The sequence below is a fragment of the Tinamus guttatus genome, unplaced genomic scaffold, assembly GCF_059628265.1.
Source record: "Tinamus guttatus ecotype Peru unplaced genomic scaffold, ASM5962826v1 Tinamus_guttatus_pri_ptg001504l, whole genome shotgun sequence".
NCBI classification, from domain to species: Eukaryota; Metazoa; Chordata; class Aves; order Tinamiformes; family Tinamidae; genus Tinamus; species Tinamus guttatus.
Window position 1 is genome coordinate 1 of NW_028290038.1, and position 55,674 is coordinate 55,674.

General features: G+C 66.2%; 2 protein-coding genes across 2 annotated transcripts; both read right to left on the reverse strand.

The window, feature by feature from the left end:
* Window positions 1-28,867: 28,867 nt before the first annotated feature.
* LOC148590291 (uncharacterized) lies at window positions 28,868-42,205 on the reverse strand. The gene is made up of 10 exons (XM_088539225.1): window positions 42,031-42,205; window positions 39,918-40,069; window positions 38,737-38,839; window positions 36,911-37,160; window positions 35,172-35,281; window positions 33,218-33,356; window positions 31,055-32,208; window positions 30,858-30,925; window positions 28,996-30,281; window positions 28,868-28,949 (listed from the first exon to the last, which is right to left on the reverse strand). Exons 1-10 carry the CDS (start codon window positions 42,203-42,205, stop codon window positions 28,868-28,870), a joined length of 3,519 nt encoding a protein of 1,172 aa, XP_088395351.1.
* Window positions 42,206-45,603: 3,398 nt separating this feature from the next.
* LOC148590292 (large ribosomal subunit protein uL11m-like) lies at window positions 45,604-51,695 on the reverse strand. Its single transcript, XM_088539226.1, has 5 exons — window positions 51,264-51,695; window positions 51,075-51,170; window positions 50,368-50,461; window positions 48,232-48,415; window positions 45,604-45,711 (listed from the first exon to the last, which is right to left on the reverse strand). Exons 1-5 carry the CDS (start codon window positions 51,693-51,695, stop codon window positions 45,606-45,608), a joined length of 912 nt encoding a protein of 303 aa, XP_088395352.1. The 3' UTR covers window positions 45,604-45,605.
* Between the last annotated feature and the right edge of the window lie 3,979 nt (window positions 51,696-55,674).

Sequence of the window (55,674 nt, forward strand, 5' to 3'; positions counted from 1 at the left end):
CCGGGGAATTCCAGGGATCCAGCATTCCCAGTGTCCGGAATTCCCAGTGTCGGGGGTTCCCGGTGTCCCAGGGGGGATTCCAGGGATCCGGCATTCCAGTGTCCGGGGGGGGGGGTTCCCAGTGCCCGGAATTCCCAATGTCCCAGGGGGTTCCCAGTGTCCCGGGGGGATTCCCAGTGTCCGCAGGGATTCCTGGTGCCCGGGGGGTTCCCGGTGTCCGGGGAGGGGGGGATTCCCAGTATCCGGCATTCCCGGTGTCCGGGGGTTCCGGCATTCCCAGTATCCCAGGGGGGATTCCCGGTGTCCGGCATTCCCGGTGTCCCGGGGGGTTCCCAGCGTCCCAGGGGGGGATTCCCGGTATCCGGCATTCCCAGTGTTCGGGGGGTTCCCGGCATTCCCAGGGTGTCCCAGGGGGGTATTCCCGGTGTCCAGCATTCCCGGTATCCGGCATTCCCGGTGTCTGGGGGGTCCCCGGTATAACCAACGTCCCGGGGGGGATTCCCAGTATCCGGCATTCCCGGTGTCCCAGGGGGTTCCCAGCATCCCGGGGGGGGATTCCCGGTATCCGGCATTCCCGGTGTCTGGGGGGTCCCCGGTATTCCCAGCGTCCCGGGGGGGGATTCCCGGTGTCCGGCATTCCCGGTGTCCCAGGGGGTTCCCAGCATTCCCGGGGGGGGATTCCCGGTGTCCGGCATTCCCGGTGTCCGGGGGGTTCCCGGCATTCCCGGTGTCCCGGGGGGGATTCCCGGTATCCGGCATTCCCAGTGTCCATGGGGTTCCCAGCATTCCCAGGGTGTCCGGGGGGGATTCCCAGTATCCGGCATTCCCGGTGTCCCGGGGGGTTCCCAGCGTCCCAGGGGGGGATTCCGGTGTCCGGCATTCCCGGTGTCCGGCATTCCCGGTGTCCGGGGTTCCCGGCATTCCCAGTGTCCCGGGGGGGATTCCCGGTGTCCGGCATTCCCGGCATTCCCGCTATCCCGGGCTCTCACCGGATACTCTCCAGCCATCTCCTTTAGCGCCAGGGGGTCGATCATGTCCTGGGGGGAGGAAGGGGAGGGTCAGGGGACCCCGTGTCCCCAGTGTCCCCATGTCCCCAATGTCCCCAATGTCCCATGTCCCCCCCATATTCCCCATGTCCCCCGTGTCCCCCCCGTGTCCCCAATGTCCCCATATGTCCCATGTCCCCCCCATATTCCCCATGTCCCCCGTGTCCCCCCCATGTCCCCAATGTCCCCACACCCCTCATAACCCCCAAAGTCCCAACGCCCCTGGTGTCCAATGTCCCCAATACCCCCCATGTCCCCACACCCCCCAATGTCCCCAAGTGTCCCAGTGCTCCCTGATGTTCCCATACCCCGCCATGTCCCCGTGTCCCCCCATGTCCCCATATCTCCCGTGTCCCCATGTTCCTCCCATGTCCCCATATCCCCCATGTCCCCCCATATCCCCCCATGTCCCCATGTCCCCCCATCCCCCCATGTTCTCCTGTCCCTTTATGTCCCCCCATGTCCCCATATCCCCCATGTCCCCCCATGTCCCCTCGTGTCCCCATACCCCCCCACACCCTCATGTCCCCCTGTGTTCCCATGTCCCCCATGTCCCTGTGTCCCCATGTTTCCCCCATATCCCCCATGTCCCCCAATGTCCCCATGTCCTGTGTCCCTGTGTCCCCCCATATCCCCCCGTGTCCCGTGTTCCCCCATATCCCCCGTGTCCCTGTGTCCCCCTCTGTCCCCCCATGTCCCCATATCCCCCCGTGTCTCCATGTCCCCGTGTCCCCAGATCCCCATGTCCCTGTTCTCCATGTCCCCCCCATGTCCTCATATCCCCCCTGTCCCCATGTCCCCCTGTGTCCCCCCATGTCCCCATGTCCTCCTGTGTCCCCCTGTGTCCCCACACCCCCCACATCCCCCGTCCCCCCCATGTCCCCCCATGTCCCCCCATGTCCCCATATCCCCCGTGTCCCCCCATGTCCCCCTGTGTCCCTGTGTCCCCATGTCCCCCTGTGTCCCCATATCCCCTGTGTCCCCATGTTCCCCCCATGTCCCCACACCCCCCATGTCCCCATGTCCCCGTGTCCTCCCATATCCCCCATGTCCCCCATGTCCCCCTGTGTCCCCATGTCCCCCATGTCCCCCTGTGTCCCCCCGTGTCCCCCTGTCCCCCCATATTCCCCCATATCCCCCATGTCCCCCATGTCCCCCCATATCCCCCATGTCCCCCCGTGTCCCCATATCCCCCCACACCCTCCATATCCCCCATGTCCCCCATGTCCCCCATATCCCCCCATGTCCCCGTGTCCCCCCATATCCCCCATATCCCCCATGTCCCCCCATGTCCCCCATGTCCCCCATATCCCCCATGTCCCCCATGTCCCCCCATGTCCCCCCGTGTCCCCATATCCCCCCACACCCTCCATATCCCCCGTGTCTCCCCATATCCCCCCATGTCCCCCTGTGTCCCCATATCCCCTGTGTCCCCCCATATCCCCCCATGTCCCCCATGTCCCCCCGTGTCCCCATATCCCCCATGTCCCCCCATATCCCCCATGTCCCCCATGTCCCCATGTCCCCCATATCCCCCATGTCCCCCCATGTCCCCCCATGTCCCCCATATCCCCTATATCCCCCATGTCCCCCCATGTCCCCCCATGTCCCCCCATGTCCCCCATATCCCCTATATCCCCCATGTCCCCATGTCCCCCCATGTCCCCATATCCCCCATGTCCCCCCATGCCCCCCATATCCCCCATGTCCCCCAGGTCCCCCCGTGTCCCCATATCCCCCCACACCCTCCATATCCCCCATGTCCCCCATGTCCCCCATGTCCCCCCATGTCCCCATATCCCCCCATATCCCCCATATCCCCCATGTCCCCCCATATCCCCCCATGTCCCCCTGTCCCCCGGTCCCACCTGTTCCGCCTGTCTCCACAGCTCCCCCTCCAGCGGGGCCGGCTCGCGCGGCTGTAGCCTCCGGGTGTAGAAGGGCCGGAGGCGGCGGTACAGGAGGACCCCGGCGCCCGCGGCCACCAGCAGCCCCGGGGCACCCGTGGGGGCCGCCCCGAACGGGCCCAGCCCCACGGGCGGCGCCGGCAGCGCCAGCCCCACGGCCGCCCCCGCGCCCCCCACCAGGGCCAGGCGGGGGGCGCCGGGGCCCGCGGGGACGCCCACCACCAGCTGGGGACATGGGGACGTGTTGGGGACACATGGGGACACATAGGGACACATAGGGACACATAGCACCCATGGGGACACATAGGGACACATAGGGACCCATAGGGACACATAGCACCCATAGGGACCCATAGCACCCATAGGGACACATAGGGACCCATAGCACCTATGGGGATCCATAGGGACCCATAGGGACCCATAGGGACACATGGGGACCCATAGGGACCCATAGCACCCATAGGGACCCATAGGGACCCATAGCACCCATAGGGACACATAGGGACCCATAGCACCCATAGCACCCATAGGGACCCATAGGGACCCATAGCACCCATAGCACCCATAGCACCCATAGGGCCCCCCACCAGGGCCAGGCGGGGGGCGCCGGGGCCCGCGGGGACGCCCACCACCAGCTGGGGACATGGGGACGTGTTGAGGACACACAGGCACCCATAGAGACACATAGAGACACACAGCACCCACGGGGACCCATAGCACCCATAGCACCCATAGGGACACATAGGGACCCATAGGGACCCATAGCACCCATAGGGCCCCCCACCAGGGCCAGGCGGGGGGCGCCGGGGCCCGCGGGGACGCCCACCACCAGCTGGGGACATGGGGACGTGTTGAGGACACACAGGCACCCATAGAGACACATAGAGACACACAGCACCCACGGGGACCCATAGCACCCATAGCACCCATAGGGACACATAGGGACCCATAGGGACCCATAGCACCCATAGGGCCCCCCACCAGGGCCAGGCGGGGGGCGCCGGGGCCCGCGGGGACGCCCACCACCAGCTGGGGACATGGGGGGACATTGGGGACATGGGGGGACACATAGAGACCCATAGGGACCCATAGCACCCATGGGGACACATAGAGACCCATAGGGACACATAGAGACCCATGGGGATCCATAGGAACACATAGGGACACATAGGGACACATAGGGACCCATAGCACCCATGGGGACACATAGCACCCATAGGGACCCATAGGGACCCATAGGGACCCATAGCACCCATAGGGACCCATAGGGACCCATAGGGACGCATAGGGACCCATAGCACCCATAGGGACCCATAGCACCCATAGGGACCCATAGCACCCATAGGGACACATAGGGACCCATAGCACCCATAGGGACACATAGGGACCCATAGGGACCCATAGAGACCCATAGCACCCATAGGGACCCATAGGGACACATAGGGCCCCATAGGACCCATAGGGACACATAGGGACCCATAGGGACACATGGGGACCCATAGGGACACATAGGGACACATAGGGACACATAGGGACCCATAGCACCCATAGGGACCCATAGGGACACATAGGGACCCATAGCACCCATAGGGACCCATAGCACCCATAGGGACCCATGGGGACACATAGGGACACATAGGGACCCATAGGGACCCATAGCACCCATAGGGCCCCCCACCAGGGCCAGGCGGGGGGCGCCGGGGCCCGCGGGGACGCCCACCACCAGCTGGGGACATGGGGGGACGTTGGGGACACGTGGGGACACATAGGGACACACAGGCACCCATAGGAACCCATAGGGACCCATAGCAGCCATAGGAACCCATAGGAACACACAGGGAACCATAGGGACCCATAATGACACATAAGGACCCATAGCACCCATAGGAACACATGGGGACCCATAGGGATGCATAGGGCCCCATAGCACCCATAGGGACCCATAGGAACCCATAGCACCCATGGGTGCCCCCCCCGCCCGCCCCCGCGGGTGCCCCCCCCTGCCCCCACCTTGTTGTCACCGTCACCGTAGACGTCGGCCAGCGCTGGGGACACGGGGGGGGGGGGGGGCAGGTGTCCGGGGGGGCCCAGGCGGCCGGGACCCCCTGTCCCCAAAGGGGCACCCAGTCCCTGTCCCCGTCCCCACCCCCTGTCCCCAAGTCCCCGGGTCCCCCCTGTCCCCAAGGTCCCCAATCCCCCTGTCCCCAAGGGTCCCATGCCGGGTCCCCCCCTGTCCCCAAGGTCCCAGTGCCCCCTGTCCCCTGTCCCCAAGGTCCCGGGTCCCTCCTGTCCCCAAGGCCCTGGTCCCACCTCCTGTCCCCAAGGTCCTGGTCCCCGGGTCCCCCCTGTCCCCAAGGCCCCACTCACCCTGTCCCCAAGGTCCTGGGTCCCTCCTGTCCCCAAGGCCCCACTCACCTTGTCCCCAAGGTCCCCCCTGTCCCCAGGTCCCCGTCCCTGTCCCCTGTCCCCCCGTCCCCCCCACCCTGTCCCCAAGTCCCCTGTTCCCATCCCCTGTCCCCGTCCCCCTCACCCTGTCCCTGTCCCCAAGGTCCCCCTGTCCCCCAGGTCCCTGTCCCCAAGGCCCCGCTCACCCTGTCCCCAAGTCCCCAGGTCACCCCTGTCCCCAAGGCCCCTGTCCCCAAGGCCCTGGTCCCCAGGTCACCCCTGTCCCCAAGGCCCCCGTCCCCTGTCCCCTGTCCCCATCCCCATCGCTGTCCCTGTCCCCATCCCTGTCCCTGCTCACTCTGTCCCCAAGGTCCCTGTCCCCTGTCCCTGCTCACCCTGTCCCTGTCCCCAGTCCCCGTCCCCTGTTCCCCTGTCCCCAGGTCCCGCCTGTCCCCATCCCCGTCCCCCCTCACCCTGTCCCTGTCCCCCTGTCCCCTGTCCCCAAGGTCCCAATGTCCCCCGTCCCCTCACCCTGTCCCCTGTCCCCAGGTCCCCCCTGTCCCCAATGTCCCCAATGTCCCCAATGTCCCCTCTGTCCCCCCTGTCCCCAGTGTCCCCATTCCTGTCCCCATTGTCCCCAGTGTCCCCAGTGTCCCCCCTGTCCCCAGTGTCCCCAATGTCCCCAGTGTCCCCATTCCTGTCCCCATTGTCCCCATTGTCCCCAATGTCCCCTCTGTCCCCAATGTCCCCAATGTCCCCCCTGTCCCCATTGTCCCCAATGTCCCCATTGTCCCCATTGTCCCCCCTGTCCCCAATGTCCCCCCTGTCCCCCCTGTCCCCATTGTCCCCAATGTCCCCAATGTCCCCCCATTGTCCCCAATGTCCCCCCGTCCCCAATGTCCCCAGTGTCCCCATTGTCCCCCTGTCCCCATTGTCCCCCCTGTCCCCATTGTCCCCAATGTCCCCATTGTCCCCAGTGTCCCCATTGTCCCCCCGTCCCCATTGTCCCCATTGTCCCCATTGTCCCCATTGTCCCCATGTCCCCCCAATGTTCCCATTGTCCCCATTGTCCCCATTGTCCCCATTGTCCCCCCTGTCCCCAATGTCCCCATTGTCCCCCCTGTCCCCATTGTCCCCAATGTCCCCAATGTCCCCCCTGTCCCCATTGTCCCCCCTGTCCCCATTGTCCCCAATGTCCCCATTGTCCCCATTGTCCCCCCATTGTCCCCATTGTCCCCATGTCCCCCCATTGTCCCCATTGTCCCCATTGTCCCCCCTGTCCCCATTGTCCCCATTGTCCCCATTGTCCCCCCTGTCCCCAGTGTCCCCCCTGTCCCCCCATTGTCCCCATTGTCCCCAGTGTCCCCATTGTCCCCATTGTCCCCAGTGTCCCCTCTCACCCATGCACCCCCATTGTCCCCATGTCCCCATTGTCCCCAATGTCCCCATGTTCCCCCATTGTCCCCATGTCCCCCCATCGTCCCCCCTGTCCCCATTGTCCCTCTCACCCATGCACCCCCATTGTCCCCAATGTCCCCATTGTCCCCATTGTCTCCATTGTCCCCAATGTCCCCATTGTCCCCCCTGTCCCCCCTGTCCCCATTGTCCCCAGTGTCCCCATTGTCCCCATTGTCCCCAATGTCCCCATTGTCCCCCCTGTCCCCCCTGTCCCCATTGTCCCCAGTGTCCCCATTGTCCCCATTGTCCCCAATGTCCCCATGTCCCCCCATTGTCCCCAATGTCCCCAATGTCCCCATTGTCCCCAATGTCCCCATTGTCCCCCCTGTCCCCATTGTCCCCATTGTCCCCATTGTCCCCATGTCCCCATTGTCCCCATTGTCCCCATCGTCCCCATTGTCCCCCCTGTCTCCATTGTCCCCAGTGTCCCCATTGTCCCCATTGTCCCCATTGTCCCCCTGTCCCCCCATTGTCCCCATGTCCCCCCATTGTCCCCCCTGTCCCCATTGTCCCCATGTCCCCCCATTCCCCCCATTCCCCCCATTGTCCCCATTCCCCCCAATGTCCCCATTGTCCCCATTGTCCCCATGTTCCCCCATTGTCCCCATTGTCCCCATTGTCCCCCCTGTCCCCATTGTCCCCATTGTCCCCCCTATCCCCAATGTCCCCATTGTCCCCATGTCCCCCCATTGTCCCCATTGTCCCCATTGTCCCCCCTGTCCCCAGTGTCCCCATTGTCCCCCCTGTCCCCATTGTCCCCATGTCCCCCCATTGTCCCCAATGTCCCCCCGTCCCCAATGTCCCCCCTGTCCCCATTGTCCCCCCTGTCCCCATTGTCCCCATTGTCCCCAATGTCCCCCCTGTCCCCATTGTCCCCCCTGTCCCCCCTGTCCCCATTGTCCCCATTGTCCCCATTCCCCCCATTGTCCCCATTCCCCCCATTGTCCCCATGTCCCCCCATTGTCCCCATTGTCCCCATTGTCCCCAATGTCCCCATTGTCCCCATTCCCCCCATTCCCCCCTCTCACCCATGCACCCCGGGAACGATCTCAGTCCGGCCATGGGGTCGTCGTGGGCGGCGAGCCAGAGCGACGGGCTGGGGGGAGGGGGACCAGGCGTCCGGGACCGGCCGGGAATGACCGGGAATGACCGGGACCGACCGGGACCGACCGGAACCGACCGGAACCACCGGGAACGACCGGGAACGACCGGGACCACCAGGAATGACCGGGAATGACCGGGAATGACCGGGACTGACCGGAACCGACCGGGAATGACCGGGAATGACCGGAACTGACCGGGACCGACCGGGACCGACCGGAACCACCGGGAACCACCGAGAACCCCCCCGGGACTGACTGGGACCAACCGGAACCGACCGGAACCGGCTGGAACCGACCGGGAACGACCGGAACCACCGGGAACCCCCCCGGGACCGACCGGAACCGACCGGGACCGACCGGAACCGACCGGGACCGACCGGGAACCACCGAGAACCACCGGGAATGACCGGGACCGACCGGAACCACCGGAACCGACCGGGAATGACCGGGAACCACCGGGAACAACCGGGACCACCGGGAACGACCGGGAATGACCGGGAATGACCGGGACCGACCGGAACCGACCGGGACCGACCGGAACCACCGGGAATGACCGGGAACCACCGGGACCACCGGGAACGACCGGGACCGACCGGGAACCACCGGGACCACCGGAACCGACCGGAACTGACCGGAACCGACCGGGAACCACCGAGAACCCCCCCGGGACTGACCGGGACCACCGGGAATGACCGGGAACAACCGGGAATGACCGGGAATGACCGGGACCACCGGGAACGACCGGAACCACCAGGAATGACCGGGACTGACCGGAACCGACCGGAACCACCGAGAACCCCCCCGGGACCGACCAGGACCGACCGGGAACCACCGGGAATGACCGGGAACGACCGGGACTGACCGGGAACGACCGGAACCACCGGGACCACCGAGAACGACCGGGACCGGCCGGGAACGACCGGGACCGACCGGGACCGACCGGGAACGACCGGAACCGACCGGGACTGACCGGGACTGAGCGGGACCGACCGGGACCGACCGGAACCGACCGGGAACGACCGGAACCGACCGGGACCGACCGGGACCGACCGGGAACGACCGGAACCGACCGGGACTGAGCGGGACTGACCGGGAATGACCGGGAACGACCGGGAACGACCGGAACCGACCGGAACCACCGGGAACCCCCCCGGGACTGACCGGGACCAACCGGAACCACCGGGAATGACCGGGACCGACCGGGAACCCCCCCGGGACCGACCGGACCGACCGGAACCGACCGGGACCGACCGGGACCGACCGGGAATGACCAGGACCGACCGGGAATGACCGGAACCACCGAGAACCCCCCCGGGACCGGCCGGGACCGGCCGGGACTGACCGGAACCGACCGGAACCACCGAGAACCACCGGGACCAGCCGGGACCACCGAGAACCCCCCGGGACCGGCCGGGACCCACCGGGAGTCACTGGGAACGACCGGAACGACCGGGAACGACCGGGACCGACCGGAACCACCGAGAACCCCCCCGGGACCGACCGGGAATGACCGGGAACCACCGGGACCGGCCGGGACCACTGAGAACCACTGGGAACGACCGTGAACGACCGGGACCACCGGAACCACCGGGAATGACCGGAACCGACCGGGAATGACCGGGACCGGCCGGGACTGACCGGAACCACCGGGAATGACCGGGACCGACTGGAACCACCGAGAACCCCCCTGGGACCGACCAGGACCCACCGGGAATGACCGGGAATGACCGGGACCACCGGGAACCACCGGGAATGACCGGGAAGGACCGGGACCGGCCGGGACCACCGGGAACGACCGGGAACGACCGGGACCGACCGGGACCACCGGGAACCACCGGGACCGGCCGGGACCCACTGGGAGTCACCGGGAACGACCGGGACCACCGGGACCAGCCGGGACCGACCGGAACCACCGGGAACCACCGGGAACGACCGGGAACCACCAGCAATGACCAGGAATGACCAGGACCACTGGGACTGACCGGGAACGACCGGGACCGGCCGGGACCACCAGGAACCACAGGAACCACCGGGACCGACCGGGAACGACCGGGAATGACCGGGAACCACCGGGAACCACCGGGAACGACCGGGACCGACCGGGAACGACCGGGAACCACCGGGAACGACCGGGAACGACCGGAACCACCGAGAACCCCCCCGGGACCGACCGGAACCGACCGGAACCACCGGGAACAACCGGGACCACTGGGAATGACCGGGAACGACCGGGAACGACCGGGACCACCAGGACCGACCGGAACCACCGGGAACGACCAGGACCACCGGGAACCACCGGAACCACTGGGAACCACCGGGAATGACCAGGAATGACCGGGAATGACAGGAACCACCGGGAACCACCAGGAACAACCGGGACCGACCGGGACCACCGGGAACGACCGGGAACGACCGGGACTGACCGGAACCAACTGGGACCAACCGGGAACTACCAGAACCACCAGGACCGACCGGGACTGACCAGGACCCACAGGAACCACCGGGAACCACAGGAACCACCGGGAATGACCGGGAACGACCGGGACCAACCGGAACCGACCGGGACTGACCGGGAACGACCGGGACCAACTGGGAGCATCCGGGACCACCGGGACCGACCGGGAACGACAGGAACCACCGGGAATGACCGGGAACGACCGGGACCAACCGGAACCGACCGGGACTGACCGGGAACGACCGGGACTGACCGGGAACGACCGGGAATGACCGGGACCGGCCGGGACCGACCGGAACCAACTGGGAGCATCCGGGACCACCGGGACCGACCGGGAACGACAGGAACCACCGGGAACGACCGGGACTGACCGGGACCAACCGGGACCACCGGGAACAACCGGGACTGACTGGGACTGACCGGGACTGACCAGGACTGACCGGGACCACCGGGAACCACCGGGACCCCCCCCGGTATCCGGGACCTTCCGGGAACCACCGGGACCTTCCGGGACCCCCCCCGGCACCCGGGACCCCCCCTCGGTATCCGGGACCCCCCCGGGACCCCCCCGGGACCCCCCCGGTGCCCCCGCCCCCCCCCCCGACCTCTCCTCCGCCGCCATCTCCCCCGTTGCCATCGCGACGCGGCTTCGGCGCCCGGATGTGACGCAACAACCGCCCCGCCCTTCCCTACCCCCCGTCCCCATGGCAACCGCGCCCCCCTCCCGGTCTCCATGGCGACCCCGAGCGTCACAGCGACCACGTGGGCGGGCGGCCATGTTTAATGGGGGGGGGCAGGGGGAAGAGACCCACGTGACCGAGGGGCCCCGGCGTCCGGGGGGGGGCGCTCAGTGTCCAGGGAAGGGCCCGGGAATCCGGGAAGGGCCCGGGAATCCGGGAAGGGCCCAGGGATCCAGGGAAGGGCCCAGGCGTCCGGGAAGGGCCCAAGAATCCAGGGAAGGGCCCAGGCGTCCGGGAAGGGCCCAGGGATCCAGGGAAGGGCCCAGGCGTCCGGGCAGTGTCCTAGATGGGGCCCAGGCGTCCGGGCAGCAGCAGCTACAAAAGCTCCTGCCTGGAGCCCCCAAGAGGATCCAAGAAGGTCCCAAGTTCCTGAGATGCCTCCAGGTGGTTCCCAGGGATCCAGGGAAGGGCCCAGGCGTCCGGAGGGGCCCCAACATCCAGAGAAGGGCCCAGGCGTCCGGGCAGTGTCTTAGATAGGGCCCAGGCGTCCGGGCAGCAGCAGCCCCTGGTGCCCCCACGGCTCCTCCTTGGAGCATCATGGGGGGCTCCAGGAAGGTCCCAAGTTCCTGAGATGCCTCCAGGAGGCTCCCAAGGATCCGAGGAGGGGCCCAGGCGTCCGGGAAGGGCCCAGGTGTCCGGGCAGTGTCTTAGATGGGGCCCAGGTGTCCAGGAAGGGCCCAGGCGTCCGGGCAGCAGCAGCCACAAAAGCTCCTGCCTGGAGCCCCCAAGAGGGTCCAGGAAGGTCCCAAGTTCCTGAGATGCTTCCAGGTGGTTCCCAAAGATCCAAGGAAGGGCCCAGGCGTCCGGAGGGGCCCCAACATCCAGGGAAGGGCCCAGGCGTCCAGGGAAGAGCCCCAGTGTCCAGCAGTGTCTTAGATGGGGCCCAGGTGTCCGGGAAGGGCCCAGGCGTCCGGGCAGCAGCAGCCCCTGGTGCCCCCACGGCTCCTCCTTGGAGCATCATGGGGGGCTCCAGGAAGGTCCCAAGTTCCTGAGATGCCTCCAGGAGGCTCCCAAGGATCCAAGGAGGGGCCCAGGCGTCCGGGAAGGGCCCAGGTGTCCGGGCAGTGTCCTAGATGGGGCCCAGGCGTCCGGGCAGCAGCAGCCACAAAAGCTCCTGGCTGGAGCCCCCAAGAGGATCCAAGAAGGTCCCAAGTTCCTGAGATGCCTCCAGGTGGTTCCCAAAGATCCAGGGAAGGGCCCAGGTGTCCGGGAAGGGCCCAGGCGTCCGGGCAGCAGCAGCCCCTGGTGCCCCCACGGCTCCTCCTTGGAGCATCATGAGGGGCTCCAAGAAGGTCCCAAGCTCCTGAGATGCCTCCAGGAGGCTCCCAAGGATCCATGGAAGGGCCCAGGCGTCCGGGAAGGGCCCAGGTGTCCGGGCAGTGTCTTAGATGGGGCCCAGGCGTCCGGGCAGCAGCAGCCACAGAAGCTCCTGCCTGGAGCCCCCAAGAGGATCCAAGAAGGTCCCAAGTTCCTGAGATGCCTCCAGGAGGCTCCCAAGGATCCGAGGAAGGGCCCAGGCGTCCGGGAAGGGCCCAGGTGTCCGAGAAGGGCCCAGGCGTCCGGGCAGCAGCAGCCCCTGGTGCCCCCACGGCTCCTCCTTGGAGCATCATGGGGGGCTCCAAGAAGGTCCCAAGCTCCTGAGATGCCTCCAGGAGGCTCCCAAGGATCCAGGGAAGGGCCCAGGCGTCCGGGAAGGGCCCAGGTGTTTGGCAGTGTCCTAGATGGGACCCAGGCGTCCGGGCAGCAGCAGCTACAAAAGCTCCTGCCTGGAGCCCCCAAGAGGATCCAAGAAGGTCCCAAGTTCCTGAGATGCTTCCAGGTGGTTCCCAGAGATCCAGGGAAGGGCCCAGGCATCCGGGAAGGGCCCAGGCGTCCGGGAAGGGCCCCAACATCCACGGAAGGGCCCAGGCGTCCGGGCAGCAGCAGCCCCTGGTGCCCCCATGGCTCCTCCTTGGAGCATCATGGGGGGCTCCAAGAAGGTCCCAAGCTCCTGAGATGCCTCCAGGAGGCTCCAAAGGATCCGAGGAAGGGCCCAGGCGTCCGGGAAGGGCCCAGGTGTCCGAGAAGGGCCCAGGCGTCCGGGCAGCAGCAGCCCCTGGTGCCCCCATGGCTCCTCCTTGGAGCATCATGGGGGGCTCCAGGAAGGTCCCAAGTGTCCAAAGGTGCCTCCAGGAGGCTCCCAAGGATCCAAGGAGGGGCCCAGGCGTCCGGGAAGGGCCCAGGCGTCCGGGAAGGGCCCCGGTGTCCAGGGAAGGGCCCAGGCATCTGGGAAGGGCCCAGGCGTCCGGGCAGCAGCAGCCACAAAAGCTCCTGCCTGGAGCCCCCAAGAGGATCCAAGAAGGTCCCAAGTTCCTGAGATGCCTCCAGGTGGTTCCCAAGGATCCAAGGAAGGGCCCAGGCGTCCGGAGGGGCCCCAACATCCAGGGAAGGGCCCAGGCGTCCGGGCAGCAGCAGCCCCTGGTGCCCCCACGGCTCCTCCTTGGAGCATCATGGGGGGCTCCAAGAAGGTCCCAAGCTCCTGAGATGCCTCCAGGAGGCTCCCAAGGATCCAAGGAGGGGCCCAGGCGTCCGGGAAGGGCCCAGGTGTCCGGGCAGTGTCTTAGATGGGGCCCAGGCGTCCAGGCAGCAGCAGCCACAAAAGCTCCTGCCTGGAGCCCCCAAGAGGATCCAAGAAGGTCCCAAGTTCCTGAGATGCCTCCAGGTGGTTCCCAAAGATCCAGGGAAGGGCCCAGGCGTCCGGGAAGGGCCCAGGTGTCCGGGAAGGGCCCAGGCGTCCAGGCAGCAGCAGCCCCTGGTGCCCCCACGGCTCCTCCTTGGAGCATCATGGGGGGCTCCAAGAAGGTCCCAAGCTCCTGAGATGCCTCCAGGAGGCTCCCAAGGATCCGAGGAGGGGCCCAGGTGTCCAAGAAGGGCCCAGGTGTCCGAGAAGGGCCCAGGCGTCCGGGCAGCAGCAGCCCCTGGTGCCCCCACGGCTCCTCCTTGGAGCATCATGAGGGGCTCCAGGAAGGTCCCAAGCTCCTGAGATGCCTCCAAGTGGCTCCCAGGGATCCGAGGAGGGGCCCAGGCGTCCGGGAAGGGCCCAGGTGTCCGGGAAGGGCCCAGGCGTCCGGGCAGCAGCAGCCCCTGGTGCCCCCAAGGCTCCTCCTTGGAGCATCATGGGGGGCTCCAAGAAGGTCCCAAGTTCCTGAGATGCCTCCAGGAGGCTCCCAAGGATCCAAGGAAGGGCCCAGGCGTCCGGGCAGTGTCCTAGATGGGGCCCAGGCGTCCGGGCAGCAGCAGCCACAAAAGCTCCTGCCTGGAGCCCCCAAGAGGGTCCAAGAAGGTCCCAAGTTCCTGAGATGCCTCCAGGTGGTTCCCAGAGATCCAGGGAAGGGCCCAGGCGTCCGGGAAGGGTCCAGGTGTCTGGGAAGGGCCCAGGCGTCCGGGAAGGGCCCAGGCGTCCGGGCAGCAGCAGCCCCTGGTGCCCCCAAGGCTCCTCCTTGGAGCATCATGGGGGCCTCCAAGAAGGTCCCAAGCTCCTGAGATGCCTCCAGGAGGCTCCCAAGGATCCGAGGAGGGGCCCAGGCGTCCGGGAAGGGCCCCGGCGTCCGGGCTCAGCAGCGCCGGGCCGAGCGGGGGTAGCGGCCCCGCAGCTCCTCCTTGAAGCGCCGGAAGAGGCGCCGGTTGCGCCGCAGTTCGGCCTCGCGGAGGCCGTGGAAGCCGCCGGGCACCTTGAGGCCCCGGTGGACCACGAAGGCGCCGTCCAGGACGGCGAAGGAGAACCCGGCCACGTGCAGCTCGCAGGCCTGGGGGACCCACGGAGCCAACAATCACCCATGGACCCAACGGGTGCCCCAGGGCCACCCATGGAGCCAACAATCACCCATGGAGCCAACGGGTGCCCCAAGGCCACCCATTGACCCAACAATCACCCATGGACCCAACAACTGCCCCATGGACCCAACGGGTGCCCCAGGGCCACCCATGGACTCAACAATCACCCATGGACCCAACGGGTGCCCCAGGGCCACCCATGGACACAACAATCACCCATGGACCCAACAATCACCCATGGACCCAATGGACACCTGGAGACCCAACAATCACCCATGGACCCAACAATCACCCATGGACCCAACGGGTACCCCATGGCCACCCATGGACTCAACAATCACCCATGGACCCAACAACTGCCCCATGGACCCAACGGGTGCCCCAGGGCCACCCATGGACTCAACAATCACCCATGGACCCAACGGGTGCCCCATGGACCCAAGAACTGCCCCATGCACCCAACGGGTGCCCCAAGGCCACCCATGGACCCAACAGGTGTCCCTGGGCCACCCATGGACCCAAGAATCACCCATGGACCCAATGGGCACCCGGAGACCCAACAACTGCCCCATGGACCCAACGGGTGCCCCATGGCCACCCATGGACCCAGCAATCACCCATGGACCCAATGGGTGCCCCAGGGCCACCCGTGGACCCAACAATCACCCATGGACCCAACAATCATCCATGGACCCAACGGGTGCCCCATGGACCCAACAACCACCCATAGACCCAACGGGTGCCCCATGGACCCAACAATCACCCATGGACCCAACGGGTGTCCCTGGGCCACCCATGGACACAACAATCACCCATGGACCCAACAATCACCCATGGACCCAATGAGTGCCCCAGGGCCACCCATGGACCCAACAATCACCCATGGACCCAACAACCGCCCCATGGACCCAACAGGTACCCCATGGCCACCCATGGACCTAACAATCACCCATGGACCCAACAACTGCCCCATGGACCCAACGGGTGCCCCAGGGCCACCCATGGAGCCAACAATCACCCATGGACCCAACGGGTGCCCCATCGACCCAGGAACTGACCCATGCACCCAACGGGTGCCCCAAGGCCACCCATGGACCCAACAATCACCCATGGACCCAACAATCACCCATGGACCCAACAATCATCCATGGACACAACAATCACCCATGGACCCAATGGACACCCGGAGACCCAACAATCACCCATGGACCCAACAATCACCCATGGACCCAACGGGTACCCCATGGCCACCCATGGACTCAACAATCACCCATGGACCCAACAACTGCCCCATGGACCCAATGGGTGCCCCAGGGCCACCCGTGGACGCAACAATCACCCATGGACCCAACAATCACCCATGGACCCAACGGGTGCCCCATGGACCCAACAACTGCCCCATGCACCCAACGGGTGCCCCAGGGCCACCCATGGACCCAACAATCACCCATGGACCCAACAATCACCCATGGACCCAACAATCATCCATGGACACAACAATCACCCATGGACCCAATGGACACCTGGAGACCCAACAATCACCCATGGACCCAACGGGTACCCCAGGGCCACCCGTGGACCCAACAATCACCCATGGACCCAATAGACCCAACAGGCACCTGGAGACCCAACAACCGCCCCATGGACCCAACGGGTGCCCCATAGACCCAATAGACCCAATGGGCACCCGCAGACCCAACGGTGTCCCATGGCCACCCATGGACCCAACAATCACCCATGGACCCAATGGGCACCTGGAGACCCAACAACTGCCTCATGGACCCAACGGGTGCCCCAGGGCCACCCGTGGACCCAACAATCACCCATGGACCCAACAACCGCCCCATGGACCCCAACAATCACCCATGGACCCAATGGGTGCCCCAGGGCCACCCATGGACCCCACAGCCACCCCATGGACATTATGGCCACCCTATGGACCCAAAGGCCACCTTAGACCCAATGGCCACCCATGGCCCAATGGCCACCCCATGGACACTATGGCCACCCCTAGACCCCATGATCACCCCAGAGACCTCATGGCCACCCCATGGACCCTATGGTCACCTGTAGACCCAACGGTCACCCATAGACCCAACAGCCACCTATGGACCCAACAGGCACCCAGTGCCACCCCATGGACCCAATGGCCACTCATTGACCCAACGGCCCCCTATGAACCCAACAGCCACCCATGGCCACCCCTAGACCCAATGGCCACTCATTCACCCAACCAGCACCCACGGCCCCCCAATGGCCACTCATTGACCCAATGGCCCCCTATAGACCCAACCAGCACCCACGGCCACCCCATGGACCCAACGGCCACCCATAGACCCAACAGCCACCTATGGACCCAACAGGCACCCATGGCCACCCCTAGACCCAATGGCCACTCATTGACCCAACGGCCCCCTATGAACCCAACAGCCACCCATGGCCACCCCATGGCCACCCCTAGACCCAATGGCCACTCATTGACCCAACAGCCCCCTATGGACCCAATCAGCACCCACGGTCACCCCATGGACCCAACAGGTACCCCTAGACCCAACGGCCACCCGTAGACCCAATGGCCACTCATTGACTCAACAGCCCCCTATGGACCCAATCAGCACCCACAGCCACCCCATGGACCCAACAGGCACCCCTAGACCCAATGGCCACTCATTGACCCAATGGCCACCTACGGACCCAACCAGCACTCACGGCCACCTCATGGCCACCCCTAGATCCAACAGCCACCTATGGACCCAACAGGCACCCATGGCCACCCCACAGACCCCCCATGGACACCATGGCCATCCCATGGACCCAATGGCCACTCATTGACCCAACGGCCACTCATTGACCCAACAGCCCCCTATAGACCCAACCAGCACCCACAGCCACCCCACGGCCACCCCTAGACCCAACGGCCCCCTATGGACCCAACAGGCACCCATGGCCACCCCATAGACCCAACGGCCACTCATTGACCCAACCAGCACCCACGGCCACCCCATGGACCCAACAGGCACCCCTAGACCCAACGGCCCCCTATAGACCCAACCAGCACCCACGGCCACCCCATTGACCCAACGGCCACTCATTGACCCTACGGCCCCCTATAGACCCAACAGGCACCCATGGCCACCCCACGGCCACCCCATGGACCCAACGGCCACCTATAGACCCAACAGCCACCTATGGACCCAACAGGCACCCATGGCCACCCTATAGACCCAATGGCCACTCATTCACCCAATCAGCACCCACGGCCACCCCATAGACCCAACAGGCACCCCTAGACCCAACGGCCCCCTATAGACCCAACAGGCACCCATGGCCACCCCATTGACCCAACGGCCACTCACTGACCCAATGGCCACTCATTGACCCAACAGCTCCCTATAGACCCAACAGGCACCCATGGCCACCCCATTGACCCAACGGGCCACTCATTGACCCAACGGCCCCCTATAGACCCAACCAGCACCCACGGCCACCCCATGGACCCAACGGCCACCCATAGACCCAACGGCCCCCTATAGACCCAACAGGCACCCATGGCCACCCCATTGACCCAACGGCCACTCACTGACCCAATGGCCACTCATTGACCCAACAGCTCCCTATAGACCCAACAGGCACCCATGGCCACCCCATTGACCCAACGGGCCACTCATTGACCCAACGGCCCCCTATAGACCCAACCAGCACCCATGGCCGCCCCACGGTCCCCGTGGCCGCCCCCCATCACCCTCCCCGCCGTCCCCACCTGGCTGATGCGGTTGAAGCCGTACTGCTGGAAGCGCTCGTCGAAGCGGGGCAGCCCCGCGGCGGCCGCCACGTAGAAGGGCTCCCACGGGTCCCTCCACGGCACCGCGTAGGCCACGCGCAGCCGCGGGGCGGGCGGCAGCGCCAACCAGCGCCCGTAGCCCGTCGGGGCCTGGCACCGCGGACACAGCGCCCCATAGAAGGGCCGGGCCACCCCGGCCGCCCACAGGGCCACCAGCTCCTCCTTGGTGGCCGGCAGCGGCGTCCCCTCGGGGACCTCGAAGGCCGGCAGCACCAGGGCCACCCCGGCCCAGGTGGCCCAAGGGTCATTGGTGGTGACACCCGGCGGCTCCCTGGGGACATCCGGGGGCTCGGGGGTCACCGGGACCTTGGGGACATCCAGGCCGTTGGGGACACCCAGGTCGTTGGGGACCCCCAAGGGCCCCCCCGTACCCGGCACCTTCGGGTCCCCCAAGGTTTGAGGGTCACCCAAGGGGTTGGGGTTGCCCAAGACCCCCCCAGCGCCCAGTGCCTTTGGGTCACCCAACGCGTTGGTGTCACCCAATGTCTTGGTGTCACCCAAGACCCTCCCGGCACCCAACGCGTTGGCGTCACCCAAAGCGTTGACGTCACCCAACGCGTTGACGTCCCCCAACACGTTGATGCCCCCCGAGACCCTCCCAGTGCCCAACGCGTTGACATCACCCAACGCGTTGACGTCCCCCAAAACGTTGACATTACTTGATGTGTTGATGTCCCCCAACGCATTGACTTCACCCAACGCATTGACGTCACCCAACGTGTTGACATCGCCCAACGCATTGACACCCCCTAACGCATTGACATCACCCAACGCGTCGCCACCCCTCAATGCATTGACACCACCCAACGCGTTGATGTCACCCAATGCGTTGATGCCCCCCAACGCATTGACGTTACCCAACGCATTAACATCACCCAACGCATTGACATTACCCAACGCATTGACGCCCCCCAACGTGTCGCCACCCCTCAACGTGTTGACGTCACCCAACGCGTTGATGTTACCCAACGCATTGACATCGCCCAACGCGTTGACGCCCCCCAACGCATGGACGTCACCCAACGCGTTGACGCCCCCCAACGCGTTGACGCCCCCCAACGCATTGACGTTACCCAACGCATTGACATCGCCCAACGCGTTGACGTCCCCCAACGCGTTGACGCCCCCCAACGCGTTGACGCCCCCCAACGCATGGACGTTACCCAACGCATTGACATCGCCCAACGCATTGACATTGCCCAACGCATTGACGTCACCCAACGCATTGACACCACCCAACGCGTTGACGTCCCCCAACGCATTGACGCCCCCCAACGCATTGACATTGCCCAACGCGTTGACGCCCCCCAACGCGTTGACGTCCCCCAACGCGTTGACGCCCCCCAACGCATTGACGTCACCCAACGCATTGACGTCCCCCAACGCGTTGACGCCCCCCAACGCATTGACGCCCCCCAACGCGTTGACGCCCCCCAACGCATTGACGTTACCCAACGCATTAACGTTACCCAACGCGTTGACGCCCCCCAACGCGTTGACGCCCCCCAACGCGTTGACGTCCCCCAACGCATTGACGCCCCCCAACACATTGACGTTACCCAACGCATTGACGCCCCCCAACGCATTGACACCCCCCAACACGCCGCCGCCCCCGCGCAGCCCCGCGGGCGCCCCCCGGCTCAGCAGCCCCACGAGGGCCTCGCGCAGCCCCGCGCTGGGGGCCACGTCGGCGTCGAGGACGAGCACGAAGCGCCCGGCGCCCGCGCGGGCCACGTTGCGCAGCAGGTTCCCGGGGTACGGGGTGCCCCCCAGCGCGTAGTTGGGGGGCGCCGGCGCCGCCGCCGCCTCCTCCAGCGCCCGCCGGCACCGGGGCTCCGTATCCATCGTATCCGTCGTATCCGTCGCATCCGACGTATCCGACGTATCTGACCGCACGGGCGCGCGCGGCCGCCCCGGCGCCGCCGCCGCCGTCACCGCGTGGAGCCGCAGGCGCCGCCGCAGCCCCCGGCAGCCCCCCAGCGCCGCCAGCAGCCGCCGCAGCCGCGCGCGGCCCCCCGGCCCGGCCGCCAGCACCGCGGCCGCCACGGGGCCCCCCCAGCGGCCCCCCAGCGCCAGCAGCGCCGCCGCCACCCGCTCGGGGGTCCCGTGCGTGGCCAGGGCGACGTCGGGACCCGTAGGGGACGCGGGGGGCGGCGCCAGGAGGTCCCGGTGGACGCGGAAGGCGCCCGACGCGTCCGGGCGGCCCCGGCGCGGGGGGACCCGGGGGGCGCCCCGGGGGGCGCGGGGACCCCCCAGCAGGGCCAGGTAGAGGAGCTGGGACAGGGCCAGCGCGGCCAGGGCCCACGGGAGGGCGGAGCGCGCCGCGCGCATGGGGGGCGGGGAGATGTGGGGCGGGGGGGAATCTATGGGGTGGGGGCGCTATGGGGCAGGAGTGCTATGGGGCGGGGGGGAATCTATGGGGCACGGAGGAACCTATGGGGCGGGGTGCTGTGGGGCGGGGGTGCTGTGGGGTGGGGTGCTGTGGGGCAGGGGGGAACCTATGAGACAGGGGGGAACCTATGGGGCAGGAGTGCTATGGGGCAGGGTGCTGTGGGGCAGGGTGCTATGGGGTGGGGTGCTGTGGGGCGGGAGTGCTATGGGGCGGGGGGGAATCTATGGGGCACGGAGGAACCTATGGGGCAGGGTGCTATGGGGCAGGGTGCTGTGGGGCAGGGTGCTATGGGGCAGGGTGCTATGGGGTGGGATGCTATGGGGTGGGGGTGCTATGGGGTGGGGGTGCTATGGGGTGGGGAGCTATGGGGTGGGGGTGCTATGGGGCAGGGTGCTATGGGGCGGGGAGTGCCTATGGGGCAGGGTGCTATGGGGCGGGGAGTGCCTATGGGGCAGGGTGCTATGGGGTGAGGTGCTATGGGCTGAGGCGCTATGGGGCAGGGTGCTATGGGGCGGGAGGAACCTATGGGACAGGGGTGCTGTGGGGCGGGGAGCTATGGGGTGGGGGCTATGGGGCAGGGTGCTATGGGGCGGGGGGAGGCTATGGGGCACGGGTGCCTATGGGGCAGAGTGCTATGGGGCGGGGTGCTATGGGGCAGGGGTGCTATGGGGTGGGGGGGCTATGGGGCAGGGGTGCTATGGGGCGGGGGTGCTATGGGGTGGGGGGGCTATGGGGAAGGGTGCTATGGGGCAGGGGTGCTGTGGGGCGGGGGCGCTATGGGGCAGGGTGCTATGGGGCGGGGGAAACCTATGGGACAGGGGTGCTATGGGGCAGGAGTGCTATGGGGCGGGGGGAACCTATGGGGCACGGGTGCCTATGGGGCAGGGGCACCTATGGGGCCACCAGGACCCGCTACGGGGCAGGGGCACCTGTGGGGCAGGGGGAAACCTATGGGGCAAGGACGCCTATGGGGCAGGGGACACGTGTGGGTGCAGGGGGCACCATAGGACCTGCTATGGGGCAGGGACCAGGGGGCGCCTATAGAGCAGGGGACGCCCACGCGGCCCCCGGGACCCGCTATGGGGCAGGGGGTCCCTATGGGGCCCTATGGGTCCCTATGGGTCCCTATGGGGCCCTATGGGGCAGGGGGCCCCCTTGGGCGCGGGGGGGGGGTTTAACGGGACCCGTTTCCGTGGGGCGGGGGGGGGCGGTTCGCGCCGCAGGGCCGGGTCTCACCGCGCAGCCGAGCCGGGAGCGTCCGCGCATGCGCGGGGCGGGGCCGGGAGCCCGGGGCGGGGCCAAGGGCAGGGGCGGGGCCGGGAGTCCCGGGCGGGGCCGGGAGCCGGGGGCGGGGCCAGGCGGCCGCGGCGGGGCCGGGAGCCGGGGGCGGGGCCGGGAGCCGGGGGCGGGGCCAGGAGGCAGGGGCGGGGCCGGGAGTCCCGGGCGGGGCTGGGGAGCCCGGGGAGGAGCCCGGGGCGGGGCCAGGAGCCCGGGGGCGGGGCCGGGAACCCGGGGCGGGGCCAAAGAGTCCGCGGCGGCGCCGGGAACCAGGGGCGGGGCCAGGAGCCAGGGGCGGGACCAGACGCCAGGGGCGTGGCCGGGAGCCGGGGGCGGGGCCGGGGGCGGGGCCAATGGGCGGGGCGTTGCCTCGTTTCCCCGCCCCCCGCGCCGGAAGCAGCCGCCGCTCCGATTCGTCACCTCTTTTATTGCCCGGTGGCCGCGGGGACGTCCCCAAAGCCCGGGGGACAACGAGGGGACACGGGGGGGGGGGCCCGTCCCCTCCCTTGGGGACATTGGGGGGGGGGGGGGCATTGGGGACAGTGCGGGGGGGGGGGCTCTGTCCCTTGAGTTGGGACGTTGGGGACATTGGGGACGTTGGGGACATCGGGGACGTTGGGGACGTTGGGGACATCGGGCCATTATGGGGCTCAGTCCGTCGAGGTGGGGACATTGGGGACATTGGGGACACTGGGGACGTTGGGGACGTTGGGGACATTGGGGACGTTGGGGACATTGGGGACATTGGGGACGTTGGGGACATCGGGCCGTTATGGGGCTCAGTCCGTCGAGGTGGGGACGTTGGGGACGTTGGGGACATTGGGGACATTGGGGACAAGGCGCCCATGTCCCTCTGGGGGACGCCAGGTCTCAGTCCGTCGGGTTGGGGACATTGGGGACGTTGGGGACATCCAGCTCCGCTCGTCCCAGTCCATCGGGTTGGGGACATTGGGGACATGGAGTCGTGATGTCCCTTGGTCGCATGGGGGACATTGGGGACATCCAGCTCCACTTGTCCCAGTCCATCAGGTTGGGGACGTTGGGGACGTTGGGGACATCGAGATGTGTCCCAGTCCATCGGGTTGGGGACGTTGGGGACATCCAGCTCCGCAGGTCCCAGTCCATTGGGTTGGGGACGTTGGGGACGTTGGGGACGTTGGGGACATCGAGACGTGTCCCAGGCCATCGGGTTGGGGACATTGGGGACATCCAGCTCCGCAGGTCCCGGTCCATTGGGTTGGGGACATTGGGGACGTTGGGGACATCGGGGACGTTGGGGACATCGAGATGTGTCCCAGTCCATTGGGTTGGGGACATTGGGGACATCCAGCTCCACTCATCTCAGGCCATCGGGTTGGGGACATCGAGCTGCAATGTCCCTTGGTCGCGTTGGGGACGTTGGGGACATCGAGACGTGTCCCAGTCCGTCGGGTTGGGGACATTGGGGACGCTGGGGACATCGAGACGTGTCCCAGTCCATCGGGTTGGGGACTTTGGGGACATCCAGCTCCGCCCAGGCCATCGGGTTGGGGACATCGAGCTGTGATGTCCCTTGGTCGCCTTGGGGACGTTGGGGACATCGAGACGTGTCCCAGTCCGTCGGGTTGGGGACGTTGGGGACATCCAGCTCTGCAGGTCCCAGTCCATCAGGTTGGGGACGTTGGGGACGTTGGGGACATCGAGTCGTGTCCCAGGCCGTCGGGTTGGGGACATTGGGGACATCGAGCCCCGACGTCTCTCGCTGGCGTTGGGGACATCGGGGACATCCGGCCGCGTCGCGTCCTTGGTGCCGGTGCCATCGGGTCGCGACGTGTCACAGTCCGGGACGTTGGGGACATTGGGGACATTGGGGACATTGGGGACATCGGGGACCTCAGGTCCCCGGGGTGGGGGGGGGGGTCTTGGGGACATTGGGGACCATGAACCAGCTTGGTCCCCTCGTTGGGGACATTGGGGACATGGAGCCACCGCGCGGCTCTGTCCCTGGGGAGGGGACATTGGGGGGGGGGACATTGGGGACATGGAGCCCCCGATTAGGGACATTGGGGACAATGGGGGGGGGCACCTCTTTTAAGGGCAGAGGGGCCCAGGCGTCCGGGGGGGAGGTGACAATAGGGGTGGGAGGGGGGAGAACAGGGGACATTGGGGACAATGGGGGGGGCCCGAGAGGGGCCCAGGCGTCCGGGGGGGAGGTGACAATGGGAGGGGAGAACAGGGGACATTGGGGACAATGGGGGGGGTCCCAAGAGGGGCCCAGGCGTCCGGGGAGGGGGTGACAATGGGAGGGGAGAACAGGGGACATTGGGGACAATGGGGGGGTGACAATAGGGGTGGGAGGGGGAGAACAGGGGACATTGGGGACAATGGGGGGGGGGCCCAAGAGGGGCCCAGGCGTCCGGGGGGGGAGGTGACAATGAGGGGGTGACAATGGGAGGGGAGAACAGGGGACATTGCGGACAATGGGGGGGGGCACCTCCTTTAAGGGCAGAGGGGCCCAGGCGTCCGGGGGGGTGACAATAGGGGTGGGAGGGGGGAGAACAGGGGACATTGGGGACAATGGGGGGGGGGCCGAGAGGGGCCCAGGCGTCCGGGGGGGGGGGGGTGACAATAGGGGTGGGAGGGGGGAGAACAGGGGACATTGGGGACAATGGGGGGGTGACAATAGGGGTGGGAGGGGGGAGAACAGGGGACATTGGGGACAATGGGGGGGGGGCCCGAGAGGGGCCCAGGCGTCCGGGGGGGGTGACAATGGGGGGGAAGAACAGGGGACATTGGGGACAATGGGGGGGTGACAATAGGGGTGGGAGGGGGGAGAACAGGGGACATTGGGGACAATGGGGGGGGGCCCGAGAGGGGCCCAGGCGTCCGGGGGGGGGGTGACAATGGGAGGGGAGAACAGGGGACATTGGGGACAATGGGGGGGTGACAATAGGGGTGGGAGGGGGGAGAACAGGGGACATTGGGGACAATGGGGGGGGGGGGCACCTCCTTTAAGGGCAGAGCGGCCCGAGAGGGGCCCAGGCGTCCGGGGGGGGAGGTGACAATGGGGGGGAAGAACAGGGGACATTGGGGACAATGGGGGGGGCCCAAGAAGGGCCCAGGCGTCCGGGGGGGGGAGGTGACAATGGGGGGGTGACAATGGGAGGGGAGAACAGGGGACATTGGGGACAATGGGGGGGGTGACAATGGGGGAGAAGAACAGGGGACATTGGGGACAATGGGGGGGAGCCCAAGAGGGGCCCAGGCGTCCGGGGGGGGGGAGGTGACAATGGGGGGGGTGACAATGGGAGGGGAGAACAGGGGACATTGGGGACAATGGGGGGGGGGGCACCTCCTTTAAGGGCAGAGCGGCCCGAGAGGGGCCCAGGCGTCCGGGGGGGGAGGTGACAATGGAGGGGACATTGGGGACAATGGGGGGGGGCCCAAGAGGGGCCCAGGCGTCCGGGGGGGGAGGTGACAATGGAGGGGACATTGGGGACAATGGGGGGGGGGGCACCTCCTTTAAGGGCAGAGCGGCCCGAGAGGGGCCCAGGCGTCCGGGTGCGGGGGGGGGGGGGGGGGGAGGGGGGCACGCGGCCCCCCCCCAATTACCAAAGAGACTCGTTACGAGTTAAATTAGCGGCAGGCGCCGGGGGGGCCGGCGGGGGGGGACATGGCAATGTGCCATACTGGGGGCAAGTCGCGTCACAGACTTAGGTCACAACGAGGGGGCGCTCCCGCCTGCGGGGGGGGGACAAGGACAACGGGGGGGGGGGGGGTCAGGGGGCCCCGGCGTCCGGGTGGCACCGGGATGTCCCCCCCTGACCCCCCCCAAATCGTGGAGGGGCCCAGGCGTCCTGGACACCCCCCCCCCCATCCTGCCCAGTAACTTGGGGACCGGGGCCCTGCAGCCCCCCCAAAGGGGCCCCGGCGTCCGGGGGATGATCCCAAAGGGGCCCTGGTGTCCGGGGGATGATCCCAAAGGGCCCTGGTGTCCGGGGGGATGATCCCAAAGGGGCCCTGGTGTCCAGGGGGATGATCCCAAAGGGGCCCCGGTGTCCGGAGGGGGATGATCCCAAAGGGGCCCTGGTGTCCGGGGGATGATCCCAAAGGGCCCTGGTGTCCGGGGGGATGATCCCAAAGGGGCCCTGGTGTCCGGGGGATGATCCCAAAGGGGCCCTGGTGTCCGGGGGGATGATCCCAAAGGGGCCCTGGTGTCCGGAGGGGGATGATCCCAAAGGGGCCCTGGCGTCCGGGGGGATGATCCCAAAGGGCCCCGGTGTCCAGCAGGGAATGATCCCAAAGGGCCCCGGTGTCCGGGGGGATGATCCCAAAGGGGCCCCGGTGTCCGGGGGATGATCCCAAAGGGGCCCTGGTGTCCGGGGGGATGATCCCAAAGGGGCCCTGGCATAAGGGGAGGATGATTCCAAAGGGGCCCTGGTGTCCGGGGGGATGATCCCAAAGGGGCCCTGGTGTCCGGGCAATGATCCCAAGGGGCCCTGGTGTCCGGGGGGGTGATCCCAAAGGGGCCCTGGTGTCCGGAGGGGGATGATCCCAAAGGGCCCTGGTGTCCGGGGGATGATCCCAAAGGGCCCCAGTGTCCGGGGGGATGATCCCAAGGGGCCCTGGTGTCCGGAGGGGGATGATCCCAAAGGGCCCTGGTGTCCGGAGGGGAATGATCCCAAAGGGGCCCCGGTGTCCGGGGGATGATCCCAAAGGGGCCCTGGTGTCCGGGGGGATGATCCCAAAGGGGCCCTGGTGTCCGGGGGATGATCCCAAAGGGCCCTGGTGTCCGGGGGGATGATCCCAAAGGGGCCCCGGTGTCCGGGGGATGATCCCAAAGGGGCCCTGGTGTCCGGAGGGGGATGATCCCAAAGGGGCCCTGGTGTCCGGGGGATGATCCCAAAGGGGCCCTGGTGTCCGGGAGGGAATGATCCCAAAGGGGCCCTGGTGTCCGGAGGGGGATGATCCCAAAGGGCCCCGGCGTCCGGGGGGATGATCCCAAGGGGCCCTGGTGTCCGGGGGGATGATCCCAAAGGGGCCCTGGTGTCCGGAGGGGGATGATCCCAAAGGGGCCCTGGCGTCCAGGGGATGATCCCAAAGGGGCCCTGGTGTCCGGGGGGATGATCCCAAAGGGGCCCTGGTGTCCGGGGGATGATCCCAAAGGGGCCCTGGTGTCCGGGGGGATGATCCCAAGGGGCCCTGGTGTCCGGAGGGGGATGATCCCAAAGGGGCCCTGGTGTCCGGGGGATGATCCCAAAGGGGCCCTGGTGTCCAACAGGGAGTGATCCCAAGGAGCCCCAGTGTCCGGAGGGGAATGATCCCAAGGGGCCCTGGTGTCCGGGGGGATGATCCCAAAGGGCCCTGGTGTCCGGGGGATGATCCCAAAGGGGCCCTGGTGTCCGGGGGGGATGATCCCAAAGGGGCCCTGGTGTCCGGAGGGGGGGGATGATCCCAAAGGGGCCCTGGTGTCCGGAGGGGGGGGATGATCCCAAAGGGGCCCTGGCGTCCGGGGGATGATCCCAAAGGGCCCTGGTGTCCGGGGGATGATCCCAAAGGGGCCCTGGTGTCCGGGGGGATGATCCCAAAGGGCCCTGGTGTCCAACAGGGAATGATCCCAAAGGGCCCCGGCGTCCGGGGGATGATCCCAAGGGGCCCTGGCGTCCGGGGGGATGATCCCAAGGGGCCCTGGTGTCCAACAGGGAATGATCCCAAGGAGCCCCAGTGTCCGGAGGGGGATGATCCCAAAGGGCCCCAGGGTCCGGGGGGATGATCCCAAAGGGGCCCTGGCATCCAGGAAGACACCAATCCCAAAGGGGCCCTGGCGTCCGGGGGACACCAATCCCAAAGGGGCCCTGGCATAAGGGGAGGATGATCCCAAAGGGCCCTGGCGTCCGGGGTGGGGGATGATCCCAGAAGGTTCCTGGTGTCCGGGAGGGAATGATCCCAAAGGGGCCCTGGCGTCCGGGGGGCACCAATCCCAAGGGGCCCTGGTGTCCGGGAGGGAATGATCCCGAGGGGCCCCGGCGTCCGGGGGGATGATCCCAAAGGGGCCCTGGTGTCCGGGGGATGATCCCAAAGGGCCCCGGGGTCCAACAGGGAATGATCCCAAAGGGCCCCGGTGTCTGGAGGGGGATGATCCCAAAGGTCCCCAGTGTCCCCGGGGCTGATCCCAAAGGGCCCCAGCATCCAGGAGGGGATGATCCCAAGGGGCCCCAGCATCCAGGAGGGGATGATCCCAAGTGTCCCCGGTATCCGGGAGGGCCCCGGCGTCCGGGCGCGCGCACCTTGGCGGAAGGCGTCCTGGAGGCGGCTCCGGGGGAGTTGATACAACTCAGCGAAGGGGTCGCGGGGCGACCGGGCCGGGGGGGGCCGGGGGGGGCCGGCGGCGCCGCCGCCCGGACGCCTGGGCCCCCGCCGCGCCGGGCGCCGCCGGGGGGGCCCCTCGGGGGGCGGCGACGTCTCCGGCGTCAGGAGGGCAACGGGCGGCGCCCGGGGCCCCCCGGGGCTCTCGGGACTCGGGGGCAGCTTCTCGGGCGCCGCCTCGGGGGGCTCCGGGGGGCCGAAGGCGAAAGGCGGCGCCTGGCGGGGGGTGTACGGGGGGGTCCAGGTCTCGGCCGCCGCCCCCGGGGCCTCCCCCGTGACGCCCGGCACCGCCGCGGGGGGGCGCGGGGGGGCGTCGGGAGCGGGGCCGGTGGAGGAGCCAACGTTGGGTCTCATGGGGGCGTCGAGAGCAGGGCCAAGGTTGAGGCCAACGTTGGGTCTCATGGGGGCGTCGAGAGCAGGGCCGATGGAGGAGCCAACGTTGGGTCTCATGGGGGCGTCGAGAGCAGGTCCAACGTTGGCACCAACAGAGAGTCCAAGGTTGGGTCTCATGGGGGCGTCAAGAGCGGGGCCAATGGAGGATCCAACGTTGGGTCTCATGGTAGAGTCAAGAGTAGGTCCAAGGTTGGCACCAACAGAGAGTCCAAGGTTGGGTCTCTTGGTGGGGTCAAGAGCAGGTCCAAGGTTGGCGCCGATGGAGGATCCAACGTTGGGTCTCATGGTAGAGTCAAGAGTAGGTCCAAGGTTGGCACTAACAGAGAGTCCAAGGTTGGGTCTCTTGGTGGGGTCAAGAGCAGGTCCAAGGTTGGCGCCGATGGAGGATCCAATGTTGGGTCTCATGGTAGAGTCAAGAGTAGGTCCAAGGTTGGCATCAACATTGGGTCTCATGGGGACGTCAAGAGCAGGTCCAAGGTTGGCACCAAGGTTGGGTCTCATGGGGACATCAAGAGTAGGGCCAATGGAGGATCCAACGTTGGGTCTCATGGTGGGCTCAAGAGTAGGTCCAAGGTTGGGGCCGATGGAGGATCCAACGTTGGGTCTCATGGGGACGTCGAGAGCAGGTCCAAGGTTGGGGCCAATGGAGGATCCAATGTTGGATCTCATGGTGGGGTCAACAGCAGGTCCAAGGTTGGGTCTCATGGTGGAGTCAAGAGCAGGGCCAAGGTTGGGGCCAATAGAGGATCCAACGTTTGGTCTCATGGTAGGGTCAAGAGTAGGTCCAAGGTTGGCACCAATGTTGGGTCTCATGGTAGAGTCAAGAGTAGGTCCAAGGTTGGCACCAACAGAGAGTCCAAGATTGGGTCTCATGGGGGCATCAAGAGCAGGACCAAGGTTGGGTCTCATGGTGGGGTCAACAGCAGGTCCAAGGTTGGCACCAATGTTGGTTCTCATGGTAGAGTCAAGAGTAGGTCCAAGCTTGGGACCAACAGTGGGTCCAAGATTGGGTCTCATGGTGGAGTCAAGAGCAGGTCCAAGGTTGGGGCCAATGGAGGATCCAACATTGGGTCCCATGGGGACGTCAAGAGCAGGTCCAAGGTTGGCACCAACAGAGAGTCCAAGGTTGGGTCTCATGGTGGGGTCAAGAGCAGGTCTAAGGTTGGCACCAACAGTAGGTCCAAGGTTGGGTCTCATGGTGGAGTCAAGAGTAGATCCGAGGTCAGCACCAATGTTGGGTCTCATGGGGGCATCAAGAGCAGGTCCAAGGTTGGGGCCAATGGAGGATCCAACGTTGGGTCTCATGGTGGGGTCAAGAGCAGGTCCAAGGTTAGCACCAACGTTGAGTCTCATGGTAGAGTCAAGAGCAGGTCCAAGGTTGGCACCAACAGTAGGTCCAAGGTTGGGTCTCATGGTGGGGTCAACAGTAGGTCCAAGGTTGGCATCAACGTTGGGTCTCATGGGGGCATCAAGAGCAGGTCCAAGGTTGGCATCAAAGTTGGGTCTCATGGGGGCATCAAGAGCAGGTCCAAGGTTGGCACCAACAGTGGGTCCAAGGTTGGATCTCATGGTGGGGTCAGGATTGGATCCAAGGTTGGTGCCAATGACGGGTCCAACACTGGGCCTCATGGTGGCATCAAGATCGGGTCCAAGGTCGGTGTCAATGCCAAGGTCAATGGTGGACGCGATGGTGTCTCCCATGGTGGCCTCGAGCCCGGTGCCCACGCTGATCCCGACGGCCGATCCGATGGTGGATCCCACTGCGGATCCTGGGGCAGGTCCCGCATTGGTGGCTCCAGCCCTTGAGGCCACCCCGGCTCCGAACCGGGGTCCCCTGTCGGCGCCGACGCTGATCCCGACGGCCGATCCGATGCCAAGACGAGGTCCCCCGTTGTCACCGAGCCCCAGAGCGGGGCCCAGGGCCGCTCCGACGTCAGCTCCGAACCGGCGTCCCGCATGGGCTCCAAGGGCGGCTCCGAATCGAGGGCCGGCGTCACCTCCGAGGCCAAGTCCGATGCCAGATCCCAGGTCCGGTCCAATATCGGTGCCGACGCCAAGTCCGATGCTGGCGCCGAGACCGGAGTCCATTTCAGCCCCAATGCTCAGTCCGATGTCGTCTCCGAGATCGAGTCCGAGGCCACCTCGGAGACCGGGGCCAACGTCGGCTCCGGAGCCAAAGCCGGTGGCCGCGTTGGCTCCGGCGCTGAGATCGAGTCCGATGCCGGAGGCCAGAGCGGGACCGACGTCAGCGCCGAGGTCGACGTCAACTCCGATGGTGGCTCCAACGCCCAGGCCAACGTTGGCACCGAGGTTGGGGCCGACGGTGACGCCGTTGGGTCCAAGGTTGGCACCAACGTTGACTCCGTTGGGTCCAACATTGGGGCCGATGGTGACACTGTTGGGTCCAAAGTTGGTGCCAATGTTGACGCTGTTGGGGCTGATGGTGACGCCGTTGGGTCCAAGGTTGGCGCTGACATTGACGCCGTTGGGTCCAACATTGGGGCCAATGGTGATGCCGTTGGGTCCAATGTTGGCACCAACGTTGACACTGTTGGGTCCAAGGTTGGCACCGACATTGACACCGTTGGGCCCAAGATTGGGGGCGATGGTGACACCGTTGGGTCCAAGGTTGGCACCAACGTTGACACTGTTGGGTCCAAGGTTGGGGCCGATGGTGACGCCGTTGGGTCCAAGGTTGGCACCGACGTTGACGCCGTTGGGTCCAAGGTTGGGGCCGATGGTGACGCCGTTGGGTCCGAGGTTGGGTCTGACGGTGACGCCGTTGGCGCCGATGTTGGGCGCGATGTTGACGCCCACGTTGGCGGGGCCGATGTTGACGCCCACGTTGACGCCCACGTTGGGCCCCACGTTGACGCCCACGTTGACGCCCACGTTGGCGCCCAGGCCGAGGTCGCCGGCGCCCGCTCGGCCGCCGGGGAAGTCGAGGCCGGGGAAGTCGAGGCCGGGGCCCAGGGGAGGCTCCGGGGGGCCCAGCGGGGCCGGGGGGGCTTCGGCCTCCAACTGCTGCCGGAGGCACCAGGCCTCGGCCTCGCTGCGGGTGACAGGGTGCCGGGTCACCCAGGGACACCTGGGCCCCTGGGGTTGGGGACACCCGGACGCCTGGGCCCCTGGGGTTGGGGACACCCATGTTTCTGGGGTTGGGGACACCTGGATTTCCGGGGTTGGGGACACCCGGACACCTGGGCCCCTGGGGATGGGGACACTTGGGTTCCCAGGGTTGGGGACACCCGTGTTCCTGGGGTTGGGGACACCCGGACACCTGGATTTCCGGGGTTGGGGACACCCGGACACCTGGGCCCCTGGGGATGGGGACACTTGGGTTCCCAGGGTTGGGGACACCCGTGTTTCTGGGGTTGGGGACACCCAGATGCCTGGGCCCCTGGGGTTGGGGACACCTGGATTTCGAGGGTTGGGGACACCCGGACGCCTGGGCCCTTGGGGTTGGGGACACCCGTGTTCCCGGGGTTGGGGACACCTGGACACCTGGGTTCCCGGGGTTGGGGACACCTGGATTCCTGGGATTGGGGCCCCCCGGACACCTGGGCCCCTGGGGATGGGGACACTTGGGTTCTCAGGGTTGGGGACACCCGTGTTTCTGGGGTTGGGGACACCCGGACACCTGGGCCCCTGGGGTTGGGGACACCCGTGTTCCTGGGGTTGGGGACACCCGGACGCCTGGGCCCCTGGGGTTGGGGACACCTGGATTTCCGGGGTTGGGGACACCTGGATTCCTGGGATTGGGGCCCCCCGGACACCTGGGCCCCTGGGGATGGGGACACTTGGGTTCCCAGGGTTGGGGACACCCGTGTTCCTGGGGTTGGGGACACCCGGACACCTGGGCCCCCAGGGTTGGGGACACCCGTGTTCCCGGGGTTGGGGACACCTGGACACCTGGGTTCCCGGGGTTGGGGACACCTGGATTCCTGGAATTGGGGACACCTGGACACCTGGGCCCCCGGGGTTGGGGACACCTGGGCCCCCGGGGTTGGGGACACCCGTGTTCCCAGGGTTGGGGCCCCCCGGACGCCTGGGCCCCTCACCTGATGACGAAGTTGTGGCCCAGCAGGGGCCCGTCGGGGCCCTCGGGCCGCACCAGGGCGTAGACCCAGGTCCAGCCCAGGCCGTCCTTGCGCTGCAGCCGGGCCACCATCTCGGCGCGGCCCTCGGGCGCCGCCCCCGCTGCGGGGACACGGGGACGTTGGGGACAGCGGGTGACAGCGACGCCACCCTTGGTGGGGGGGGGGGACACCCTGGAGCACCCTTGGGGACGGGGGGGGTGGGGGTGTTTGGGGACGAGGGGCTGTTGGGGACAGGAGGGGGTGGGAGCCCTTGGGGACATTGGCATGAAGGGACACGAGACCTTGGGGACATAGGGATGCTGAGACCCCTTGGGGACACAACTGGGCTCATGGGGATGGGGCCCTTGGGGACATGGGGATGGGGGACACCGGGATTTGGGGGATGTTGGGATGGGGGGCACCAGGACCTTGGAGGACATTGGGATGAGGACACCAGGTCCTTGGGGACATTGGGATGGGGACACCGGGATTCGGGGGACATGGGGATGGGGGACACCAGGACCTTGGGGATGTTGAGAGGGGGGACACCAGGATTCGGGGGACGTGGGGATGGGGGACACCAGGACCTTGGGGATGTTGAGATGGGGGCCACCAGCATTTGGGGACATTGGGATGGGGGACACCAGGATTTGGGGGACGTGGGGATGGGGGACACCAGGACCTTGGAGGACATTGGGATGAGGACACCAGGTCCTTGGGGACATTGGGATGGGGACTCCGGGATTTGGAGGACATGGGGATGGGGGACACCAGGACCTTGGGGATGTTGAGATGGGGGCCACCAGCATTTGGGGACATTGGGATGGGGGACACCAGGATTTGAGGACATTGGGATGGGGACACCGTGTCCTTGGGGACACTGGGATGGGGACACTGTCCTTGGGGACACTGGGATGGGGGACACCGTGTCCTCGGGGACATGGGGGACACCAGGCCCTTGGGGACCCTGGCATGGGGACACCGTGTCCTCGGGGACCCTGGGATGGGGGACACGGGGATTCAAGGGACCCTGGGATGGGGACACCAGGTCCTTCAGGACATTGGGCTGGGGACACCGCGATTTGGGGGACATTGGGATGGGGACACCAGGATTCGGGGGACGTGGGGATGGGGGACACCAGGACCTTAGGGACATCGGGATGGGGGACACCAGGATTTGGGGGACGTGGGGATGGGGGACACCAGGACCTTGGGGACATTGGGATGGGGGACACCAGGATTCGGGGGACGTGGGGATGGGGGACACCAGGACCTTGGGGACATTGAGATGGGGGACACCAGGATTCGGGGGACGTGGGGATGGGGGACACCAGGACCTTGGGGACATTGAGATGGGGGCCACTGGGATTTGAGGGACGTGGGGATGGGAGACACCAGGACCTTGGAGGACATTGGGATGGGGACACCGGGATTCGGGGGACGTGGGGATGGGGGACACCAGGACCTTAGGGACATCGGGATGGGGGACACCAGGATTCGGAGGACGTGGGGATGGGAGACACCAGGATCTTGGGGACATTGGGATGGGGACACCGGGATTCGGAGGACATGGGGATGGGGGACACCAGGACCTTGGGGACATTGAGATGGGGGACACCAGGATTCGGGGGACGTGGGGATGGGGGACACCAGGATTTGGGGGACGTGGGGATGGGGGACACCAGGCCCTTGGGGACATTGGGATGGGGGACACCAGGTCCTTGGGGACAGGGGGGACACCGGGATTCGGGGAATGTTGGGATGGGGGACACCAGGCCCTTGGAGACACTGGGGTGGGGACACCGTGTCCTCGAGGACATTGGGATGGGGACACCGTGTCCTCAGGGACATCGGGATGGGGACATGGTGTCCTCGGGGACGTTAGGATGGGGGACACGGTGTCCTCGGGGCAGGGGACACCGGGAGGGGTCCTCACCGAGCCGCAGGTGCCGGGTGGCCACGTGCTGCAGGTCGTCCGGGTGCAGCAGCCCGTACCAGGAGCGGCCCCGCAGCTCCGGCGCCCCGAAGCCCAGGTGGAACAGGACACTGCGGGGGGGGGGGGACAGCACCCATGGGTGCCCGGAGCGCCCACCCCGCGTGGGGACCCGCGGGAGCAGCCTCGGGTGGGGGGACACCAGGACATCGGGGTCTGTGGGAGTGGGGACACCAGGGCACCCTCGTCATGGGAGTGGGGACACAGGACATCTGGGTCCATTGGAGTGGGGACACCAGGGCACCCTTGTCATGGGAATGGGGACACCAGGGCACCCTCATCATGGGAGTGGGGACACTTGGCCATGTGGGTCCTTGGGTGTAGGGACACCAGGACACCTGGGTCCATTGGAGTGGGGACACCAGGGCACCCTCGTCATGGGAATGGGGACACCAGGGCACCCACGTCATGGGGACACTTGGCCATGGGGTCCTTGGGAATGGGGACAGCGGGACACCTGGATCCATGGGTGTAGGGTCACCAGGACACCCTTGTCATGGGAATGGGGACACCAGGGCACCCTCATCATGGGAGTGGGGACACTTGGCCATGGGGTCCTTGGGAATGGGAATGCCAGGACACCTGGGTCCATGGGAATGGGGACATCAGGACACCCTTGTCATGGGCGTGGGGACACTTGGGCATGTGGGTCCTTGGGAATGGGAACAGAGGACATCTGGGTCCTTGGGAATGGGGATACCAGGACTCCTGGATCCATGGGAATGGGGACACCAGGACACCCTCATCATGGGAGTGGGGACACTTGGCCATGGGGTCCTTGGGAATGGGGACAGCGGGACACCTGGATCCATGGGTGTAGGGACACCAGGACACCCTTGTCATGGGAATGGGGACACCAGGGCACCCTCATCATGGGAGTGGGGACACTTGGCCATGTGGGTCCTTGGGAATGGGGACACCAGGACACCTGGGTCCATTGGAGTGGGGACACTTGGGCATGTGGATCCTTGGGAATGGGGGCACCAGGACATCTGCGTCCATGGGAATGGGGACACAGGACATCTGCGTCCATGGGAATGGGGACACCAGGACACCTGGATCCATGGACATGGGGACACCAGGACACCCTTGTCATGGGAGTGGGGACACTTGGCCATGTGGATCCTTGGGAATGGGAACAGAGGACATCTGGGTCCTTGGGAATGGGGATACCAGGACACCTGGATCCATGGAAATGGGGACACCAGGACACCCTTGTCATCGGGGTGGGGACACTTGGCCATGTGGATCCTTGGGAATGGGAACAGAGGACATCTGGGTCCTTGGGAATGGGGATACCAGGACACCTGGATCCATGGAAATGAGGACACCAGGACACCCTTGTCATCGGGGTGGGGACACTTGGTCATGGGATCCTTGGGAATGGGGACACCTGGGTCCATTGGAGTGGGGGCACATGGCCATGGGGATCCTTGGGAATGGGGACGCCAGGACACCCTCATCATGGGAGTGGGGACACTTGGCCATGTGGGTCCTTGGGAATGGGGACACCAGGACACCTGGGTCCATGTGAGTGGGGACACTTGGCCATGTGGATCCACGGGAATGGGGACACCTGGGTCCTTGGGTGCTGGTCCCCCCCCCAGAAGACCATCCACCCCCTGGGCCACCACCCCCATAGGATCCCCCCCGCGCTCCCGGACGCCGGGGCCCCTCCGCACCTCTCGGAGGCGTCGAGCAGCGCCAGGTCCCTGGCGTGGCAGGTCTCGAAGGAGGCCAGGAGCAGCGAGTCGGCGGCGGCGGCGCCGCGGGGCCGCGGCTCCAGCGGGGAGCAGAAGGCCACGAAGACGGGCCGGGCGGCGCCGCGGGGCCCCGGCGCGCGGAACCGGCCCCGCAGCAGCACCAGTTTGTTGCCGCCGCTCTGGCGCCGCGCCGCCTTGGCCGTGGAGAAGCGGCAGCGCAGGAGGCGCTCTGGGGGTGGAAGGGACAAGAGGGGGTCAGCGGAGGGGGGACGGTGGCCAAAGTGCCACCCCGGGGTGCCCGCGTGGCTGGTGCCTCGTCTGGCACCCGTCTGTCCACCCATCTGCCCATCCATCCCGCTATCTGATTAGCCATCCGTCCATCCATGCATCCATCCACCCGTCTAACCAAGCATCCGCCCATCCATCCATCCATCCATCCATCCGCCCATCCATCCATCCACCCATCCATCCATCCAACCATCCATCCATGTGTCCATCCTGTCATCCAACTACCCATCCATCCGTGTCCATCCAACCAAACATCCATTCATCCATCCACCCGTCTAACCTAGCATCCGCCCATCCATCCATCCATCCATCCGCCCATCCATCCATCCACCCATCCATCCATCCACCCATCCATCCATCCAACCATCCATCCATGTGTCCATCCTGTCATCCAACTACCCATCCATCCGTGTCCATCCAACCAAACATCCATTCATCCATCCATCCATCCATCCATCCATCCATCCATCCATCCCTCCAACCATCGAAACGTCCATCCACCCATCCACCCATACAAACAAACATCCATCCATCCATCCATCCATCCATCCATCCATCCATCCATCCATCCATCCATTCACCCATCCACCCATCCAAACAAACATCCATCCATCCATCCATCCATCGAACCGTCCATCCACCCATCCATCCATGCATCCATGCATCTGTCCGTTCATCCATCCAACTATCCATCCATCCATCCATCCATCCAACCGTCCATCCACATGTCCATCCCACCATCCAACTATCCATCCATCCGTCTATTCATCCAACCATCCATCAATCCACCCATCCAACCAAACACCTGTCCGCCCATCCATCCATCCAACCGTCCATCCATGTGTCCATCCTGTCGTCCAACTACCCATCCATCCATGTCCACCCGTCCATCCACCCACCCATCCAACCAAACATCTGTCCATCCATCCATCCATGTGTCCATCCCCCCCTCCAACTATCCATCCATCCAACCGTTCATCCACGTGTCCATCCTGCCATCCAACTATCCATCCATCCAACTGTCCGTCCATCCATGCATCCATGCATCCATCCATCCATCCGTTCATCCATCCACCCAACTATCTATCCATCCATCCATCCCATGCAACTATCCTCCATCCAACCGTCCATTCATCCAACCATCCATCTATCCATCCATCAACTATCCGTCCATCCATCCACCCACCCATCCATCCATCCATTCATCCATCCATCCATCCATTCATCCATCCACCCACCCATCCATCCATCCATTCATCCATCCATCCATCCATTCATCCATCCATCCATCCATTCATCCATCCATCCGTCTGTTCATCCATCCATACAACTATTCATCCATCCAAACATCTGCCCATCCATCCATGCATCCATTCATCCATCCGTCCATCCAACTACCCATCCATCCATTGATCCATGCATCCATCCATTCATCCACCCAACCCCCAGTCTATCTCTCCACATGTCCCTCCATCCTCCCATCCTCTGTCCCCCGCGTTGACCCGGTCCCCACTCACCTCCATCTCCGGGACAGGGCAGGGCCAGCTGGGTCCTCACGGCCAGGTGGTCGGCGGGGTCCAGGATGTCGTAGAGGCTGTCGCCCTGGGCCACCAGGTCCACCTGGGGGTGGGTGTCAGTCAGGGGGGCTCCCCTGGCACCGCTTGGGACCCCCAACCTCTGCCCAGCCCCGAGACCCTTCTCTGGCTCCTCCTCCCTCCATGGGACCCATCTGCAGCCCATCACTTCCCATCTGCATCTATCCATCCTCTAGGACCTCCCTCCATTCTCTTGGACCTTCTTCCACCTCTCCACACTGCCAGGACCTCTCTCCATCCCTCCATCCCCTTGGATCTCCCTCCATCCTCTTGGACCTTCCTCCATCCCCTTGGACCTCCCTCCATCCCTCCATCCTCTTGGACCTCCCTCCATCCCTCCATCCTCTTGGACGTCCCTCCATCCCTCCATCCCCTTGGATCTCACTCCATCCCTCCATCCCCTTGGATCTTCCTCCGTCCCCTTGGACCTCCCTCCATCCCCTTGGATCTCCCTCCATCCCTCCATCCTCTTGGATCTCCCTCCATCCCTTTGGACCTTCCTCCATCCTCTTGGATCTCCCTCCATCCCTCCATCCCCTTGGACCTTCCTCCATCCCCTTGGACCTTCCTCCATCCTCCTAGGACCTCTCTCCACCCCTCCATCCCCCTGGTCCTCCCTCCATCCCCTTGGACCTCCCTCCATCCCTCCATCCCCTTGGACCTTCCTCCATCCCCTTGGATCTCCCTCCATCCCTCCATCCCTTTGGATCTCCCTCCATCCCTCCATCCTCTTGGATCTCCCTCCATCCCCCTGGACCTCCCTCCATCCCTCCATCCCCTTGGACCTTCCTCCATCCCCTTGGATCTCCCTCCATCCCTCCATCCCTCCATCCCCTTGGACCTCCCTCCATCCCCTTGGACCTCCCTCCATCCCTCCATCCCCTTGGACCTTCCTCCATCCCTCCATCCCCTTGGATCTCCCTCCATCCCTCCATCCCCTTGGACCTTCCTCCATCCCCTTGGATCTCCCTCCATCCCTCCATCCCTCCATCCCCTTGGACCTCCCTCCATCCCTCCATCCTCTTGGACCTCCCTCCATCCCCCTGGACCTCCCTCCACCCCTCGTCCCTCTCCCGGCCGCCCCGTCCCTGCACCCCGCGCACCATGGAGTGTCCCAGGTGCTGGGCCACGTTCTCGGAGATGTAGACGAGTTTCCCCTCCCCGGTGAAGACCAGCAGGAAGCCGGGCAGAGAGGCCACCAGGTCGTCCAGCTCCGGCCCCGCCAGCAGCTCCGCCAGGGCACCCTGTGTCGGGCCTGGGTGGGGGGGACACGCGAAGGGGGGGACTCAGCACCCAAGGGCACCCTTGGTGGCCCCTTGGTGGCCCCATGGGCTCAATATCCCCATGGACCCTCAGCACCCAAAGGCTCTTCGCTGTTCCCAGAGCCCCGGGTGCATCCTGGGCCCATCCGTGTCTTGGTCCGGCTCCTGTCCCCTCCTCATCCCGTAGTCGCTCTTGTCCCCTTGTCCAAGTCCTCTCTCACCCCCCGCTCCCCCGATCCTGGACACGGTGATGTCCCCCAGGCCCCATCCTGTCCCCACATCCCGGATCTGGCCCATGATCCTGGTGCTGATCCCGATGCCGGTTCTGTCCCAGTCTGGGTGTCCCCAGTCCCGTCCCTGCCATAGCCCCAGCCCCACTGCCCCATCGCGGTCCCAGTTCCAGGCACCGGATCCCAGCCCTGGTCCTGGCTCTGGTCTCATTCCCGGATTCCAGCCCAGTCCCATCCCTGGTGCTGATCCCCGGTCCCACTGTCCCCATCCAGGTCCCTGGTCTCTGTCCCTGGTCCTGATCCTGGTTCCCATCCCCGGTTCTCGGTTCCTGATCTCAGTCCCAGTCCCCAGTTCCTAATCCTGGTCCCTGGGTCCAGTGTCTGTCCCTGATCCCAGTACCGGTCCCTGATCCCTAATCCGGGCCCTGTCCCTGATACCGGTCCCTGTCCGTGGTGCTGATCCCGGTCCCTGGTCCTGGTCCCTGTCAACGCTGCTGATCCCTGATTCCTGGTTCGAGTCCTTGTCCCTGATCCCAGTCCCGATCCCCGATCTCGGATCCCTATTCCTGCTCCCTGATTCCAATCCCTGCCCCTGATACCGGTCCCGGGTTCCACTCCCTGATCTCTAATCCTGGTCCTGGTCCCTGATCCCGCTCCCCGTCCACGGTGCTGATCCCGGTCCCCGCTCCCTGTCCATGGTGCTGATCCCGTCCCCCCGTCCCTGTCCATGGTGCTGATCCCGTATCCCTGTCCCTGTCCATGGTGCTGATCTCGGTCCCCGCTCCCTGTCCATGGTGCTGATCTCGGTCCCCGCTCCCTGTCCATGGTGCTGATCCCGCTCCCTGATCCCTCTCCCCGTCCATGGTGCTGATCCCGGTCCCCGATCCCGATCCCTGTCCATGGTACTGATCCCGGTCCCTGTCCATGGTACTGATCCCGGTCCCCGCTCCCTCTCCATGGTGCTGATCCTGGTCCCCGCTCTCCCGGCTCCAATCCCTGCAGCTCCTCCCGCTCCCGCTCCCGTCTCCAGCTCCGCTTCCCAGTCGCTTCCCCGTCCTGCTGCCTCTTCCCCTGTAGCTCCTGCTCCCATCCCGGTCCCCATGCCGGGTCCCGGTCCCCACCTCCATCCCGTATCCAATCCATGCTCCCATCCCTATCCTGATCCCCATCTCCACCCCAGCACTGGTCCCGGTGCCCATCCCGGAGCCGATGCCTATCCTGGAGCCCATCCTGGAGCCGGTACCCATCCCGGAGCCCATCCTGGAGCCGGTACCCACCCCGGTGCCCATCTCGGAGCCGGTACCCATCCCAGAGTCCATCCTGGAGCCGGTACCCATCGTGGTACCCATCCCAGTGCCCACCCTGGAGCCAGTGCCCATCCTGGAGCCGGTACCCATCCCGGAGCCCATCCTGGAGCCGGTACCCATCCCGGTGCCCATCTCGGAGCTGGTACCCATCCCAGAGTCCATCCTGGAGCCGGTACCCATCCCGGAGCTGGAGCCCATCCCAGAGCCGGAGCCCATCCCGGAGCCCATCCTGGAGCTGGTACCCATCCCGGCGCTGGAGCCCATCCCAGAGCCCATCCTGGAGCTGGTACCCATCCCGGAGCCGATCCCGGAGCCGGAGCCCATCCCGGAGCCCATCCCGGAGCCGGAGCCGATCCCGGAGCCGGAGCCCATCCCGGAGCCGATCCCGGAGCCCTCCGCGGAGCCGCTCGCACGCACCGGGCTGCAGGCAGACGCCCTTGCGGGTGTAGACGCAGGCGAGCGCCATGACGTGCAGGTAGGAGAGGCGGCGCCGGTCGCCGTCGGGCAGCGGCAGCAGCTCCCGGAGCGCCCGGATCTCCGCGTTGATCTGGTCCCGCCGGGCCTTGGAGGCGCCCTTGGTGGAGCGGAGCATCGCGGCCCCCCGGCGCCGCCGCCGCCGCCGCCGCCTTATGTGGCCCCCGCGCCCCGCGCGTCACCGCCGCGTCACCGCCCGCCCCCGCCAATGGCTGCGCGGCGCCGCCGAGGGCCGCGTCACCGGTGACGTCGCCGGGGACCCCCCCCTCGGCCCCCCCCTTCCCCTCCGCCCCTCCCCTCCCCGCGGCGCTTCCGAAATAGGAGATGGTGGCGGCAGCGCGGGGGGCGGGGCTAGCGCTGATTGGGTGGGAGGGAGGAGGGGGACACGCCCCCCTTCCCGCTTGGAATAAGGGGGGGGAATTGCTGGAATTGGGGAGGGGGCGCAAGGAAGGGAGAGGGGGGTTGGGGAGGGTCAATGGAAGAGGGAGAGGGTCAATGGAAGGGGCAATAGGGGCAGGAGGGTCAATGGAAGGAGAAGGTCAATGGAGGGGGGCTCATTGGATGGGGGGGTCACTATGGAGATGGGGAGGGTCAATGGAAGAGGGAGAGGGTCAATGGAAGGGGTGAATTGATTGGGAAGGGGGTCAATGGAAGGGGAGGGTCAATGGAAGAAGAGGGTCGGTGGAGGGGGGTCAATTGATGGGGAGAGAGTCAACGGAAGATGGAGAGGGTCAATGGAAGGGGCAATAGGGGCAGGAGGGTCAATGGAAGGAGAGGGTCAATGGAGGGGGCTCAATGCATGGGGAGGGGGTCACTATGGGGATGGGGAGGGTCAATGGGAGAGGGAGAGGGTCAATGGAAGGGGTGAATCGTTGGGGAAGGGGGTCAATGGAAGGGGAGGGTCAATGGAAGAAGAGGGTCGGTGGAGGGGGGGTCAATCGATGGGGAGAGGGTCAACGGAAGATGGAGAGGGTCAATGGAAGGGGCAATAGGGGCAGGAGGGTCAATGGAAGGAGAGGGTCAATGGAGGGGGGACTCAATGGATGGGGAGGGGGTCACTATGGGGATGGGGAGGGTCAATGGGAGAGGGAGAGGGTCAATGGAAGGGGTGAATCGATGGGGAAGGGGGTCAATGGAAGAGGGAGAGGGTCAATGGAAGGGGTAAATCGGTGGGGAGGGGGGTCAATAGAAGTGGAATGTCAATGGAGGGGGTCAACGGAAGAGCATGGGGGGGGTCAAATGGTGGGGACGGGGTCAATGGAAGGAAGGGATCGTTCTATGAGGATCCATGGAAGAGGGAGGGGGTCAGTGGGAGGGGAGGGTCAATGGAAGAGGGAGGGGGTCAATGGAAGGGGTGAAGGGATGGGCAGGGATCAATGGGAGGGCCAATGGGGAGGGTCAATGGTGACACGTGTGTGACGTGGGCTCAACACGTGTGCAAGGCCCATGCAACGTGCGCGTGCAAGGGGCGTGCAACACGTGTGCGAGGTGCTTGTGCAATGTGCACACGACACGCGTGCAGTGCGCGTGCAAGGGGCATGACCGCATGCAACATGCATGCAACGTGAGCGTGCAAGGGGCGTGCAACACGTGTGCGAGGTGCGTGCCACACATGTGTGCAATGCACACATGACATGCGTGCAGTGTGCATGCAACGCGCATGCAAAGGCACGTGTGCAAGGGACATGGCCGCATGCAACACGCGTGCAAGGCGCGTGTGCAAGGTGCATGACCGCATGCAATGCGCATGCAAAGTGCGTGTGCAAGGGGCATGACCGCATGCAACACGTGTGCAAGGTGCATGTGCAAGGTGCATGACCGCATGCAATGCATGTGCAAAATGCGTGTGCAAGGGGCATGACCACGTGCAATGCATGTGCAAAATGCGTGTGCAAGGGGCATGACCACGTGCAATGCACGTGCAATGTGCGCGTGCAATGTGCATGTGCAAGGGGCATGACCACGTGCAACACACGTGCAAGGCGCGCGTGCAAGGCGCATGACCGCATGCAATGCGCGTGCAAAGTGCGTGTGCAAGGGGCATGACCGCATGCAACACGTGTGCAACGCATGTGCAAGGTCCATGTGCAAGGGGCATGACCACATGCAATGCGCGTGCAAGATGCGTGTGCAAGGGGCATGACCACGTGCAATGCGCATGCAAAGTGCGTGTGCAAGGGGCATGATCGCATGCAATGCATGTGCAAAATGCGTGTGCAAGGGGCATGACCACGTGCAATGCACGTGCAATGTGCGCGTGCAATGTGCGTGTGCAAGGTGCATGACCACGTGCAATGCGCATGCAAAGTGCGTGTGCAAGGGGCATGACCGCATGCAACACGTGTGCAACGCATGTGCAAGGTCCGTGTGCAAGGGGCATGACCACATGCAATGCGCGTGCAAGATGCGTGTGCAAGGGGCATGACCGCATGCAACACGCGTGCAACGCGTGTGCAAGGTGCATGTGCAAGGTGCATGACCGCATGCAATGCATGTGCAAAATGCGTGTGCAAGGGACATGACCACGTGCAATGCACGTGCAATGTGCGCGTGCAAAGTGCGTGTGCAAGGTGCATGACCACGTGCAACACACGTGCAAGGCGCGCGTGCAAGGTGCATGACCACGTGCAATGCGCGTGCAAGACGCGTGTGCAACAGGGGGGGGGGGTCCATCTCCCCCCTCCCCTTTCTCCGGGGGGGGCCCCGGCGTCCAGGAGCCCCGACCAAGCCCCGCCCCGCGGCTCCTCCCCCTCCCTCCGCGCGGGGGGGGGGCGGGAGGAGGGGCCCAGGCGTCCGGGAGCCCCCGCGAGGCCCCGCCCCCCCCCTCCGTCTTCGCCGCTGCCAAATTTGGGCGCTGAATTCGCGGCGCTAAAAATAGGAGCCGGGGGCTAAAAATAGCGCCCGGGAAGGGGGGGGGGAGGGGGGGAGCGGCGGCCCGGACGCCTGGGCCCCCTGCCCGGGGGGGGGGGGGGCGCGAGGAGGGGGAGGGGGGGAGGGTCGGACGCCTGGGCCCCCTGTGAAGTGGGGGGGGGCTCCGACGCTTCCCCCCCCCCCCGCGGGTTTTGGGGCGGGGGGGGGGGGGGGCTCGGACGCCTGGGCCCCTCCCGCTCGGTCGCCGGGGGAGGGGGGCGGTTTCCGCGGCAACGGAGCGACCCCCTCCCCCCCCCCCAAAGGGGCCCAGGCGTCCGGGGCGCGGGTGGGGGGGGGGGGGCGCAGGGAGGATGAGGAGGGTCCCCACGCGCCCCCCCCCCCCCCCCTTTGTCACATCCTCCCCCCCCCCAAAGGGCCCAGGCGTCCGGGGCGGCCCCAACCCCCCCCCCCCCCAAAAAAAAAGGGGGCCCAGGCGTCCGAGCCCCCCCCCCGACAAGACCAGAAAAAAAAACGTTCGAGAAACGGGATTTTATTGAACGAGCTGCAGCCTCCGCATCCCGATGGGGGCCCCGGCGTCCGGGAGGGGCCCAGGCGTCCGGGGAGGGGCCCAGGCGTCCGAGAGGGGCCCAGGCGTCCGGGGGGGGGGGTCACTTCTTCTTGGCCGCCTCCTCGGCCGCCGCCGCCGCCGCCGCCGCCGCCTCCAGCTCCTCCCGCCGCCGCCGCTGGAAGGCGGCGCAATCCTCGGCCGTGAGGCTGCCGGAGGGGCCCAGGCGTCCGGGAGGGGCCCAGGCGTCCGGGGAGGGCCCAGGCGTCCGGGAGGGGCCCGGGCGTCCGGCCGCGTCCCCCTCCCGCAGGGTCCCCCCCCCCTCCCCGAAAGGGCCCAGGCGTCCGGGCGGGGAAAGGGCCCCGGCACCCAGGAGGGGCCCAGGCGTCCGGGGAGGGGCCCAGTGTCCCAGGAAGGGCCCCACGATCCCGGGAATGTCCCCGCTGTCCCGGATGGTCCCCACTATCCCGGGCAGGCCCCGGTCCCGATCCCGGTCCCGATCCCATTCCCGGTCCCGATCCCGTTCCCATTCCCGATCCCGGTCCCGATCCCATTCCCATTCCCCATCCCGATCCCGTTCCCCGTTGTCCCGTTCCCTGTTGTCCCGATCCCATTCCCGATCCCGTTCCCCGTTGTCCCGTTCCCTGTCCCGATCCCGTTCCTGCTATCCCATTCCCACTATCCCGTTATCCCATTCCCGCTATCCCGCTATCCCGGTCCCCGTTGTCCCGATCCCACTATCCCAATCCCGTTATCCCGTTCCCGTTATCCCGCTATCCCATTCCTGTTATCCCGCTATCCCGCTATCCCGGTCCCCGTTGTCCCGATCCCGATATCCCGATCCCGGTATCCCGTTGTCCCGCTCCCTTTCCCATTCCCGGTATCCCAATATCCCGTTATCCCATTCCCGCTATCCCATTATCCCGCTATCCCGTTATCCCGCTATCCCCCTATATCCCATTATCCCGCTATATCCCGCTCTCCCGTTATCCCGCTATATCCTGTTATCCCGCTATATCCCATTATCCCGTTATCCCCCTATCCCGCTCTATCCCGTTATCCCGTTCCCATTCCCATTCCCGTTATCCCGCTATATCCCGCTCTCCCGCTATGCCGGTCCCCATTATCCCATTCCCATTATCCCGCTATATCCCGCTCTATCCCGTTATATCCCGGTATCCCGGTCCCCGTTATCCCATTCCCATTATCCTGCTCTCCCGTTATCCCGCTCTATCCCGCTCTCCCGTTATCCTGTTACCCCGTTATCCCGCTATATCCCGTTATCCCGCTCTCCCATTATCCCGCTATCCCGTTATATCCCGTTATCCTGCTCTCCCGTTATCCCGTTCCCGTTATATCCCGCTCTATCCCGCTATCCTGTTATCCCGTTCCCATTCCCTATCCCGTTATCCCATTCCCGTTATCCCCCATCCCGTTATCCCGCTACCCCGGTATCCCATTCCCGTTATCCCATTCCCGTTATCCCGTTATCCCATTATCCCATTCCCGTTATCCCATTCCCATTCCCGTTATCCCGTTATCCCATTCCTGTTATCCCATTCCCGTTATCCCGTTATCCCATTCCCGTTATCCCATTCCCATTCCCATTATCCCATTCCCATTATCCCATTCCCATTCCCGTTATCCCGTTATCCCATTCCCGGTATCCCATTCCCGCTCTCCCGTTATCCCATTCCCATTCCCGTTATCCCGTTATCCCGTTATCCCGTTATCCCATTCCCGTTATCCCATTCCCGTTATCCCGCTCTATCCCGTTATCCCGTTCCCGTTATCCCATTATCCCGTTATCCCGTTATCCCATTCCCGTTATCCCGTTATCCCATTCCCATTCCCATTCCCGTTATCCCATCGTTATCCCATTGTTCTCCCATTGTTCTCCCATTGTTCTCACCGCGGCACCACCCGCAGCCCCAGGCTCCTCGCGCTCCCCACCAGGGCCCCCACCCGTTATCCCATTGTTATCCCGTTATCCCATTGTTCTCCCATCGTTATCCCGTTATATCCCATTGTTCTCCCATCGTTATCCCATCGTTCTCCCATCGTTCTCCCATCGTACTCCCATCGTTATCCCATCGTTATCCCATCGTTCCCCCATCGTTATCCCATCGTTCTCCCATCGTTCTCCCATCGTTATCCCATCGTTATCCCATCGTTCTCCCATCGTTCTCCCATCGTTCTCCCATCGTTATCCCATCGTTATCCCATCGTTATCCCATCGTTATCCCATCGTTATCCCGTTATCCCATTGTTATCCCATCGTTATCCCATCGTTATCCCGTTATCCCATCGTTATCCCATCGTTCTCCCATCGTTCTCCCATCGTTATCCCATTGTTCTCCCATTGTTCTCCCATTGTTCTCCCATTGTTCCCCCATTGTTCCCCCATTGTTCTCCCATCGTTATCCCATCGTTATCCCATCGTTCTCCCATCGTTCTCCCATCGTTCCCCCATCGTTCTCCCATCGTTCTCCCATCGTTATCCCATTGTTCTCCCATTGTTCTCCCATTGTTATCCCATCGTTATCCCATCGTTCTCCCATTGTTCTCCCATTGTTCTCCCATTGTTCTCCCATTGTTCTCACCGCGGCACCACCCGCAGCCCCAGGCTCCTCGCGCTCCCCACCAGGGCCCCCACCCGTTATCCCATTGTTATCCCGTTATCCCATTGTTCTCCCATTGTTCTCCCATTGTTCTCCCATTGTTCTCACCGCGGCACCACCCGCAGCCCCAGGCTCCTCGCGCTCCCCACCAGGGCCCCCACCAGGCGGCGCAGGGCGGCGGGGGAGGGCGGGGCCGGCGGAGCCCCGCCCCCCGGCTCCTGCAGGCCCCGCCCCTTGGCCAGGGCCACCTCGTAGAGCTGCGGGAGCGACACCAGCCCGGCGACCTCGTGACCTGGGGGGAGGAGCCACGGGGTCCTATGGGGCAGCCGGGACCCCCATGGGGCCCTATGGGGCGGCCATGGGGCCCTATGGGGCAGCCATGGGGCGGCCGGGACCCCCCTATGGGGCAGCCGGGACCCGCCATGGGGCAGCCATGGGGCAGCCAATGGGGCAGCCGGGACCCCCCTATGGGGCAGCAACACCAGCCCGGCCACCTCGTGACCTGGGGGGAGGAGCCACGGGGTCCTATGGGGCGGCCATGGGGTCCTATGGGGCAGCCATGGGGCGGCCGGGACCCCCCTATGGGGCCCTATGGGGCGGCCGGGACCCGCTATGGGGCAGCGACACCAGCCCGGCCACCTCGTGACCTGGGGGGAGGAGCCATGGGGCGGCCATGGGGCAGCCATGGGGCAGCCCAGACCCCCATGGGGTCCTATGGGGCAGCCATGGGGCAGCCGGGACCCCTATGGGGCGGCCATGGGGCAGCCCAGACCCCCATGGGGCAGCCATGGGGCAGCCGGGACCCGCTATGGGGCAGCAGGGACCCCCACATGGGGCCCTATGGGGCAGCCAGGACCCCCCTATGGGGCAGCCAGGACCCCCCATGGGGTCCTATGGGGCAGCCGGGACCCGCTATGGGGCAGCAGGGACCCCCCCATGGGGCCCTATGGGGCAGCCGGGACCCCCCTATGGGGCAGCCAGGACCCTCCATGGGGTCCTATGGGGCAGCAGGGACCCCCCCATGGGGCCCTATGGGGCAGCCGGGACCCCCCCCCATGGGGCCCTATGGGGCAGCCCGGACCCCCATGGGGCCCTATGGGGCAGCCGGGACCCCCCTATGGGGCAGCCAGGACCCCCCATGGGGTCCTATGGGGCAGCTGGGACCCCCCATGGGGCCCTATGGGGCAGCCGGGACCCCCCTATGGGGCAGCCGGGACCCGCTATGGGGCAGCCAGGACCCCCCATTGGGCCCTACGGGGCAGCCGGGACCCCCCATGGGGCCCTATGGGGCAGCCGGGCCCCCTCCAAGGGGTCCTATGGGGCAGCCGGGACCCCCCTATGGGGCCCTATGGGGCAGCCAGGACCCTCCTATGGGGCAGCCGGGACCCCCCATGGGGTCCTATGGGGCAGCCGGGACCCCCCCATGGGGCCCTATGGGGCAGCCGGGACCCCCCTATGGGGCAGCCAGGACCCCCTATGGGGTCCTATGGGGCAGCCGGGACCCCCCCCATGGGGCCCTATGGGGCAGCTGGGACCCCCCTATGGGGCAGCCGGGACCCACTATGGGGCAGCCAGGACCCCCCATGGGGTCCTATGGGGCAGCCGGGCCCCCCCCATGGGGCCCTATGGGGCAGCCAGGACCCCCCATGGGGCCCTATGGGGCAGCCACGACCCTCCTATGGGGCAGCCGGGACCCGCTATGGGGCAGCTGGGACCTCCATTGGGCAGCCATGGGGCAGCCATGGGGCAGCCAGGACCCGCTATGGGGCAGCGGGGACCCCCCCATGGGGCCCTATGGGGCAGCCGGGACCCCCATGGGGCAGCCATGGGGCGGCCGGGACCCCCCCATGGGGCCCTATGGGGCAGCCGGGATCCCCCTATGGGGCAGCCGGGACCCGCTATGGGGCAGCCGGGACCCCCCATGGGGTCCTATGGGGCAGCCGGGACCTCCATGGGGCCCTATGGGGCACCCCTGTCTCTAGGGCACCCCAGGGACCCCCCTATGGGGCACTCACGACCCACTTGGGGGGCAGTCGAGAACCCCCTATGGGGCCCTGGACCCACTTGGGGGGCACCCGGGACCCCCCTATGGGGCAGCCCGGACCCCCTATTGGGCCCTATGGGGCAGCCCGGACCCCCTATGGGGCCCTATGGACCCCCCCCCGGGGCACCCCCCATGGGCTCCCAGCCCCGCCCCCCGCGCCCCCCTCCCGGCCCCGCCCCCTCGCGGCCCCGCCCCCTCACCGGGACGCCCCGCCCCCCGCTCGATGCCGGCCACGCCCTTCAGGAAGTAGCTGGACGGGGGGGGGCCGATGTCCAACTCGTAGGAGCCGCCGGGCTGCGGGGGGGGGCGGGGTCAGCGGGGGGGCGGGGACACCGGGGGGCGGAGACATGGGGACGTCACTGGGGGGGGTTACCTGGGGGGCGGGGCCACGGATGGGGGCGTCACCAGGGGGCGGGGACACAGGGGGTGTCACCAGGGGGCGGGGCCGCCGAGGGCAGACACGTGGAGGGCGGGGTCACCGGGGGGCGGGGACATGAGGACGTCACCGAGGGGCGGGGAAATGGTGGGGGGGGGTCACCGGGGGGCGGGGTCACCGGGGGGCGGGGACACGGGGACGTCACTGGGGGACGTCACCGAGGGGCGGGGACACGGGGGGGGGGGCTCTTAAAGGCGCCGCTTTCAGCGCGTCATGTGACCACGGGGGGGGGTCACGTGGCCATCGGGGACTCCGGGGGGGGTGTGTGGGGCGGTTGCCGCGGGGTCACGTGGTCACAGCGGGTCACGTGGGCAGAGGGGGGCGCGGGAATGGGGGGGGGGTCCCGCTTCCCGGTGTCCCCAGGGGGGTCCCCGTGTCCCCGCAGGTCCCCGTGTCCCCAGGGGGGTCCCCGTGTCCCCCCGTGTCCCCGCGGCCCCCCCGTGTCCCCGCTGTCCCCGTGTCCCCGCTCACGCGCACGCGCAGCCGCACGCGCAGGGGCAGCCCGGGCCGCAGCAGCCTCGTCCGCTCGTTGAACTCGTTGCAGAAGGGCCCGACCGGGATCCCGCGCTGGGGGGGGGGGGGGGAAGGGGGGGCCGCGTTACCGGCGGGACCCGGCCCGGGTCCCCCTCCCCCTCCCCGGTCCCCCCCCCCCGGTCCCACCTGCCCCAGCAGCGGCCCCAGCGGCGGCCCCGGCGCCGCCCGCCCGGCCGGGAGGATCGTGCGGAGCCACCGGGCGGCGGCGGCGGCGTCGCGGGGAGCCCGCGCGGAGAGCGCGCGAGCGGCGCGGGACATGGCGGGAGGGAGGGGCGGGGCGCGGCGGGAGGGAGGGGCGGGGCACGGCGGGAAGGAGGGGCGGCGCCGCGGGGCATCATGGGAGTTGTGGTCCGCCTGGAGCCAAGGAGCATCATGGGAGCTGTAGTCCCTGGTGGGGCCGCGGGGCATCATGGGAGCTGTGGTCCGCCTGCAGCCGCGGGGGATCACGGGAGCTGTAGTCCCTGGTGGGGGCCGCGGGGCATCATGGGAGCTGTAGTCCGCCTGCAGCCGCGGGGGATCACGGGAGCGGTAGTCCGCGCTGAGGCCGCCGCCCGTCATGGGGGACCGCGGGGCATCATGGGGGCTGCAGTGCCTGGCGGAGGCACAGGGCATCATGGGAGTTGTAGTCCCTGGTGGAGCCGCGGGGCATCATGGGAGTTGCGGTCCGCCCGGAGCCGCGGAGCATCACGGGAGCGGTAGTCCCTGCTTCGGCCGCCGCCCGTCATGGGGGACCGCGGGGCATCATGGGAGTTGCGGTCCGCCTGGAGCCAAGGAGCATCATGGGGGCTGTAGTCCCTGGCGGCGCCGCGGGGCATCATGGGAGTTGTGGTCCGCCTGCCGCCGCGGGGCATCATGGGAGCGGTAGTCCCCGCTGAGGCCGCCGCCCGTCATGGGGGACCGCGGGGCATCATGGGAGTTGTGGTCCGCCTGCAGCCGCGGGGGATCACGGGAGCTGTAGTCCCTGGTGGGGCCGCGGGGCATCATGGGGGCTGTAGTTCCTGGTGGAGATACAGGGCACCCGACGACCCCGGTCCCGATCCAGATCCCAACCCCGACACTGATCCCAGTCCCAATCCTGATCCCAAGCCTGACACTGACCCCGGTCCTGACCTTGGCATGGGGGACACCCACACACCCCGCACATGGGGACACCCACACAGGTGGCACAGGTGACACCCGTACACGTGACACAAGGGACACCCACACATGTGACACATGGGGACACCCACACACGTGGCACAGGTGACACCCACACACGTGACACAAGGGACACCCACACACGTGACACAAGGGACACCCACACATGTGACACATGGGGACACCCACACAGGTGGCACAGGTGACACCCGTACACGTGACACAAGGGACACCCACACAGGGGGCACAGGTGACACCCGCACACGTGGCACAGGGGACACCCACACATGTGACACAAGGGACACCCACACATGTGACACATGGGGACACCCACACACGTGACACAGGGGACACCCACACAAGGGGCACAGGGGACACCCGTACCCGGGGCACAGGGGACACCCACACATGTGACACAGGGGACACCCACACAGGTGGCACAGGTGACACCCATACACGTGACACAAGGGACACCCACACAAGGGGCACAGGGGACACCCGTACCCGGGGCACAGGGGACACCCACACATGTGACACAAGGGACACCCACACAGGGGGCACAGGTGACACCCGTACACGGGGCACAGGGGACACCCACACACGTGACACATGGGGACACCCACACAGGTGGCACTGGGGGACACCCACACATGTGACACATGGGGACACCCACACAGGTGGCACAGGGGACACCCGTACCCGGTGCACAGGGGACACCCACACACGTGACACATGGGGACACCCACACAGGTGGCACTGGGGGACACCCGTACACGTGACACATGGGGACACCCACACAGGTGGCACAGGGGACACCTGTACCCGGGGCACAGGGGACGACGCTCCAGGTGCCTCCCCAGGGCAGAGGGGCAGGATCGGGATCCCCCCATCGACCTGCTGGAGACGCTCCCGCCGGTGCAGCCGGGAGCCCCTTGGATCCCATAGGATCCCCTTGAATCCCATTGGATCCCATTGGACCCCCTTGGAGCCCATTGGATCCCCTTGGAGCCCACTGAATCCCATAGGATCCCCTTGGAGCCCATTGGACCCCCTTGGATCCCATTGGACCCCCTTGGAGCCCATTGGATCCCCTTGGAGCACATTGGATCCCATTGGACCCCCTTGGATCCCAGAGGATCCCCTCAGAGCCCATTGGATCCCCTTGGAGCCCATTGGATCCCATTGGAGCCCACTGGATCCCAGAAGATCCCCTTGGGGCCCATTGGACCCCCTTGGATCCCACAGGATCCCCTTGGAGCCCATTGGGTCCCACAGGATCCCTTTGGAGCCCATTGGATCTCATTGGATCCCCTCGGAACCCACTGGATCCCCTTAGAGCCCATTGGATCTCATTGGATCCCCTCGGAACTCACTGGATCCCCTTAGAGACCATTGGATCCTCTTGGAGCCCACAAGATTCCCTTGGAGCCCATTGGATCTCATTGGATCCCCTCAGAACCCATTGGATCCCCTTGGAGCCCTTGGATCCCCTCGGAACCCATTGGATCCCCTTAGAGCCCATTGGACCTCATTGGATCCCCTTGGAACCCATTGGATCCCCTTGGATCCCATTGGATCCCCTTGGAGCCCTCGGATCCCCTTGGAGCCCTTGGATCCCCTTAGAACCCATTGGACCTCATTGGATCCCCTTGGAGCCCTTGGATCCCCTTGGAGCCCTTGGATCCCATTGGATCCCCTTGGAGCCCTCGGATCCCATTGGAGCCCTTGGATCCCCTTGGATCCCCTTAGAGCCCATTGGACCTCATTGGATCCCCTTGGAGCCCTTGGATCCCCTTGGAGCCCTTGGATCCCATTGGATCCCCTTGGAGCCCTCGGATCCCCTTGGATCCCATTGGATCCCCTTGGAGCCCTCGGATCCCATTGGAGCCCTCGTCCTCGTGCAGCCTCCGGAGGTTCCTCCTTCCCCCCCTCTCCATCCCGTCCGGGTCCCCTCCCGGGCCGGCCGCTCCTCCCGGCTCCCATCGTCCCCAGGGTCCCCCCGTCCCCGGGGACACCCCGGCCTCCAACCCGGCACCGGCCTCGGCCTCCATCCGCCCCCCTGTCCCGCTTGGAATCCCGGAATCCCTAAGGCTGGAAGGGCCCTGTAGGGATCACCCGGAGCAGGGCTGGAGGCCGGAGCGGAGGCCCCGCGGCCGGTCGCTTCCCGGTCCTCCCTCTCGTCCGTTTCGGAGGCCGGTTTCTCCGTGACCTCTCCAAGACGATGGAGAGCGGCCGGGCCGCGACCCCCTCCGAGATCCCGTGGATTTCGGGGTGTCCGGATTGCCCCCATGATCCCCACCCCTGTCCCCCTCGCCCGGCGAGGCCAGAGTCGAGGATTAGCGATAGGACAGGGGGCAAGTGGAGGCCCCTTTGGAGGGAGGCTGCAAAGGGGAGGCCCCGGGAGGCCACGTGAAAATCTGTAGGACCCCCCAGCCCTGTGCGCATGGAGGCCCTTGGAGGCCAAATGAAAGCCCATAGGGCCTCCCCATACCGGTGGTCATGGAGGCCCTTGGAGGCTGCAAGGAAGCCCATAGGGCCTCCCCATACCGGTGCATGTGGAGGCCCTTGGAGGCTGCACAAAAACCCATAGGGCCTCCCTACACCAGTGCACATGGAGGCCGTTGGAGGCCCAACAAAAGCCCATAGGGCCTCCCCGTACCAATGCACATGGAGGCCCTTGGAGGCCACACAAGAACCCATACGGCCTCCCCATATCGGTGCACATGGAGGCCCTTGGAGGCTGCATGAAAACTCATAGGGCCTCCCCATACTGGTGCGTGTGGAGGCCCTTGGAGGCCACACAAGAACCCATACAGCCTCCCCATGCTGGTGCACGTGGAGGCCGTTGGAGGCCCAAAAAAAGCCCATGGGGCCTCCCCATACCAGTGCACATGGAGGCCCTTGGAGGCTGTACAAAAACCCGTAGGGCCTCCCCATACTGGTGCACGTGGAGACCCTTGGAGGCCAAATGAAAGCCCATACGGCCTCCCCATGCCAGGGCACACGGAGGCCCTTGGAGGCTGCATGAAAACTCATAGGGCCTCCCCATACCGGTGGACATGGAGGCCCTTGGAGGCTGTACAAAAACCCATAGGACCTCCCCATACCGGTGGACATGGAGGCCCTTGGAGGCTGCATGAAAACTCATAGGGCCTCCCCATACCGGTGCACACGGAGGCCCTTGGAGGCCAAATGAAAGACCATAGGGCCTCCCTACACCAATGCACATGGAGGCCCTTGGAGGCCGCACAAAAGCCCATAGGGCCTCCCCGGCCCCACACGTGTCACGAGTTGCGCCCGTCCTTGGCTGCGCCCCCTTGTGTCGCCGCATGGGAGCGCGTCAGGAAAGGGGGGCCGAGACTCAGCGTCCCAATATAGGGATGGTAATGAGATGCTAATG

Coding starts and splice junctions, on each gene's coding strand:
- LOC148590291 (XM_088539225.1), bottom strand. CDS start 42,205: ATGCTCCGCTCCACCAAGGGCGCCTCCAAGGCCCGGCGGGACCAGATC. Junction 35,282..36,910: donor CTGCTCGACGCCTCCGAGAG/GTGCGGAGGGGC, acceptor CCCCCCCCGCAG/TGTCCTGTTCCACCTGGGCT. Junction 30,926..31,054: donor GGGCCCCGCTCTGGGGCTCG/GTGACAACGGGG, acceptor GACCTGCCCCAG/GATCCGCAGTGGGATCCACC.
- LOC148590292 (XM_088539226.1), bottom strand. CDS start 51,695: ATGACGGGCGGCGGCCTCAGCGCGGACTACCGCTCCCGTGATCCCCCG. Junction 50,462..51,074: donor GCGTGCGGCTGCGCGTGCGC/GTGAGCGGGGAC, acceptor CCCCCCCCGCAG/CCCGGCGGCTCCTACGAGTT. Junction 45,712..48,231: donor GGGCTGCGGGTGGTGCCGCG/GTGAGAACAATG, acceptor CCCCTCCGGCAG/CCTCACGGCCGAGGATTGCG.